The 71,466-nt window shown below is 40.4% G+C and overlaps 5 protein-coding genes and 1 long non-coding RNA gene across 7 annotated transcripts; 3 read left to right on the top strand and 3 right to left on the bottom strand.

The window, feature by feature from the left end:
• The first annotated feature begins 12,996 nt into the window (after nt 1-12,996).
• On the top strand, nt 12,997-17,432 carry LOC112190366 (BRAP2 RING ZnF UBP domain-containing protein 2). Its single transcript, XM_024329800.2, has 12 exons — nt 12,997-13,355; nt 13,639-13,754; nt 13,852-13,960; nt 14,069-14,183; nt 14,288-14,385; nt 15,531-15,637; nt 15,785-16,031; nt 16,128-16,181; nt 16,311-16,448; nt 16,575-16,639; nt 16,805-16,859; nt 17,021-17,432. The coding sequence occupies exons 1-12, from the start codon at nt 13,113-13,115 to the stop codon at nt 17,138-17,140; spliced, it is 1,467 nt and encodes a 488-aa protein (XP_024185568.1). The 5' UTR covers nt 12,997-13,112; the 3' UTR covers nt 17,141-17,432.
• Nucleotides 17,433-23,906: 6,474 nt separating this feature from the next.
• LOC112184467 lies at nt 23,907-25,466 on the bottom strand. The gene is made up of 2 exons (XM_024322730.1): nt 25,008-25,466; nt 23,907-24,809 (listed from the first exon to the last, which is right to left on the bottom strand). The coding sequence occupies exons 1-2, from the start codon at nt 25,464-25,466 to the stop codon at nt 23,907-23,909; spliced, it is 1,362 nt and encodes a 453-aa protein (XP_024178498.1).
• Nucleotides 25,467-26,463: 997 nt separating this feature from the next.
• On the bottom strand, nt 26,464-27,182 carry LOC112184466. The gene is made up of 2 exons (XM_024322729.1): nt 27,079-27,182; nt 26,464-26,995 (listed from the first exon to the last, which is right to left on the bottom strand). The coding sequence occupies exons 1-2, from the start codon at nt 27,180-27,182 to the stop codon at nt 26,464-26,466; spliced, it is 636 nt and encodes a 211-aa protein (XP_024178497.1).
• A 2,638-nt stretch (nt 27,183-29,820) lies between these two features.
• Nucleotides 29,821-31,164, bottom strand: LOC121051144. Its single transcript, XR_005805253.1, has 3 exons — nt 31,076-31,164; nt 30,426-30,501; nt 29,821-30,085 (listed from the first exon to the last, which is right to left on the bottom strand). It is a non-coding gene; the product is annotated as an uncharacterized LOC121051144 (long non-coding RNA).
• A 14,127-nt stretch (nt 31,165-45,291) lies between these two features.
• On the top strand, nt 45,292-47,749 carry LOC112188112 (F-box/LRR-repeat protein 14). Its single transcript, XM_024327160.2, has 2 exons — nt 45,292-45,446; nt 46,132-47,749. Exon 2 carries the CDS (start codon nt 46,174-46,176, stop codon nt 47,575-47,577), a length of 1,404 nt encoding a protein of 467 aa, XP_024182928.1. The 5' UTR covers nt 45,292-45,446; nt 46,132-46,173; the 3' UTR covers nt 47,578-47,749.
• Nucleotides 47,750-51,892: 4,143 nt separating this feature from the next.
• LOC112188038 (acetylornithine aminotransferase, mitochondrial) lies at nt 51,893-54,967 on the top strand. 2 transcript variants are annotated; one of them, XM_040515635.1, is made up of 4 exons: nt 52,445-52,581; nt 52,837-52,941; nt 53,026-53,460; nt 54,237-54,967. In XM_040515635.1, exons 2-4 carry the CDS (start codon nt 52,933-52,935, stop codon nt 54,768-54,770), a joined length of 978 nt encoding a protein of 325 aa, XP_040371569.1. In that variant the 5' UTR covers nt 52,445-52,581; nt 52,837-52,932; the 3' UTR covers nt 54,771-54,967. The 2 variants fall into 2 exon arrangements, with proteins under 2 accessions (XP_024182823.1, XP_040371569.1); XM_024327055.2 differs by lacking the exon at nt 52,837-52,941 and having other exon boundaries at nt 51,893-52,581.
• Nucleotides 54,968-71,466: the final 16,499 nt, after the last annotated feature.

Below are 71,466 nucleotides of genomic sequence, written 5' to 3'. Positions count from 1 at the left end.
GTACATAACTGAACCAACATAATAATCATTAATCCCAGAACAAGGTATATAAATATACAGAATATGTGATAGTTGTTGAGTTAAAAAATTGCACAAAGTGTAAAATATCACCCAACGTAATTTCACTCGTATTCATTAACAGAATAGTGTTTTAATTATTTTGGGTTCGACCCATTCAAGACAGAATGTGTCACTCAATTATAATCTCTTGTTACAAGGGAAACACCCTTTGATTCCATTTATAAAGAAATCAGTGTGTAGTTGTTTGTTTTTGCGGCTGCACCTGAATTTAAAATACTCGGGAAGGGATCAAGCCACTCGTAGTTCAAGAGTTCCAATGAGTGAATGACCCATTGGAAGGCTTGGATTTTTTTGGGGATAGGAATAGTATTTAGGATGCGGTTGCATCTAGATCATTTGATTCCAAATTGCCTACATACCCTTGCAGCATCAACCCACATTGGGAATGGCTTAATTTGTGTTTGAGATATTTGTGAGGGTTTAGAGCCCTTGAATTTGCTTGTGGGCAATTTGGGAATGGCTTGATTTTTCTGGTGTTTGGGTGAATTTGACTAGTGGAGTTAGGGATTAGGATTGGCTGAATTTGACTAGCAGAATCAGATATTCAATTTGAATTTGTGGTTACATCTAGTGGGTCGCTAGATTGCCTACATATCCTGTGAAGGGATCAAACCATTGTAATTCATGACATTTGTTGATTTTGGGTATTTGTCTTTAATTTTCTTGGTTTTTTATCAAAAGGATTTCCATTTTGGGTTTCCGAAACCGATGTTTAGGTATTTTTTATTCAAACACTCGTTGTGTTGAGCCTCGCCGAACTCTTTGATTGGGCCCAAATTTGAGATGGGCTTTGCATGCAAGTTGTTCCCTTGATCAACATCCATCTAGGCCTTTTAGAAGCTCAAAGTAATACGAAGGCCCAACTGCTTTCCTTCTTTTCCTTTCTCTTTTTTTTTCTTCCCTTCATTTCTTGTTTTTCATCACTCCGATTCAAAACCCAGGCGAAGACGAGTTTTGGTGCTGGAATTTATGCCCAATCGATCTGAAGATGCAACTTGGAGATGGAAACACCTATGTCTTCTGCGGGACAAGACTTGTCCAGCTTTGAAGCTTGCTTTTGGCTTTATTGCTTCTCACCATGAAGAGTTGGGTAAGGACCCTCTTCATTTTTTCCCTGCTTTTGTCTTCATAATTTAGGGTCACAATATTTTCATTGTGCCTTAGAGTGATTTCGAAGGAGTACCCACTACTTACGAGCTTGTTTCTTCACCTTAGGGGTTCAATTTGGCTGCCTCATTTTATCGAACAGGTGTTGTGTTATCATTCTGCTGTAGCAGAGTTAATTATCCTTCTTTCTAGCTTCATGTATGTTATTTGAAGAAGAATATGTCTTTTTCTTTGAGACTTGATTCACAGAAACTCTTAGCTCCAGTTTTAACTGTAGGTATATTAGATACAAAACCACTTGGCCTTTTATCGTGGCCTATTAATCACTACCTTGGAACTCCAGTATTGTTTTTTGCTTTGATGCTTTTGGTCTAAATGTAAAAGCCTCCTCTTTTATTTGTAAAGAAACAAAACTAGCTTATATTAATTTTGCTTCTTTTGTCTTTTCTTCTTTGTGGTATAATCACACTCCAGCACACTTTGAACAAAGGGAAGGCCTGATTAATTAAGGGAAAATTTTTGTTTAGTCCTTGTATTATGACTCTGTCATCGTTTCAGTTCCTGACATTCTAATTTAATCTGAAAAGTCCCTAAGGTCATAATTTCCTTCTAATAGGTCCTCGTCGTCCAATTATTCCATTAACAAGATGATGTGGCACAAAGTTAGATGCCAACTCAGCGCCATGTAAGTGTGGTACATAGTAAAATATCAAGAATAGCCCTGACTCTTCTTTCTATCCATACATGTCCTGCACAACAGCAACCACCGCTTTTACATCTTCCCCAATCGATCAAATCCTTAATTTTAGCCCAAAAATCTGAGAATCAGATTGGAACCCAATGCCCAACTTGGAACCAGAATGAAACTTAAGCTGGGTACGGTGGAATCTAGGTCGAACGTTGGTGGTCAGAGCGCCGGTGGTCGGGATAGAGGAACAACTACATGACGGCATGAGAAGACATCGAGGTGGTCTTTGAGCGTCGGGTTTGTAGTCCATCCTCATCTTTACCCACCACCAACTTCCTCATCAATCATTCTCCTCTTCCGATCTAACTCCCTATTCTCTCACCAAAAAGAAAACCAGAGAGAGACCAAACCCCATATTCACACACCTAATCAGAGAAGACATAGCTTCTTCTACTTTTAGAGGCGACGAAACTACTCTCTTCTTCTGCTTCCACGGCACCGCCGCTACTCTTGCCTTCTCCTTTAAGTCCTCCTCAATCTCCGTTCCCTCGAAGCTAGGGCTGGGCAAGGGCCGGGTCCAATAATAATTTCACTGGGCCAGGGACCGGCCAGTTTTTCATTAGGCCTGGACCCTGCCCATTTTGACACAAACAAGGACCGGCCCAAGACCGGCCAGTTTCATTTCGGGCCGGGCTTGCTGGCTTTCGGGCCCAAAAACCTATATTTTACCATTTTTATATCTACTTTGCTATGTATCCAGATTTCATTCATATCAACCTGGTGAAGATTTGAATCAAAACACAATATCAAGATCCAAAGTTCAAGCTGCAAATTCAACTATCTAGAATACATAATATCCAAATTCAAGTACTCATCAAGAACAATTAAAGCTACAATATTTGAAATACAAAGTGTCCAAATTTAAATACGAATTCCAAAGTCAAGTACAAATATGCAATGAAATAGAAAGTCCTAATTCAAATACAATAACCATTCTTCCAGTCTTCAATCCAGCAGTTCACCAGCAATGCAGCCATCCATTAATTGGCTTCCACAGTTGTCCCTACAACAGCCATCATAAATAGAATTAGATTAATCTGCACCATTGCACTCAAATATCATACACAGAATCTATGATTAACCACGAGAGAGAGAGAGAGAGAGGATACCTAACTGAACCCAAGCACTAAACCAGCTTCCTTCCACAGTAGCCAGTCGCCGTTTAAATCCAACGTCGAAATGATTCTTCTAGCTTACAGAGGAATGAGTGGAAGGGAAGCCGTCAGCAGTTTCAAACTCTTTCCCATACAGAATTACATTAGTTAAAGGCTTGGACAACTACCCAATTGCCGCAGAAACACCAGCTGTAACCAAAACCCATATAAAAAGTAAAAAAATACAGAGATGACCACAGTCTTGAACTTGCAAGTCTTTATGCTCCAATAAAACAGAGAGTTTTAGCAAACTACATCAATACATGATTATTAAATCCAGTAGCTGATCAAGTTTAAAAATAACAATAAAAATTAAAAAGACAATTTTTACAAGTAATGATTTGTATTCAACTTCATCATACATTTGTTCACAATTCACACATTTTAATTTCCTAATTCAAATAGAGACTTGGTGAGCCATATCTTGAACATATTCTCAACTTATAGTCACAGATAGAAACTAGCAAGAAGGGGAAGCAAAGAAACCATATCCAATCCCACCAAGACTATTCAAATGCAGAGTTTATGGCTTATCTAAATGATTTTGGGGTTAATTAAACTTATGAATATGTCAACTGGGTTTCTTCAAATTGAAATGTAAATATCTAACATTGAGTAAGAAACAAAAACTGGGCCTTCATAAAATCGAAATCTAAACGCTGAGCTTCTTGTTTACTCTTGACATATATGGAACCCCAAACTCAAATCCTAAGCACCACCTGCAATTTCAGCAAAATAAAGTTTATACCTATAGCTCCAAAGAAGTCAAATTCTCATAATCAAATCGTTTGCTCACCAATTACTCAATTAAAAACCCTAAAATCACTTCAAATCCAAACTACCCCACAAATTGACCACATAACCCTCTAATTCAAGCCTTCAATGCACAAACTTCCTTCCCTTGACAATTAAACTGAAACCCAGTCCTTCAATTTCACAAAAACAATAATTGAGCAAGTGATTGGAGTACCTTAAGTGGTCGATGGCCCAGAGCAGTCTCTTTCTTTCTTAAATCTTAACAGAAAGAGGAGCTCGATTGGATACCTAACCGATTAAAACCCAATTTGATACTTGCAAAATTAGATTGGGATCATAACAGAAATACTCCACAGAGTAAATCACAATCCCCTTGGCACCAAACACAAACCTAGCGAACCGCTTGCAAATCAATAACAAATTTAAAACTTGACAAGCGAAAACACAATAAGAACACAAAGAGATTGAAGGGGGAGAGAGATACAGAGATACAAAGAGAAAGAGAAAGAAACTGAACAAAAAGAAAGAAACTCATAGCGTGATGTGAAGAGAGAGAGAGAGTAGTCTTGGCGTCTCGAGGTGCAGGTGAAGTGAGGGAGAGAGCAGTCTAGGTGTTGGAGGATATGGCGGCCTCTCTCGGTTTGGATCGGGTTTGGGAAGAAATGAAGGCTGCTAAGATTGATTAGTCGTTTAGGAGCTTATGTATTTTAGTGAGGCATATAATTCAGTGCGTCCGATCCTATGTTAAGATTTTGAGCCCTATATTTGGACCAATAATATATGGACATCTGTCTATTTTAACTAAAACGAGCCTGACGGGTTTTTTCAACTTTGAAAGTGAAGGCCTGGCCCGAACCGTAACTTTGAAATTGAAGGCTCGGCCCGAACCGTTTTGCTTAAAAAAATATATGGCCCGGCCTGAACGGGTCGGGCTTTGACAGGCCGGTCCGAATTTGCTGGTTTTCAGGCTTAAACGCCTAGCCTTACTCGAAGCAGTGAGTCTGGGGATGATGGCTTGGGTTGAAGCGGTGACATGTGCTTCATCTTCTCTATCATACTTGTTGACCTGAACTTCCCTTCTTCTGTTTCCTCGGCGCCGCCGCTGCTCTTGCCTTCTCCTTTAAGTTCTCCTCGATCTCTGATCCCTCAAAGCAGTGAGTCTGAGGATGATGGCTTGGGACGAAGCGATGACATGTGCTTCATCTTCTCTATCATACTTGTTGACTTGAACTCATTTTGAAATTGTGTTTCTAATTATGAGAATTTGTTAAAGGGATTCAAATCGAAATGTACGGGCTGTGTTTTAATTAGGGAAGTGTTTGTGTTTATGAGGTGCAAATTGTTGTTGTCCAGGGAGTTTTGAAGGCAAGTAATGTGAACAAGGTGTTTGCTGGAGGCTGGTAGGCTGCATGGTGAAGATATGGATTCCTGATTGGTTTGCCAGCTAAATAATCAGATGGGGGCGATTTGAAGAAGACTGAGACTGTGGGGAAGTATTTTATTGAGATATGGAGATTAGTAGGGATGAATCTGGACAGCGGGAAAGTTGAGACCAATGCCAAATCACATGAGTATTGGCCTTGTGTAATGGATATTGCAAGGAAAAATAAGCTTCCGAGGATCATTAGGTACCTAGAATATGTGATTCGCATTGTATTGGATCTAGTGAATTTCAATATTAATGTCTTGTGCTTCTTATGTTCAGGTGTAGTCAAATTATGGGTCGAACGGATCAAGAAGAGTTAGTTGTAGTCCAGATCCTCTACCCGTGTATGCAATGCGGATGTTATTGGTTTTGGTTGATCGAGAAGAAGAAGAAGAAGGTAGTAAGAAAAGAAAAAAAAAAAAGGAATAAAAGGAATTAGAAAGGAGAAAATGAGTGGAGAAATAATATAGGGTTATATTAGACAATTTACAGGTTACATGGCATGCAATTTGCTGAGTTGGTGTAGCTTGAAGTGCCATATCAGCAACTTAACAGCCCAACTTGACGGATTCTTAACGACGGGGGCCTATTAAATGAAAATTGTGACCTCAGGGACTTTTCAGATTAAATTAAAATGTTAGGGACTGAAACGATGACAGAGTCATAGTACAAGGACTAAACAAAATTTTCCCCATTAATTAAACACTCCTCTTTGGAAGACCACAAACCAAGATCCTTCTTATTTTTCTTTTCTTATGTTGACACCTCTTCACAGCTTTTAATTCTATTTTTTTTCTTTTGTTGGCCACACTTTCATACCAAGCACATATTAATTAAAATTCCTTCTATCTTCAACACTAGCACATCATTCATTTTTTGCTTTGTCAATTCCTACTGCGGCAACTTTATGATTTTGATTTGATAAACCCTCTGTGCAGGTGAAGGACAGCAGTTGCAGTCAAAGTTCCAGAGTTTCAAATTTAGGGTGAGCCTCTGTCTATTTAGATTTTGTTTATTTTTTTGTGTTATTTGAGTTGGTGCTTTTGGGAAGAAGACATGGAATTTGGGATAGGCTATTTGGCCTTGGTAGTTGACAAGGAGCAAGGAAGGTTATGGTTTTGTTGTTGTTTGACAGCAGATTCGGTGAAGCCTGTAGCATTGATTTTCTCTATGAGTTTGAAACTGCTACAGAGACACTGCTGTCAGGATTTGAGAAAGTAAAATTGTCGCTGCTACAGTATGGGAAGGCCTGCTGCTGGGATTTGAGAGCAAAAGGCCTACACCGGAGACGCTGCTCTAATATGTTCATCGGGACGCTGCCCGGCATGGTCATCGGGACCTTGCCCGGAATGGTTCATCGAGATGTTGCCCGACATGTTCATTGGAGACGTTGCTCTGGCATGTTGTCTTTGACATCATTGACACCCGAAGGTGCCGTTGTGAGGAGAGCCTGCAATAGAAAAGAAAAGGTGGTGGAAAGCGATGGAATGAGGTCTGAACCTTTTGTCTTCCAACCTGCTTTGCTGCCTTCTCCTTCTTGTTTTTCCACGCTGCTGTGCCTTGTTGTCCTCCTCTTTTTTCTTTTCATGTAGTGCTTTTTATATTGCACTGATCATGAGTTTGATTCGTATAAGACATAGAGTTTTAGAGTTTAACTTGGAATGAACTATCTGGAGAACTTGTATTTCGTGAAGACTACAACTCTTGTACTTTGTAATTGCTTTGTAATCTAGATTTTAACAAAGGAAGAAGTCGGATGTTTTGTAAAAATCCAATATAGGCCAACTTGATGACTCTAAAGCCTTATTCTCTTGCTTAGAGTTTCAATAGCAATCAACCTCGTCCATCTTTTTTTTTTTTTTTGAATTAGAGGCTCTTATTATTTTTCAAATAAAGCACTGATATTTTTTGTCAATGGGACAGGCCTTAACAGAAAGATGTGAATTTTTTTTTTCATCTCAACAATAGTATAAACAAAAAGATGAAAAATACCGTGATCTTATAATTTCTTTTACCTTGCCTCATATTCGTCTTCTCTCAGCCGTTTCTTTTTATTTATTCTATTTTACTTAAATTTTTTTTTGGAAGTAAGGGCCAATGCGGCTGCTCTCAAGTCTTGGTTAATGAAATTGTAGGATACAATGGAGGGACAAGATGCCTAAACCCCATATTACAATTAAGAGAACATTTTAAATAATAGCAGATGTCTCCACGAATCCTGTGTATTCTAACATGTATCTACTATCAAAGAATGCTCTATTGGCTATTCTAATTGTTTTACAATAACAGTGGCATACTGGAAAAATAAAACTCAAGCAGAGCCATAAAACATTTAAAAATAGTTTTTTTACAATGCTGAACCAAAAATAATTTCGGTGACACTAAGTTTCATCCTGCTACTAAGAGGTTGCTTCTATTTGACAAAACAAATGAACCACAGCCTTCCTAAGAGAAACAAGGCAAAGAGAGTGCACACACCAGGATACCTATCTCGCCCTACCATAAGTTGATAGAGACTTATTGCTAGCATGAAGCCATAACCTACTAAATTAACGTAAAGAAAACTAAGCAGAAAATAAAATAAATCGCCAAGGCCCAATGAAGGTTATTCCAGCTTAGAAGCCCAATAGGCAGTCTCTACACCACAGTCATCCTACCATCTTTGTCATAAAACCATCTTCTCCATGTCATTGTTGTCGTCACACCACCACCATCGACATGCCTACCACAAAAGACGTCCCACATCCCTTGCATAAACACCAAACCTAACGCCCTCACCCAGCTACCTCTTCCTTACGCTAGATCTGATCCTTGTGGAAAAGATCGATCAATGTCAAAACTCACTCCCACCGGCACGCCACAACACCGCAACCATACAGGAGATACAAGACGAACTTGATCTTGCCCATCTAGCTGCAGGTCATTCCAATATATCAATTTGACCCAGTTTGTCTCTAGTACTATGTTATGTCCCGTACCCAAATTTATTGGCTTACTAGTCATCTGGACGGTAAATGACAATAAGCTTAACTTTTTACCTACGTATCAAACTTTTAGTATACCCAGAAGTTTACTTTTTATTTCGTATACTTTTATGAAAACTTCTTTCACAAAAGTTGTAGATGACGTTAAACAAAGTCCGTGAACATAAGGTACGCTTAAATCGGAGTTCGAACAAAGAAGTCATTGTCTAAAAGTAAAAATTACTGTTTTGGGAAACTTACTTTAAATAGCCAATTAACCCTTGGTAGCTTTCTATTTTTGGAAATTACTCAAAATCCTAATCCGAAAACTCTCTCGACGTAACCCTTTTAATGACCCGACCCCCGGTCTCGACCCGAATCTCGATCCACCAATATCTCCGCCATCCGGTCACGTGATGACTCGTCATTAGTGTTGTTCAAACCGCACCGACCTCCTCTTCATCGCCATGGTAGTGGCTTGGATCTATTTGGAGCATGCTAGGAGAAATGTTCTAAAGAATGGCTGCCTAGGCGCTGGGCAGCAGCTGGCCGACTCGAGTAATGGGTAATCGGAGGCATTGGGCGGTTAGGATTTAGGCGGCGGCCTGGGCGGGTTGGACGGTTGAGGCTGCTAGGCGCTATGCAACCTTAGTTGGTGCTGGGCGGGCGCCTAGGCCGGCTGGGCTGCCAAGGTGGCTAGGTGGTTTTAGGCATTGAAATTCATCAGATGATTTAGATCTGAGATCTCAATGATTTTCGAAGTGCATGAAATTCATCTTTACATCTACCTTTGAGATCTCATTGAAACTCTGAATTCTGTAACACTTATTGACCTCATGTTTTAATTGATCAAAAGATCTCAATGATCAATGCTTAGGACGATGAGGAAGAGGAGTTATCGATATGGGATTCTGGGAAGGTAGATAGAATGAAAGAGAAGATAGAAAAATTGAACTTTGTCTTTTAGAAAAAGAAAAAGAAAGATGGTTATGGGTTTTTTAGTCTTCTTAACCAGCTGTTTTTTTTTTCCTGAGAATATTCTTAACTCACTGTCTGCTTAGGTGACTTAGCAAATTGACCTACGAATCAACAATATATGATTAAATAAAATAGAAATTCTAGTAAATATACACTCTTTTAAGTAGTTTTTTAAACTCATTTTAAGTCTTTATATATATATATAATTAATTAAATCACAAGGATAATTAAGACATTTACAAAATGTATTTTTCTTTAAAAAATTTGAAAAAAATTATCCACAACCCACTTTTCTCTCTCCCACTTTCTTTTCTCTGCAATAACCAACTTTTTTCTTTATAATTTTCTGAAAAAAAAAAATTTAATAGCTTGCACATGCAGAGCATGTATGGAAAAATGCTAGTATTATATAATTATATGATATAAAAATAAAATAAAAATTAAGAAAATAGGCATCGCCTAGGCATCCTCTTAAGCACCTAGGTGCTAGTCCCCTGGCCACCGCCTAACTAGCACCTAACTATTTTTCGAACCTTGGCTAGGAGTATTAAGCCACAAACCTGTGAGGCTAAACGGAAACCTTGACCCAATCGAAAGTCGCAACTCCATCGTCCAATTGGGATGAGATCGGCCAATTAGGTTTTGACAATGTTGAGACGCTGATAATTCCTTCCAAATAGTGTTGGACGATTCTGAACGAGGAGGACGAATAGAGAATTTCAAGATTTCAGCCCCAAATCATTTCAAGCTAAATTCCAGCTACTAAACTTAAAATTGGATTTTGTTGTAGTTTTAGGAATGGTTGGGGTTGATGTAAGAAACATTTTTGTACAAGTCTTGCAGCCCAAATGGGTGGTCAGATTGGTGGCACGTGCCGCCTTTTCTGGCTTTCAAGTTTAGGCTAGTAAAACATAAGGAACTTGTTGTGACGCGACGATTTTCAAGCACAAATAATAAACGAAATAACAATCTCAAATACACTGGGCGCGATGGTTCAGAGATTAACATAAAATATATGAATTTTTTTTCTTTTAAAACAAGTACAAGATGATGCACAGAACCCACAATGTCAATACAGATTTGTTGTTTAGAGTCACATATTACATTATACCAAGTTTACACGTTAAACTGAAACAACACAATTCAATAAGTAAACACACTCACTACACAGCAGAAAACTAAGAAGTGCGAAACAAACAATTAAATTCCTAAACATATGACTGCAGCAGCAAGAGACCTCAACTTTAACCACGTTCACCCTAACCTGCATGATAAACCCTTACACCATGGAATAGTGCACCGGGTTGCAACAACAAACCCGGTGAGCTTATGAAGCTCGTTTGATTAAACTCAAATAACCAAAACAGAAGCACATGCTGAAGTCATCTCAACCTAACAAAATAAATAAGTACATATCATAACAACATCATGTTCGCATCTTTTAATATCATGCTTAAGTAAGTCAACTCGTGACTAAAATCTACATGTTATAACACTCAACTCAACATTCGATTTCACAAAATCATAACCAAAACCATTACACCTCAACTAACATTTTAATACATTTTAAATCATTTTAACACAACAACAAAACTACAAAATCACACTTCGTTTGTCTCAACAGAAAGTATACGTCACCTCAGTGACATTCAAATTATTATTTTTGTCTCAATGACAAATCCACTCAAACACACTTCTTTCTTCTCCTCAAAAACATTTGTCACCACTGTGACATTATAAATCATTTGACATCTCGTACAAATTTCACACGGAAATGTAAATCCCATACTACAACTGTACTCACAATTTCACCAAAGTACAACCAGTAATCCCTGCATAACAATTAGTTCAAGAGACCACCAAAAATCACACAAATCAAAATCATAGTAATTCCTATAGGGCCTATTTGGATGTGGATTTGGATTTGGAACCCCCAAATCCAAATCTGTCTGTTTGGCTGTCTTCTTTTGTGGGTATTTGGATTTCTTCAAAATCAGCCTCGAGATTTCAGATAGCAAAATTTGATGATTTCAAATAACTAGGGGACCCTAGTTATTTCAAATCACCAGGCCTTAGACTCGTTGAAAAAAAATAGATCATGTCTCTCTCTAGATCTTTTATGCACTTCTCTTTCTCTCACATCTCTCTCTCTCTACACGTTCCAGTTCTACCTCAGTAGCTTCTTTTGCATCGTCGACGACTCCGGTGACCTTGGCCGAGCTTTCCGGCGCCGGCTTCATCCCGATCTACTCTCTCTCTCTCTCTCTCTCTCTCTCTCTCTCTCTCTCTCTCTCTCTCTCTCTCTCTCTCTCTCTCTCTCTCTCTCTCTCTCTCCCTCTCCCTCTCTGTGTTTCGGCTCAGCCTCCGTAGATTCTTCTGCATTGTCGACGACTTGTTGACTCCGACGACGGTGGTTGAGCTCTCCATCGATGACTTTATCCCTTCCGAGTCAAGTTGTAGGTTGCTGTTCCAATATTGCAAAATCTAAATCTTCAGTTTTAAATCTTTACATATTTTTTTAATCCAAACACTAATTTTAAATACATAGATTTTAATTCTGCAGATTTTAAATACATCATATTTGAAATTCAAATTCAAATCCAAATCCTGTTTTTCCAAATGGGGCCACATATAATTTAGTTCAGGAGATTTCATTAAAATCACACAAATCAAAATCATAGTAATCTCTGCATAACTTAAATACAGACCCAAAAAGACCTAGCGCCGCGAGAGAGCACAACCTCCACCAGATAGCTCCCTGTCCGGCGGCGGTCATTGCTAGCGCTGGCTTCGGCCGCGTTGTCTTTGTGATTGCTGCCGGATAGGCCCTTCATTGCCCGGGGTTGGTCGGGAGAGAAGATGGTTGTGATTTGTGGATTGGCAGGTTGGTTTTGACGGCAGGCGTGGGCAATTTTTTGGGCGTCCGTGGTGGTTTGCTGTGCAGGGACGGAGCGATCCAGCTGCGGCGTGTTTCATGTTTCGTGGGAGTCTGGCGACGGTGCAGGGGGTAGGGCTCGGGGCTGGGCGCTGCACGGCAGAAGCTCGGGGTTTCGAGGCGGTGCTGGCTTGTGGCGGAGCTTGAAGGCGTGGCTTGGGGTGAGGCTGGCGAGACTCGGGGCGGGGCTGGCCGTGGCGTGGCTAGTTCAGGACGGGGCTCGAGGGAGGCGCTGCACAGCCCTCTGCAGGTGTGGAGGAAGGATGGTCGCCATAGATTGGGCCTCTTCTCTTTGGGGCTACCCTATTGGGCCTTCTATTTAGGATGGGGTTTTTTTAGCCCTAAGCCCAACTCTAGGATAGTAATTGTTTTACTTTCAATAAGTCCCTAATTTTTTAGGGAGCTACGCACTTTTGTGCCTCTAGCGAATCTTCCGGAGTAGTACCGATGGAAGATTCATGCTATTTCGATGTATTTAATGTCAAATGAGTGACCTAGTTCCATGTACCACTGTGGGTACTAACACATCTTTTGTCTGTCTATAGATGACAGCGGAAGGGTATGTAAAAGTCATTCTGGCTTTCGATCAATATATTGGCTACTGCCTTCTTTAAAAAAAAAAATAGTAATCTCTGCATAAAATTTAGCTCTGGTGATTACATTAAAATCAATCAATTCAGAAGAACAGTAATCCTTACATCAAAGTATCAAACACAGTGATTTAAAAAAAAAAAAAAAATCCTATGATGTACGGTGATTTTGCCGTCAAAAAGAAGAAAATCAAACAATACCTCGACCGTACACTGAGCTCATCCTTATAATATTACAACTTCCATCATTTCTAAAAAAAAAAAAACAAACAAACACCTTCCATCACCATTTCTCTTTAAATTCGCAGAATACAAAGACGATTCGCAGGAACTCCCCAGAGCCCAGACTCTCCCGCTAAACTCAAAATCTCTCCATGTCGCCGAGCTCGAGCACAGCACGTGCCGGAGCCTCGCCGGTCGAGGCCTTCAGGTCGCCGCCTTCCATAACTCCCGGCGAGCCTAGCGACTTCTCCTGTTCCTCCTCTTCATCCTCCATCTCAAACATCACGCAGGCCTTTCCCTTCTCTTCTGGAAACCCTAGAATTGAAGAGACCAGAGGCATCATGCTCCTCTACCGCGACGATGACGTCGTCTCGTTCTCTCCGTCTAATCTTCCTGTAAGCTCAATTTCCTTCGTTTATTTTGACTGCGTATGAAGGCACCATACTTAGTTCCTTTTCCACGATTAGGTATTTTGGTTAGTTGAAGTGTGAATTGGTTTGATCTTCGTTCAAGATTGTGTTGAACTCTTGATTACATATAGCTGGGCTGTTCTTTAGTTTTAATTTTTTATTTTTATTTTCATTTTTTATAATTATTCGTTTAATGATAGTCCAAAAAGCTGTGGAAAACACATAATCAAATAGGATGTAGATTGATGAAGATGCCGGCTTAATGTAGGTTGAAAGGAAGCCGCTTGTTTGCGTACTTGGAGTGCCGAATCACATGACATATGCTGACTTCTGTAGATTCTGTGGTTCCTTCATTCAGCATATATTGGAGATGCGGATTGTCAGGTTGGAACTTTGAAAGTTTTGTTAGTTTTGGTCATAAATTTACATTTGTTGCTCTGTTGAATTTCATTTTGATTTTATTTTCTTGTCTGTGTTCTAGGACCGATGGAATGGAGGATCGTTATAGCATTTTGATTAGGTTTGACAGTCAGGACTCCACAGATCATTTTTACAAGCACTTCAATCGGACCCGGTTCTCATCACTAGAGGTTTTACTCACTTACTTGGCCAACATATATACATAGTTGTTTAGTTATGAGATTGTTGAACAGATTTCTATTGTCATCATCCAATCTAAACATCTTCATTTAATATAGGTGGAGGTCTGTCGCATACTTTTCACGGTAGATGTTCAATACACTGGTTCAATAGAACATGCACAGGCATCCCTCTGTAGCTCAACTGAGCAGCCATCATGTCCAGTCTGTCTTGGTATGCACCACAGAACACATAAGAAAAGATCTATGTCAATCAAGTTTGTTATGTTTCTTTTCTCTTTAACGTGTGGAGGTTTCTTACTTAACCTTGTGTTACAGAGAGACTAGACCAAGATATGAGTGGAATTCTGACAACTATCTGCAATCATTCTTTCCATTGCTCTTGCATTTCAAAATGGACCGATTCTTCTTGTCCTGTAAGTAATTCTGGAAGTGCTTCAACTTTTTATGTGGCTGTGTGTCTGTGTCTACACAGGTATATCTGTTATGTATTTATGGAAAGTTATGATACAAAATGAATTGGACAATTCTTTTCCTTCCTCCCTAGCATACCAATGCCACATGCTTGTTTGTAGTAGTCTCAGTACAGTGAGACTGAAGTACCTTACAAATTCACCGAACCTTTATTCAGCACAGTTTGTTGTCGGTTATGGATGATAGATGTTCTTATTTTCATTTATATCTTATTCCTTTGACATCAAAGCTCCTGGTACTTCATATCATCTTTTTGTTATGCCATGAATCCTTGAGTCTGATAAGGAACTCTAGGAGGGATCATGTCCTGTAAAGTTGCAGTCAATGTTTGTAACCATTGTTCTGGTACCATGATAAAAGTCTTGTGCTGTCAAGTTCAAGCATTGTATCTGGTTCATGGAAGTCGACAAAAGATATGATGGTTGTGACTATCCTGATCGTCCCACTAGGATATTTGGAACACACCAATATGTTAGTTTAGTGGGTTCTTTGAAAGGACTGTAATTGTTGAAAGTTTAGTGTATCAATCTTCAGGAGAAGTACCCGGCAAAAATATGTAGCGCTATGTATAGTCCATCCTATTGTGCTTAGATATAATGTTCTCTGTCTCTTTTCAAAGATATATAATTTACATTTTTCCCCCATCACATCAATAGTAGGTATGTGGGATATGCTAATTTGGAAGTGTTTTGTCTTCCTACACTGAGAGCCAAAAACTAATACGCGTTGAGGAAACTCTCTTATGCTATGACCATTTTATGTTTTGCACTTTCTTTTTAATTGCTTTAATCTGCATTACGGTATACAGAATGTTCATGTTCTTACTCGTAATTGGTAAAAGATGCATATCTACAGATTCACACAGATTCACAGAATTAATTTTAGTGTAAGTACTTAAGTTCTGGATGCTCCAGAGGTGGAGTACATACATTACCAGTGGTCACACCATTGTTGGGCTGCAGTTTTTATTACTAAAATGTTGCATTCTCCTGCTAGCTTCAGCTGGGTCAAGTTTATAAAGTTTTCAATTGACTTTGAACGGTAGATGTTTCATAAATAGTAACTTGCCTACCATATCTTATGTTAGGTATGTCGATATTGTCAGCAGCAGCCTGAAAAGTCCAACTGTTTCATTTGTCAAACTTCTGAGAATCTCTGGATGTGTATTATCTGTGGCTTTGTTGGTTGTGGGAGGTAAGAATTTTTCATGACATTTCATGTTTTATTATCATCATGCAAAAACTATTCTCTCTGTCTCTCTTCTCTCTTCTCTCTTCTCTCTCTCACCTAGTGTATCTACCTTTATCATGCCATGCCATACTCCTGACAATTTTGGTGCAGGTATAAAGAAGGGCATGCCATAAGACATTGGAAAGAAACACAACATTGCTATTCCCTTGAAGTGGAAACGCAGCGTGTGTGGGATTATGCAGGAGACAATTATGTTCACCGCCTAATTCAATCTAAAACTGATGGAAAATTGGTTGAATTGAATTCACACTGTCGGAATTCGAATGATTTCAAAGGAAGTTGCGAGTGTGTAGATTCTGGATTCAGTGAGGCTCTTTTGAACAGTAAAGTAGAAGCTGTAATGATTTAATTCTTCATGTCAATGATACCTACGAGATTATTGTTTTTAATCGTATCCACATTTCTCACATTTTTTTTTCCTCATTATTCGCAGATTGTTAATGAGTACAACGAACTGCTTGCTACTCAACTTGAGAACCAAAAAATGGTAATCACTGCAACTGGTTTCTCTTTAAACTTATTTAGTTTCACGCTGCATTTAATTTAGTTGGTAGTTGCTGTGGTTTAATTTTAAATTTGTATTTTACAATATTAATATCCCATGTTCTGATGTCAGTATTTTGAATTGCTACTTCAAGAAGTTAAAGAAGGAAGTGAGAGAGAAATGTCTAAAGCTGTAGAAAAGGCTGTGCCAGTAAAGAAAATGCAGGACAAGCTGGATAGATGTGTAAATGAGAAGAAATTTCTGGATGAGGTAAGTGTTAACTCTTGAGCTTCGGATTGGATGATTAATCTAAATGTATCACATAACACATACCCAGCTTCCACTTGCAACAAAAAATACCCATCCAGTAACTGTTTTTGGTGCATCTCCCTGTAGCTTAATGATAATCTTTTGAAAAATCGAGAAGCTTGGAAAGCAAAGATACTTGAAGTTGAAGAGAGGTATTGGTTTCTCCCTCGTGTTCTTTTCTTTTTACATGTGGTCCCCAAATTTCAGTCAATTGTATCCTGTAAGCAATTTGGTTTTGAAATGTCTTCGTGCTGCTATTGCCTAACCAGTCCTTTATTATCATTATTGTCTAATTCGACATATGCTTGTATTTACAGGGAGAGAAAGGCTTCGAAGCTGAAGGAAGATAAAATAAGCAACTTAGAAGAGCAGGTAAATAAGATTTCGTCAAAACTTTTCCTATTTGTTCATTGATTAATGAAAAAGAGGGAAATCCAAGACAACTCTCTAAGGCCAAGCTTTGGTATCTTGTTCTATCAGGCTAAGTTCTATGCTAACATGACCTTCCTTGTCAAATTTTCATCTTTTTGCAGCTCAGGAATTTGATGCTGTACCTCGAGACAGGGAATACAGTAGAGTCTTCAAATGAAACAAAGAATGATAATGTCTTGCCAGTATCGATCAACTCATCTCAGCCATCCAATATCAAATGATCAGATGGAAGAACGTGAAGTCTGAAGGATGAAGGGTCGCTCTTGTACCAAGTTTGAATGGTAAGGGCGACCGATGTGATTTACTTAAATTCAGCGGTGTACATACAGTTACATACCAAAAATATGGGGATGGCTGTTGGACATGCACAACAAACCTTTATGGCTGATGCGTGGTTAGTTAGATATTGTACAAATATATTCGAGGTTTAAAATTGGGGGGTGAAATTTGCACACCCCTAATTGCAAATCACACACCCTTTTATTTTTTTAATAATTTTTGCACTTCCTAGAATACCCTCAAAGTCAAATTTTTCTTTTTTTCTTTTTGGGTCCCCCCCCCGACCCTTCTTTTTCAGTTGGGTGGTAGAAATTATTCTATGCACCGACGGTGCAAGTGACCCAACCCTTATAAAATAATCTCAACCCTTGATATTTATTATCAACTTTATTTTTAATAAACAAAAAGTGTATTTAATGCAATCTAACCATTTATTTGTGTTGGTGCAAGTGCACGGCGGTGCTCTGAATACTCCCTCGGTGGGTGGTGCTTCCATTATAATAGCTTCATCAAAATGAATTCCATCATAGAACATGAAACTCAGTAAATTACATACCCAATATGCAGAAAGTGTACTTTATCATTAGGGAGAAGTGAGCTTTGCCACGTATAGTAGATGGGAATTTTTCTTTTTGAGACTCATTTTGCACCATTGATTCTAGCCAAAAGACTTCAAGTTCGTGAATTATAGGTTAGTTTGTACTGTTTTGATTAAGCTCAAGAACCCAGAAAAACAAGTAGATTAAAGAGTACCTATTACTCGCAAACTACAGTTCTATAAAACTGCTGCAATCCATCCAGACTCAGTAAACTAGGAAGTGTCCTCAATCAAAACTACATATCCATCAAAACTACAAGATTAATCTCATTGCTCATTCAAACTCTGCAATTGCTTTATTAAATCTCACATCCCAATCTTAAGTGAGGTCACCTGATCAATCAAGAAACAACCAATCTGAGAAGGATTGAAGGTCTGCCATGGCTCTGGTCTGGGTAGGACAAAAGTGAGAAGAGAAGGAAAGAGAAAGAAGAATTCTTTCTTTTAAAAAATAAAAGATAGAGGAGTTCGCGACTATCAAATTTACCAGTAGTCGACTGGGTTCGCTACATCCTCTTCTAGCCCAGCGCCAGTTCGCCGGATCTGGCGACCAATCTCCACTACGACAACATGCTCTTCGTCAAAATCGACGCCGTATACGCTGCCGTCGGATCCCTAGGATACGAGAAGCTTCTGGTTCACATCTCCGAGGTCGTCGACCACCTCTTCGCTCTCACTGATCTCACCCATACTGAACAATAAGAACACTGCCACTGGGTCAGATTCAGGTTTAGTACCTGTTTCTGGTGGCTTTCTCTGGGTACCTCACACAGAATGCTATACCGTCTGGGGTACCGATCCAACTCCTAAATCCTGTATCAAGAACACGACGTTAGAGGGATAAACCGTACCAGACGGTTTATACCTCTCCGATGTCTGAGTGAGAAACTAATAGATGTATGGAGATCAAATTGTGTATAAAGGAGTTATTACCCGTCAAAGGTGGTTGTGCTAATGTCTTTATATTCAAGCATGGGAAAGGAGTCTCCCCTATCCTCGATGTGGGACACAGATTGTTCTTCTGATGCCATATCAGCCCTCTTGTTATGTAAATAGATGGGCTGTGCTGGCCTTGCCCCGGGCCCTGGGTGCCCAGGGTGGCATCCCATGTGAGGCCCGCCATGGTGGGTCGTGAACCCGGCCCATGGCGTAGTACCTAGGAGTACCGATGGGGCTCAGAGGCTAGTGCTAAACCTAGTTGAGACTCCCCAGTATGTACAAGTCCCCCAAGTTCCCGTTCAAGATGTTTCTTGGGTGGGGACTTATTATTATCTAGTCTCAAGGTTTGGCACTAGTGTGCCTATAGGTAGTCCCCCAAGTTCCCTCAGAAGAGAAATCTTGAGCGGGCTATGCTGTAGGTAAGCCACATCCCTGGGGCAAGATGAGGTTGAGTCCCTGGTACTGAGAGTTTGAGCCTCCGGTACCCAATGGGACAGAGAGAGGGCTTGGGTCCGACACCCGATGGGGTAGAAAATTTGAGCCTCCGGTACCCGATGGGGTAAAGAGAGGGCTTGGGTCCGATACCCGATGGGGTAGAAAATTTGAGCCTCCGGTACCCAATGAGGTAAAGAGGGCTTGGCTCTGATACCCGATGGGGTAGAAAATTTGAGCCTTCGGTACCCAATGGGATAAAGAGGGCTTAGCTCTAATACCCGATGGGGTAGAAGATTTGAGCCTCTAGTACCCAATGGGGTAAAGAGAGCTTGGCTCTGATACCCGATGGGGTAGAAAATTTGAGCCTCCGGTACCCGATGGGGTAAAGAGAGGGCTTGGCTCTGATACCCGATGGGGTAGGCGGTGCATGTCGGCCACGTGGGGCAGACTGGGTTGTGTAATAAATGCCCGTCCGGTCGCCTGCCAAGGCTTCGAGAAATGGGGGAATGCGTGGGACACGTGTAAAGATCCTATGGTTGAGGGCTTTTCAGTTTCGACGGCCCTGATGCATTGGAGATTTAATTTAAGAGGGAAACCGACTGTTTTCCCTCACCTTCGTGAAAAAGAAGCTCAGAAGGCTTGGAAGATTTGCAGCGAGGAGAAAGGGAGAGCCAAGGGAGAAGTGTGCGTGCCTGTGGAGTGATAGATCGATCGTCTGCCGAAGAAGAGGTTGGATCTCTCGCTCTGCTTGTACGATTTTATTTATTTATTTGCTAGGTCTTTTGTTTCTGTTTCTGTCATGGCGGTTTTCTGTTTGTGTTTTTGTTCCTCTTGTTTGCATATAGACAGAAAACGAACAATGCTAGTGTCGTTGTCCCTTTGTTTTAGATTTTTGGGTTTTTCTGGGTTTTTCTTTGAAGTGGGGAGTAATCCGTGCTTCGAAATGGTTTTGGTTTTGTATGAACTTCTGGGTATTTATGGGTTTTGGCTTGAATTTCTGGGTTTTGGCTTGAATTTCTGGGTTTTTCTGGGTTTTGGTTAGGCTAACCCTTGTGCTTCTGGTTCCAGATATAGCAAGATTTGAGGTTCCCCGTACCGTAGTTAGGATGGAATCAGAAGCCAAGGGTGGGGATACATGATCGTCGTACCAGTCTTCTGCCAGGCAAGCTGAAGTGGATATCGACCGGTACTTAGGCCAAGTAGATCAATTAGCAGAGAACACGGGGTCCTCGACTGGGGTGTTCTCGGAGAATAGTGAGGAGTCGGACGAGGGTGAGAGCGAGGGTGGATCTGCGGAGGCCCCGGTAGTCACAGTGGCCATTCCCGAGGGCATTCCGAAGCCGAGGTATACACTTGCGGATGGAACCGTATGCGACGAACCCGGGAGAAGTATGACGATGAAGGAGATCATCGACATGCGACTGAGGTGGGGGATACCGGACGCGGTGGAGCTTAGGCCTCTCAGGGATGGAGAGACGGCCGCGAATCCTGCCCCGGGGTGGGTGGCGTTGCATGAGAATCAGTTCCACCAAGGGTTATCGCTACCGCTGCCCCGGTGCCTACAGTATCTGTTGCGGATGTTGAACCTGTCACTGGGGCAGTTAGCCCCGAATGCCATTCGCCAACTACTCAGTATGATGGCTATGTGGGACCTGTGCCAACAAGGGTGGCATTCCATAAACGAATTCTGCGCGGTACACCGGGTACTGTACTCAAGGAAGCAGTCTTGTGCGGGTATGGTTACTTTTGCCGCTAGGGACTGCGAGCCACTAGTTACCGACATGCCTACCTCGATGAGCAAAAGGTGGAGGAACAAGGTGTTCCTAGATGGGGGGCGGTGGCAAATAAAAAATAAGAAGTGGCAGCTGACCGGTGCCTTCCAAGCTATAGGGGACCAGTCCTATACTCTATCCGAAGTAGAAAGGAAGAGGATAGCCCGGGTATATGCCTTTTGGTAAGAGAAAGAGAGGAGTTCTTATAGATTCATCCAGCACTCTATACTTTATAGGCTAGGGCTAGGGTGGCTCCCTGGTAAGGGATTAAAATTTTATACATATATAGTAGTTTTTTTTTTTTTTTTTTACTTTCGACTAAACTTTGAACTGATTGCAATGAAAGAGCCGAAGAGGAAACCCCAGAAAGGCAAGGAGGAGGACAGAATGGATGATGCCCAATTGATGGATATGCTGATGGGCCAAGGAGAGGACGCCCTTCACATCGATGTCGACCTAGGGTCGAAAGGCACGAGTCGGTCACTTGAAGAAACTCTTCTGGAGATCACCGATGAGGGATATGGTGAGCCTGACCCCGATGCTCCCGTGACCCACGTCGCGCAACCTTCGATGGCCGATGTTATCACGATAGATGACACCGGGATGGGAAAAGTACTGGTCACTGTGCCTATTTCCTCTCGTTCCACTGGGAGCGATGAGGCACTACTTCCTGGTGAGAAGAAGAGATCCCATAGGCACCGGCATCGGACTGATAAGGAGGTGACGTACACTGGTCGGGATGTTCAAGGTATTGGTGCGAAGAGGCAGAAGAAAGGTCACCCGGGACCAGAGTCGTCGCCTTCGCTTGGCCTGTTATCCCCCGCCATTCCGGTGATCCCCAAGAAGCCCATCAAACAGCTGCTGAGTGAGTACGGGGTTGCTGATGAGAAGTTCGTGCGGTCCATGATTGGGGATCTAAAGGATATTGACCTCGACCGGGTTCGGGCCAAGGATAATACTCCCCAGGAGAATCGTCGTCTTGCCCGGGAGTCAATGATACGGGTACGTCTTTCATTTTCTCTATCAATTTTTATTGTTATATACGTTTTAATCGGTGTATCTGCAGGCACTCTTCAATGTGTACGCCATTGACGCCAGCGAGGAAGATACTCATCTGAAGGAGGAGGTTAGCAATCTCTCCGGGCAGGTGAAGTATCTTCATGGCGAGAAGGCCAAGCTAGAGAAGGAACGGGACTCATTGAGGGCTGAAATGGCCGCGGCTAAGCAGCGGATCGCGGAGCTTGAGGGTGAAGTTGCTGAGGCGCGGGAAGAGGTAAAAAACTCCCGGGACTCCGAGAAAAAGGCTGCAGAGTTTGCCGTTTCATGGAAGGAGAAGGCAGACTACCTGGAGGATCGCCTTCCCGCGGAGAGGCACGAGGCCGTGGAGGAGTACAAGTCCTCGGAAGAGCTCATCTCTATGCTGGCTGCTACCCAAGATAAGGCTGTCATCATGAAGTTCAAGGAGTGGGTGGCTGCCGGATATTTAGATGAAGCTAAATTCAGGCGGGGTCTCCTGGAGAAAAAGAAGAAAGATCGGGAGGCGGCGGCCAAGTCTGGTGTCGGTGGGTCCCAGAGTACCGGTGGCGATTGGTTGTAAATTTTTTTTTTTGAATTTATCTTTTTGAACAATTGTCTAATTTTGTCTGGTAGTCCAGGCTTTTTGTGAATGGAAACTAGCACTTGTTTAAAATTTGAATGGGAATTTGAAAGGAATTAAAATTTCTAGGATTTTCGTACCTTCAAGCATGTGTTTGCATTACTTATTACCGGAATAGAGTAACTGACAATAGCTATGTCCGGGAATGTCCGGGGTAGGTAAAAAAAATAAATATGCTAGAAATGGTTTGAATAATTCATTTTTCCATTCAAATACCACACGGTGGTTAAATACAGAATGAGTACCCGATGGGTAGCTTGCCATAGCTGTATGTTCAAAAAGCAAAAGCTAGGACAAGATGCTCCCGGAGCTACTTGTAATAGTACCGCAGGCGCTGGGTATTCCATGGATGCCTGGAAACGACCCTGTTCATGTCCCGGATGAAAAAGGTTGCGGGACCTACCTCTTCAATGATCTCGTAAGGGCCTGTCCAGGATGGATCCAGTCCCCGGGGCTCTGGGTAGACTTGCTTCATGACCCAGTCCCCCAACTTTAATGTCCGGGACTGTACCTTGGCATCGTAGTAACGAGCTATCCTCCGCTTGTTTGCCAAGTTATGCATGTGTGCCACATCTCTTCATTCCTCCAGTAAATCGGCATCGAGGTGTAGGCCTTCTGAGTTGGTACCCGCATCGAAGTATTCGATCCGGGGACTCTGGATTTGTGTTTCAATAGGGAGTACTGCTTCTGATCCAAAAGCCATGCAGAAAGGGGTCTCTCCGGTGGCCTCCGTTGCCGTGGTCTTGATAGCCCACAACACCTCCGGGAGTTTAGCAGCCCAAAGACCCTTGGCTTCGTCAAGCTTCTTTTTCAGTATTTTCTTGATTATCTTGTTGACAGCTTCGACCTGCCCGTTGGTCTGGGGGTGAGCCGGGGAAGCATAGAGGATCTTAGTGCCCAGGTTCTGTGTGTAAGCCCTCAACTCATCATTGTCAAACTGGGTACCATTGTCCGTGACTATGGTATCCGGGACTCCAAACCTGCAGTAGATGTTCTTCCATAGGAAGCTTTTTGACGTTTTCCGTGGTGATGGCGACAAGAGGTTCTGCTTCTACCCACTTTGTTTGGTAGTCCACAGCAACAATGGCGTATTTGAACTGTCCCACTGCTGTGGGAAGTTTACCAATCAAGTCCAAACCCCACTGACAGAACGGCCATAGTGCAAGGAGGATGGAAAGGGCGATGGGCGGTGCCCTTGGGATATTTGCATACATTTGGCATTTGTGGCAAGAACCGGATACAGTTTGAGCCAAGGCCGACATGGTTGGCCAAAAATATCCTGCCCTTAGGGTCTTGTGTGCAAGAGATCAGGCTCTGGCATGGTTACCACATACACCAGCGTGAATGTCCTTCATTATTTTGTGACCCTCCTCCGGTGTCACACACTTCAGGTTGGGAAAGCAATTCCCTCTTCTGTACAGTTTACCGTTCATGATCGTGTATCGAGATGACCTTAGCTGTAGTCTTCTAGCCTCGACCTTATCATCCGGTGCTAGGCCGTCGATCATGTATTTCAAAATTGGGTCCATCCATGAAGCTTTGTGATCCACCGAAAATATTTCTGACACCGTTTTGGAAGTGCTAGGTCCCGCGAGTATTTTGACTTTAGTGGCCCCATAGGTAGGGTTTGGAGAAGTTGATGCGAGCTTAGCAAGGGCGTCTGCCTTGTCGTTTTCTGCCCTCGGTATTTGGGTAAAAATGTAGGAGGTGAACCTTTGAACTAAAGCCTGGGCCAAGGCCTGGTAGGAGGACATGTGGGGCTCCTTTGCCTCGAAGTTACCGCTGACCTGGTTTACGACCAACTGAGAATCACTGAAGATACTAAGGTGCTGGATCCCTAGTTCCAGGGCGATCTGCAGACCTGCTATGAGTGCCTCGTATTCTGCGGCATTGTTGGATGCCTTGAAGGCAAACTTGAGGGCGTACTCGTAGACTTGATCGTCCGGGCTAATTAGCAGGATGCCGGCTCCGCTGGTTTTCTTGTTGGATGCTCCATCAACGTATAATCTCCAAGTGCTTGGCGGAGGTGGATCTGCGGCTAGTGGTTCAGGTAGTTCCTTGTTTGGGCCATGGGAAGGGATTGATTCAGAAATAAAATCTGCCCCTGCCTGACCTTTGATGGCTGTCCGGGGCTGGTACTTGATATCGAACTCCCCAAGCTCGATGGCCCACTTAATTAACCTGCCCGATGTCTCTGGTTTCTGCAAAACCTACCTCAATGGGTGATTAGTGAAAACGGTGATAGAATGTGCTTAGAAGTAATGTTTGAGCTTCCGGGCTGATACCAGGAGAGCCAGTGCTACTTTTTCAATGTCCGGGTACTTGGATTATGCACCAGTGTAACCTTTTCCAGCTTAGTACACTGGGTACTCGCAATCGGAGTCCTTTCTAATCAGGACTGAGCTCACAGCAGTTGACGATGCCGCCAGATATACGTAGAGCATTTCTCCGGGAACAGGTTTGTAGAGTAGAGGTACCTCTGACAAGTACGACTTCAAGCCAAGGAAAGCAGCCTCGTGCTCCGCTGTCCAGGCTATCACCTTGATGTGCTGGGTTTTTAGCAATTTGAAGAAAGGGGTACACTTGTCTGTTAGCTTAGAGATGAATCTTGACAGGGCGGCCACCTTGCCTATAAGAGATTGGACCTCGTTCCGGTAGGTTGGGGATACCATGTCTAATATAGCCTGCACATTCTCTGGATTGGCCTCAATTCCCCTGTGGCTAATGATGTACCCGAGAAACCTTCCTACCTCGACCCCGAAGATGCATTTCTGTGGGTTAAGCCGCATCCCATTGCGCAATATGATGGTGAAGACGATTGACAAGTTGGCTACATGATCCTCCGGTGATAAACTTTTTACCAGCATGTCGTCCACGTATACCTCCATGATAGTACCGATAACTTCCTCAAACATGGAGTTGACAAGTCGCTGATAAGTGGCACCTGCATTCTTTAACCCAAAAGGCATGACCTGGTAGAAATAGAGACCTTTGTCTGTGGTAAAGGCAGTGTGCTCCTCGTCTTCCGGGTTCATTCGAATCTGGTTGTACCCGCTGAACGCATCCATGAAGCTGAGTAACCGGTACCCAGCAGTGGAGTCGATCAATTGATCAATTCGTGGGAGCGGGAAGCTATCCTTAGGGCATGCCCAATTGAGATTTGTGTAGTCCACACACATGCGCCATGATCCCGGAGATTTCTTTGGTACCATTACCACGTTGGCTAACCACCGGGGGTATGTTACTTCCCTGACAAAGTTGATGGCGATCAACTTCTTTACCTCAACTTGGATAGCTCGGTACTTATCGTGTGTGAAGGCCCTTCGCTTTTGTCTTACCGGTATTGAGTAAGGAACAATACTAAGATTGTGCGTGGCTATCTCTGGCGGTACACAGCCTTGTACCAATCCTAACAGTCCTGTCCGGGAACTGCTATGATAGCACCACCTCTTCAATGTCTTCTACGGCACCGGGCCATTCTTCGTCCGAGTCGGTATCGGCCCTGGGATCCCCGTACCTGTCCATTAGAGGGTTAGTAGCTACGTGCAACATTTCAAACTTTCCCTTACCCCGAGATACAGTTAGAGAATAGCATTTTCTTGCGGCGGCCTGGTCACCCCGGATCGTAGCTGTGCCGGCCGGGGTCGGCACTTTCATCATCAACATGTGACCTGCTATGAAGGTTTTCAGACGCCAAAGTGCCGGACGGCCCAGGATAGCATTATAGGACGAGACGCAGTCCACCACGATGAACTCTGTTTTGATGGTTGAACAATTCGGACTTTCACCTATCGTGATCGATAGGTAATCTGATCCGAGTGGTTGGACGATATCTCCTGAAAAACTAATGAGGGGCTCATTATCCTATGACAGCTTGGCTCTTCCTCTGTTCAAAGCTTTGTATGCATCGCGGAATAATACGCTAACTGAGGCCCCGGTGTCTACGAGCACCCTGGACATTAAATAGTGGTCCATTTGGAGTGTGATTAGGAAGGGATCATCATGGGGCATCCTGAGATCGGCTTCCTCCTCCTGCAGGAATGTCACCGATGTCCACTTAGTGCCACTGTTTTGCTGCGGGGCTTTGTGGAAGTTGAAAACTTCCGGACGGCCGAAACTAGAATTTAGTTTCCTCCCCTGGGGAGGCAACTCCTTCGGGCCCCCACCGTGGATCGTGAAGATCTGGCCGTACACATCTACGGCTCCTATCTCTTTAGCTGGTAGGTATCTTTGAAGCTTGCCCCTCTGGATGAGGGACTCGATTGTATTTTTTAAAGCAACACACAGATTGGTATTGTGTCCGGCATCCTCATGATAAGTGCAGAACTTTCCGGTATCATGTTGGGTAAGTTTGCTCTTCGGGAATTTCCTTGGGGGTGGTCCCGGTATCTCATCCCTGTTTTCGTTCCAGATAGTCTCCTATGAAGCGTTCAGGATTGTGAACACCTCATACCGGGGTGGTGGTGGTGTCCTTGAGACCTGTTGTGCCCTCGGCTCCAGGTGAGGCTGGTCGGTCCCATAACTGTTTGACCTGGACGAGGACTCTTTGCCTCTTTTGTTCGGGGTATGGGGTGACCTGTCATGACTGTGGACCCACTCCCTCTTTCGTGGCTCATCCCTAATCGTCGAGGCCGGTGTGGAAAATCTTAGCTCTGGTCTGGGGGTGTCCCCGTATGTTTAGAATTCGGCCTGAGCGTGTCTGATGGCAGTGGCCATCAGCTCGTCGTAGCTAGCTGGAGGATTATGGTTGATCCCGTAGAGGAATTCTCCGCGCCTTAAGACCCTCCTGAAAGCCAGCTCAGCCCAGTTCCTTGTTCAGGTCCCGGCACTTAGTGGTAGCCGCCTGCCATCGATTTACAAAAGATTTCAAAGTTTCATCTTCTCCCTGCTGGACTTTTAACAGGCCCTTTTGTGTGTGTATCCCATCAGTCCGTAAGATGAATCGAGCGACAAATTTGTCAGCTAACTCCTTAAAGTTCCCTACAGAACCGACCGGCAGTTCGTAGAACCAACTCAGAGCCTCCCCTGACAAGGTCTCCTGGAACATATTACAACACACTTCGTCCGTATATCCCTTGGCGTTTGTTTGCGATCGGAAAGCCTGTAGATGCTGGTAAGGGTCTCCAACTCCCGTATAGTCAATCTTCAGTGGTTTCGATGTATTCGCTCGAATGGCTCCTCTAACCTGCTAGGTGAAAGGCCCCGGGCGGTCCTCGTAACTGTTCATAGCTCTCCAGGTGTCTCTATTTTCTGTGGCCTGTACGCTTGCCTGCAGGGCATGTAAGGAGTTGCTCATTTGTACGAGTAATGTCGTGTTTGCGTCGGTTACCGGTGGGATATTGTGAACTAGCTGTGGTAACGGTGGTGGTGGTAGATGCCTCAAGCTTTCCGGGAATAAGTGTACCGGCACCTGGATTAACCTTTGACTGCCCTCCGTAGGAGGTGCTGGGGCGGTGCTGGTGTCTCCTGTTATCGGGGACGCGTTCACGCCTGCTAGCTGGGATGCTCTAGCCAGGGCCTGAGTGAGTGCCTCGTTGTACTGGTGCCTCCTGTCCAGTGCTCGGGCCAGCGCCGTGTTTTCATCTTCCAAATCCTGCATTCTCTGTTGCGTGAGGCGGTTTATTTCCTTATCAGTACTCTGTTGTTCCCGATCGATCCTGGATTGCTCCCTGAAGGCTGCGATCCCAGCTCGTATAGACTCCAATTCCGATACCGGAGTCACCTGATCCGGGACTATCGGGTCCAAGGATCCGAGACCATGGATTTCTCCCTGAACACTTGGCGCCTCTGCTGACGAAGTTCCCGGAGAGAATATTAGTGCCCGGGCGACACTTCTACCCTCTCCCGTCATTTCTGGCTCATTCATGACTCGACCCCTATCTGGCGCGCCAATGTTTCTGGTGGCTTTCTCCTGGTACCACACACAGAATGCTATACCGTCTGGGGCACCGATCCAACTCCTAAATCCTGTATCAAGAACACGACGTTAGAGGGAAAAACCGTACCGGACGGTTTATACCTCTCTGATGTCTGAGTGAGAAACTAATAGATGTATGGAGATCAAAATGTGTATAAAGGAGTTATTACCCGTCAAAGGTGGTTGTGCTAATGTCTTTATATTCAAGCATGGGAAAGGAGTCTCCCCTATCCTCGATGTGGGACACAGGTTGTTCTTCTGATGCCATATCAGCCCTCTTGTTGTGTAAATAGATGGGCTGTGCTGGCCTTACCCCGGGCCCTGGGTGCCCAGGGTGGCATCCCATGTGAGGCCTGCCATGGTGGGTCGTGAACCCGGCCCATGGCGTAGTACCTGGGAGTACCGATGGGGCTCAGAGGCTAGTGCTAAACCTAGTTGAGACTCCCCAGTATGTACAGTACCATAAATGGAGTTGTAGATACTTCGTCGGATTCCGGTGAGTATGCTTCCGAGTGCGGCGCCCAATAAACGGTCCTGCATCATCAAATTTAGTTAATAGCATTTGGTATTTGATATTTTGAATTGACTTGATGAGAGAGAGAGAGAGAGAGAGAGAGAGAGAGAGATCGAACAGATGGTTCATTAGCCCCAAAAAAAACTTGTTAGAGTTTTGCCGTGGTTTTGGAGAACAGAGAGAGAAGACCCAAAAAGAAAAAGAAAAAACAAAATCTGACTTTGAGGGTATTCTAGACAGTGCAAAAAATGTTAAGTTGAAATATTATTAGAAAAATAAAAGGGTGTGTGATTTGCAATTATGGGTGTGTAAATTTCACCCCCTTAAAATTTGATGTATTTTCTGTACAATTGGTAAACTAACCTTTATGAAGTTGGTGGAACTCATGCCCTTGATATCTTAACTATCTCATGATCTGTCTCTTTTGTTTTTGTGTTGTTTTGTTTCACGGAATTGAGGCATGGAAATGAGAAGTGTTACGGTTCCCACGTCTAGTTAGTGCGAGGTAAAGAGAATTGAGGAATTATACAAAGGGTACTAGGTAAAATGCCAGAATGGTTCCTTCCGTTCTCCTTGGGATAAGATTTTCCTTTCCCCTCATTAATTGTTTATCCGATATTACTAAACGCCGGTGGGAATCAAGATTTATCGTTTGTACTGCAATGACTACTCATGAGTCATGATCAATCATTATTTTATTTATTTTTTCTTCTAGAAGGAAATTGGTAGAGGCACTAGGAATAGTTGCCCGCGCTTTGCTGCAGGAGGTAGGATTGTTAGTGAATTGCTTAGCGGGAGGTAGGATTGTTAGTGAATTGCTTATGAAAGTAAGTGATTGTATAGAAAAGAAGTTGTTAATATGATACTAAAAAAACTGAAATTGAATACAATTGATATGAAACTGCTTGTACTTCTTTGGAAAGTTCTTGAATTCCTTCTGGAATTTTTATTTATGTCAAGCGTTTAGATTGAGTAACACAGTGAAATCGATTGAATAAGATTTGTCACCGCTTTGTGGAATGAATGCTCCTTTGTGGGAGTTCTTCTGGGAATATCTGTAAACTGATTAGTAAAAGAATGAGTACTATATATAAAACGGGTAATGGATGGGTCATCTTGCTAGAATAAGATCACTGGTGATTACGCAAAATAACATTGAATGTGATCTATGGTAATACTGTTTCTTTGTTTTGTTTAAAGGTTGAAAGTATTGTGTTCTGTTCCGTATTCCAACAGTTTACAATCAAAATCAAAGATCTCAGATCAAATTCATAAAATTAATAATGAAACTTCTTTTGTTTATCAACATTAGGAATCCAAGAAACCAATGCATTTGGCTTTGTTAAGCTTAAATAGGCTTTCAATTAAATGATAAAGAGAGAATACTTTGTTCACTTGGTTTAATCTCAAGAAAACTAACAGCGATAAAACCACACCACTGCCATTCTGTGTTAAGCCCAAGATAGTGCAGCTGGACAATGAGACAGTTATTCAGCCAGTGAATAGTTAATTCGTTGAGATGAATTCTGAAAGCTTGCATGTCAACTCATAAATCACAACTGAATAGAAAATTTCGAAAAGGAAGAAGAAAAAAACCTATTCTAATCTAGCATACGAAAGAAATAAGAAATGGTTAAATCTTCCAACTATTTATGCAGTTTGTGAATGTTCTATCAATAACACTGCATTTTGGCCAACAGAAAAACCGCAAATGAAAATGAAAGGTAGTGAAAACTGCATTCAATGGCATTCTGAATACTATATCCTCTGCTATACCATAGGGATTTCCGTTGGTGTAAACCTAGAATAGAATGACAACATAAACTGGAGATCAAAAGAAACAAAAGACTTCTTATCAGTTTGTGGCATTTCATATATTGACTGTGCATGAGAGACCTTCATCTCGCATAGCTGCTAAGTGATAAAGAAAATAGCATTCACCACAGTGAATCAAGTATCCAACAAATTTCTCACCAAAAAAAATAATAATAAAAAAAAAATTTAACAGAAGAACAACAAAACCTAGATAACAAAAGCTCTCAAACCTTGGGATTAAATTTCTCCGCTTATCCTCTCTTTTGCAGAACTGCGGGAAACACACCCAATCTCTTTATCTCTCAATCGTGGCTGAGTTAATAGTGGGAAAATTGAATTAAAAAGTATTAATTAAATGAACAATTCAAACAAAAATCTTTCTGTGATAGTTTATATTCCTGCTTCCTTTTCAAAAGGAAGAAAGTAAAAATTGTGATACACAACCAATTCACAACCTGGAGCTGTTCTATTTGAAGTCTGAAGCTAGAGCCCAATCACAATAAACACAATTTTCAGCTTATCAATTAAAGAAAAATAAATACAATCAAAAACCGCATTTGTTTCCAACCCAATCTTCTCATCATAAACTCGACCCACTCAAAATGCAAAGCATTGGATACAAAACAAAAAGAAACAACACTGATTATAATAGCTAGAAAACTGGAAGGAAAAAAAAATACCGATTCAAGAAAATCAGTTTAGAGTGTGTTTGTACCAAACCGAAATCCCACCAACCTTTCATGATCGTTGACACACAGAAACTGTTCATAATTCACTAAACGATAACAAAAATGAGAAAGATTAAAAACAAAGCCTGATCTATTTCTTTTCAACCCAATCCTTTACCCTCATAATCTGAAAAAAAAAAAAAAAAAAAAAAAAAAAAAAAAAAAAAAACAAGCCTAATTGCATGCACTAATCTAATCAAAAATCACAAAACAAATGCACGAAATCAAGGAAGCCACCGTTTAATATCAGATAAAATTCAGACACAAATAACACAATGAAAAGCACAACATGATATAACGGAAGAACATCCAAATCCTACCAAGAAAAGAAACCCAACTCTTCTCTTGCTTTTAATGAAAAAGAAAACCACAAAATCCAAACCCAGATTAATTGAAAACTACTTAGATTGGTTCTTGAACAGGAAAACCCCAAAACGGTGATGTATGATGATGGAAAAGCTGAGAGACCGACAAAAAAAGTAAATCAAACAAATTCGAACCCGTCGTAGAATACCAGGGGTGATCAGTTCCTTCAGTTTCTGTTCGAATTGACCATCAACTTCTTCCCGTCTCCCTCTTCTTCAGTCTCAAACTCTGTCTCTCTCTATCCCTAGATAGATAGAACGCAGCATGAAGCTCTCTGTCTCTTTCTCTCTCAAATTGAAGCTCTCTCTTTTTCTCTCTCGCTATCTCTCGATCATACTCGGTGTATTCAGCAGTAATTGTAGTCTGACCACCGCCATTTAGAAAAAGACAGACATGGCAGGCCGTAAATCACGGAAAAAAAAGGGCAAAACCGTCCTTTAATGAAAACAGTGCTGTGAACAGTGCCACTCTAGGGGCTTTAGTATATGTAAAATTATAAGGAAAAACTCCCAATACAAAAATTTATGCAAATTCGATAGGTAAATAAGTGACCAATGAAAGCAAGAGCATAAGCCTTGTTATTACCTTCTCTACACACATGACAAATTAAGAAAAGGGAAAATTACTGGTCACTCCCTGTACTTTTAGGGCGTCAACAGTTCAGTCCTTACTATCCTAATTTTAACAAGTTACTCCTCAAACATTCAAATTCACACAATGTGGTCCAAAATGACTATTTTACCCCTCACTTCATCTTATATATATATATATATATATATATATAAATTTATATATATTTACCCCTAACTTCATATTTTATATATATATATATATAACTTTATATATATATATTTACCCCTCACTTTATCTTATATATATATGTATATATATAATTTATACATATATAAATATAAATATATATATAATATACATATATATATTTATATATATTTACTCCTCACTGTTAAAGTAAAATTGAGATAGAATTAGTCTACTCATTTCATTTCATAGCCCTTTTATATAGGGAGAGAATTACAACAGAAATATCAATTACAATTATGACATTAACTACTGATTGGTCCTTGATTCATGCTGATTGATGGTGATTGCTAATTACTTGATTCCCTCTCCGTCAATCACTTTGACGAATGCACATAATGTGGTTTTCCTTTAACACTCCCCCTTGTGCCAAGTCAAAGATGAAATGGTGCATGAGTTGTTGCCTCAGTAAAAACCTTGCCAAGTAACAATAAAAAACCATGTGGGACAAAAAATACACCTTGGTCGAAGGAAAAGAGCACAACGCACCTTCTACATTTGAGGATGACATGTGTGTATTAGACTCCCCCTGACGTCTACATCTCCCCCTGATACTTGCATTAATCAAGGGAGTTTGGAAAGACTTCGCATTCCTATGTTTTTCACATGTTTCTCAAATGTGGCCTTGGGCAATGATTTGGTGAACAAATCTGCCACATTCTCCTCAGACCTCACTTGATTCACTTCAATCTTGAAGAAAGCTTGTTGTTGCTGATTGTAGAACAACTTTGGCGATATGTGTTTTGTGTTATCACCCTTAATATAACCTAGCTTCATCTGTTCGATGCAAGCTGCATTGTGTTCATAAATGCAAGTAGGCTCTTCAGTGGTAAAACTCAAACCACTAGTCCCTTGAATATGCGTAATGATAGTTCTCAACTATACACACTCACGAACCGCCTCATATAGAGCAATGATCTCTTAGTGGTTCGAGGAGGTAGCCACAAGGGTTTGCTTGGTTGATCTCCAAGATATCGCCTTGTTCCCATTGGTAAATACCTAACCAGTTTGGGAACGGCCTTTATGTGGGTCAGAGAGATACCCAGCATCAGCAAAACCAACCAAAACGTTATGTGTAGTGAGTGGCGTTTTCGCCATCAACATTTCCTTTAGGGATTGTAGTTCCATCTGTGGTCCCTCTTGTCTCTCTGTAGGGGAAGAACAGTCACAAGTCAATGGTTCCTTTTAGGTATCGGAAAATGTTCTTGATACCATTCCAGTGACGCTGCGTTGGCGCTGAGCTAAATCTAGCTAACAAGTTTACTGATAATGCAATGTTTGGTCGAGTACATTGGGCTAAGTACAATAATGCGCCTATTGCACTTAGATAGGGAATTTCAGCTCCCAACACCTCTTCGTCATCTTCCTTTGGGCGAAATGGATATTTCCTTGCATCAAAGCTTCGACCGATCATGGGAGTGCTAGTAGGATGCGCTTTGTCCATGTTATATCGCCTGACTTTTGGACATACGCAGACTGGTGGATTAGTATTCCACAAACTCGGTGTTCTAGTTCAAGGCCTAGATAGAATCGAGTTTTCCCAAGATCTTTCATCTCAAATTCGGATTTCAAGTAGCTCGCAGTTTCTCTTATTTAATAAAGAGTACCTATTATGTTCATATCATCGACATATACAGCTACAATTGCAAATCTGGAACTTGTTTTCTTTATGAATACGCAGGGGCATACTTCATCGTTCTTATATCCCTTCCCAATCAAGTAGTCACTTAAACGGGTATATCACATCCACCCGGATTGTTTCAATCCGTAAAATGAGGGTTCAACCTAATTGCAAACACAATTCGTGGTTTAGAGTCACTTGACTTGGGTAATGTAAGGCCGTCATGCACTTTCATATATATCTCTGAATCTAGATCCCTATAGAGATATGCAGTAACCACAACCATGAGCTGCATTTCCAGTCCTTCGGAAACTACTAAGCTAACTAAGTAGCGGAACGTTATAACGTCCATTACAGGAGAGTATGTCTCCTCGTACTCAATTCCAGGGCGTTGTGAGAAACCTTGCGCCACAAGGAGAGCCTTGCACCTCAGAACTTCATTCTTCTCATTACGCTTTCTGACAAAGACCCATTTATGTCCTACAAGCTTTATACTTGGTGGAGTTAGCACTACTGGACTAAATACCTGTCTCTTTATCAGAGAATATAATTCTGCCTGGATTGTTTCTTTCCATTTAGGCCAATCTGTTCTTTGTTGACATTTTGCAACAGAGCGTGGTTTGATATCATCGTGCTCTATGATTCCTTGAGCAACAGTATATATCATCAATGTGTTTGGAAGATCTTTCTATCAACTCATACGCACTCTCATAATCCTTTGAGATTTCTTTGTTCTCTGGAATCATTTTTTAAACATCGAAGCGTCCTCCAGTATTGATTCATGGACATAACTATAATCAGAGACAATCTCATGAGAGAGATTCTATACATTGATGATTGGTTTGTGCCTTACTCGCCCTCTTCTTCCTTGGGTGAGTGTCAATCGAACCAAGTGGCCTCCCCTTCTTCCTTTGGGGAGCCACGGCCTCAACCACACCTCCACTAAGTGTGGTTGCAGTGCCTCTATCTGCAGCACCGTGCCCCTTATTGGGGACTTCTAACCTTGTAGGCACATTTGCATCTGATATATGTGATCTCATCACTTTTACGATATTAGTAAACGCATCAGGCATTGAATCTTCTACGTTCTGAAGATCGATAATTCTTTTCACTTCACTTTCACATTGTGAAGTGCGGGGATTAAAATGAGACAGAGTGGGAACAAACCACGACAATTCCTGTCGTTTCCTTGGAAAATCCTTTTTCCTATCTCCCCCTAACGACGGGAAGACTGTCTCATCAAAGTGACAATCCACAAATCTAGCAGTAGAGAGATCGCCTGTCAAGGGTTCCAAATAGCGGATAATTGTTGGGGATTCGTATCCAACATAAATACTTGATCGTCCCTGAGGACCCATTTTGGTGCGCTGTGGGGGCGCAATAGGCATATATACTACTCAACCAAATATGCATAAGTGTGAAATGTCAGGCTCATATCCAGTTACCAACTGGTACGCAGAAAATGGTTGGCTAGCAGTGGGTCTGAAAAGAATAAGTAAAGTTGCGTGCAATATTGCATAACCCCAGGCAGATATAGGCAGGTTGGTGCCTATAACCAATGCCCTAGCCACCATCTATAGCCTTTTAATGGTGGCTTCTGCGAGACCATTTGGTGTATGCACATGGGGTACAGGATGCTCTACATCGATCTCAATGGACATGCAATAATCATCAAATGCTTTTGATGTAAACTCTCCAGCGTTATCAAGCCTCATAGACTTGATAGGGTGATCAGGGTGGTGAGCCCTTAAGCGTATAATCTATGCTAGGAGTTTTGCAAATGCAGCATTTTTTGTAGACAATAAAACGACATGTGACCAAATTGTCGAAGTATCCACCAGAACCATAAAGTACTTGAATGGTTAGCATTTTGGATGGATAGGTCCACAGATATCTCCTTGTATCCTTTGTAAGAATGGAATGTTTTTTTTGTATCTTTAGCATAGGAAGTTCTTGATCATGTTTTTGCTAAAGAGCAGGCTTTACAAAACGAGTGATTTGCCTTTGAAATAGTCAATGAGGCATAATGGGAGGGACGTAGTGCTTCTGATACTTCAGAAGGCAATGACTATATTTGAGCAGTACTAGGACCGACACCTTGCAGTGTGATGGATTTTTGTCCCATTTTATTTTTCACTCGAAAGAAGGGATGTCCATATGAGTTCTTTAAAATACGGATCATCATGTCACGACTGGGGTGCCCTAGGCGGTCATGCCAAAGCCTGTATGAGTCAGTGTCCCACATTTCATTGTTGGTGACAGCATATGATTCAATGATCCTAATCGTAGTGAGGTATAGTCCACTAGATTGACTCATAAGTTTCTCTAAAATGCATTTCCTTCCACATTCATTAGAGTTAATATCAAGGTATTCAGTTCCATTCTCATAGTGTGTTTCTACTGGATAACCGTTGGCACAAATAGGTTTGAAACTTAACAAGGTTCGATTAGCACTTGGTGCATATAGAGCGTCTGTGACTTGAAATGTTGTGCCATTAGGCAACAAAAATTTGGCAGTTCCTCGCCCTTTTATTACTTGTGATGATCCAATCATCGTAGTCACAGAGGAATTATAGGCTATTGATTCAATGAATAATTGCATATTTCTTAATATTGTGTGGGTAGTCCCACTATCAATTAAGCACTCAAGTTCTCCTCCATTCATTCCTACAAATAAATGGGAGGTATTTAGAAAATATAGCTCATATTCTTTAAAGTATTTCTATTTGCGTAGAATGATACTCTTTTCATTCTAATAATTTTTCTCTAGATGTATTACTTTACATCTTTATAGTGCTATGTCGAACCATGTAAATATGTGTAGTAAATAAATTTGAATAAATTCAGTGCTTCAGAATAAAATTCGAAATTTATTAATAAGCCAATGATAATCAAATCAAGGTCTCTGTTCAGAAATCTAATTCATCAAACCATTCTTTAAGACCAAATAATAGTCTAATTAAAAATGAGGCATTATGCCTTCACAACTGTCTGTGGAAAATATAATGAATAAAGCAGATCAGTTAAGATTGAGAGCATCCATTTACTTAGCAAGTTCCTTTTTGCCATTAAAGTCTGCAATTGTAAGATTGACGTCTAGGTCATGACCTCCTTCTTCCATATAGTGAGCCTCTTGTTCTTTAGACTCTCTATACCTCTTGTAATTGGCTACTACTCTGTTGTTTGCTTGGCAGTTCTTGTACCAATGCCCAATGAATCCACACCTATAGCATGGTTCATTGTCAACTATTTCCTTTTGCATCTTTTTTCCACGATCCCCATGTCCTTTTCCATGTGGTGCACTGTTGCCACCTGGGTAGGGATCAGCACGTCTAAACCCCCTCGCATTGGAGTTCTTTCCACCTTTCATTTTTCCATAATTAGCCTCGGGAATTTTATTTGTCTCAGTGGGCCTGGCATTGTTGTTCAAGAGAACTTCATTATGTCTTTCAGCCACTTGTAGTAGGCTTATTAACTTATTGAAGATTGTGATTCTTTTGTTGTCATACTCCAACTTATACTGGTTCGCTAGTATAAATGCTGAAGTAGGAAAGGTGGTAAGAGTCTTGTAGATCATATCATCTTCTGTGATTTCCCTTCCATAGAAATTGAGACGTTCCTTTAAGTGCAACATGTCCTTGTTGAAGTCATTGACCTTTTTATAGTCAAGCAAGCGGATTCCATTCCACTGAACGGCCAGTTCTGGGAGCAAAGTATCGTGAATGTTCCCAAAACGTCCCTTAAGGGCATCCCACAGTTCTTTGGGTGTCTTCAACTGAAGGTACTCCCATCGTAGGCTAGGATCAATATGTCGCTGCAAAAACATTAAGGCATTTGCTTTCACCTTATTAGATAGTTCATCATCTTTGGGGTCGGTAATGGTGGTAGTGTAGTCTTTTGCCTCAAAGGCAATTTTCATATCGGAAACCCAACGATGGTACTCAAGTCCTTCTGAGTCCAAGATTTCAAATTTAGGTCGAGTTGGATCAACCATCTACATAAACAAGAGAAGATATAAATTACGCAGTCAAAAAGACATCCACGTAAATTATTTTCCAAAAATGTGAATTAAATTTCAAGACCAAGATTCGTAATGGTCACATTGTTTTTCGATGCTATGTGAAAATACTTTATCACAGTAAGTATGTGTGTATAATGCGCATGAAATTTCATTATCATGGCAAACCGGATTGTATATGTTGCATTCTAAAAATAACCATAGCACATTTAAAACATAGCATATATAAAAATAAATTACATGACATGCTCAAATTTCACAAATATACAACAAAATATATGCTACACATAATAATTAGCAATAATATATCATGAGTAAAATAAAAATTACGAAACATGCTTTAAATTTCATAATAAAAACATAAGCAATAAAATATAAAACATGCTTAAACATATTTATAAATCATGCTTAAAGATAATCATATAAAACATAAATAACAAGGCATGCTTGAAATAATCAAAATTATCTAACTAAACATGCTCAATAACAAAATATAATAAAAGCATAAAAAATAAAATATAAAGCATGCTTAAAAATAGCAAATATAAATAAAATTCACATGCTTAGTTAAAATCATAAAATAAAATAAAGAAAACATACTTGATTTCGAGATAATAAAACAATCCTATCACATGCGCGTGTTGATGCAGACTTACGTAGCGATGATTTTGGACTTAAGAAAAACTGGGCCGCATCCTCTCTCTTTTCAGTAGTGGGCCTTATTCTTTTTTCTTTTTTTTTCTTTTCCTTTTTTTTTTCTTTCTGGGCCACATGGCCTGTTTTTTGTTTTTCGTTTTTTTTTTCTTTTGGGCCGGGTTACTCTTTTCTTTTCTTTTTCTGGGTCGGGTCCCCCTTTTCTCTTTTTTTCTCTTCTTCTTCTTTCTTTTTTCTCTTCTGGTTTTCTGGCAGACTGCTGCGTCGAGCTGGGGCGGAGACTGGGTAGTGCTGCAGCGTTGTGGCCTAGTGTGCTTGGTGAGAGCGGGCTGCTAGCCAGACGCACGGCGGAGGACCCTGGGCTGGGCAGGACACGGGGATGCTGTTGTCGGATGCACGGGCTGTTGCAGACGGGGCTGGGTGTACTAGGCAGGAGGCCGCGGTCAAGGGAAGAAGTTGAGGCTCCGGTGAGGGCTGGCGGTCCCTGATCTGGATGGGAAATTTTTTTTCTTTGTTTAGGATGGCGGTAGAGAAGAAAAAGTTTTTTTTTCGAAGAAGAAAAAAAAACTAGAAAATTAAGTTTTTTTTCTTGGCTATTGGCTCTGAGCGTGCTGATAACGTGTTAAAGTAAAATTGAGATAGAATTGGTCTACTCATTTCATTTCACAGCCCCTTTATATAGGGAGAGAATTACAACAGAAATATCAATTACAATGATGACATTAACTACTGATTGGTCCTTGATTCATGCTGATTGATGGTGATTGCTAATTACTTGATTCCCTCTCCGTCAATTACTTTGACGAAGGCACATAATGTGTTTTTCCTTTAACACTCACTTCATCTTATATATATATATTTATATAAATTTATATATAATATATATACATATATATATATATAATTTTTTATAGGGATATATACATGTATATATAATATATATATATATATATATATATATATATAAGATGGAGAGAGAGAGAGAGAGGAATTAAAAAAAAAAAAAGAGAACAAAAAAAGGAAGTAAGGGTAAAATAGTCATTTTAGACCTATTGTGTGAAAATTAGAGAGAATAAGGACTAAATTGTTTAATTTAAAATGCGGGGGACTAAACTGTTTTTAAGAGAAAAGTACAGGGAGTGACCAGTAATTTCCTCTTAAGAAAATCAATAAATTGGAAGGCCTAACCATTCTGGCATTAACAATTGAAACTATGAGAATTAAAGTAACATCAATTCTCATAGTTTCAATTGTTAGGTCTCGTTTGATTCATGAAAATGAAACATTTTTCCTATGGGGCTGAGAAATTAAAATTCCTGTCATGTTTCCTTTCTAGTGTTTGGTAAATCTGGGAAAACATTCAAGAAAGACTATTTGATTTCCCTTCAATGTTTGGTTGGTTCAGGAAAGAAAAAAAAATGTATCAATGTTCCAATAATATTCTTGTATTTTAAAATTTATCATCATGGGGTGAAATTGGCAATAACACACTTGAGTAGGGATATTATAATCCTAAATAAATGCTGGAAAAGAAGAAGGGAAAATCAATCCCATGGGTTCCGAAAGAAACCATCCTCCACCCTATTTTCCCTCTGTCAGAAAAATAATTCCCAAGTTTGTGCCTAAATAAAGAAAAGAAACGATTTTCTTTTCCTGATTCCTCAAATTTGTGAACCAAACATGGCCTTAGTATGCAATGTTAGGCAACCGATCAATTTAAAATCATTGCGAATTAAGTGCCTAATATAGTATAACCTAAACGTTGGCTGTCTTCGAGGCTCCTTTTTCTAAGTTGTATTTTCAGTTTCTTTATAAATAAAAAAAAATTGTTGTGAATTCATGGTAGAAGATTATAAATGTTCATGATCACATCTCGCGCACCTTACTAGATCCAAAGCATAGATTTACTATAATTCGTTGATTACAAGGAGAACATGACTATTATTCGTTGTGAATCAATAAGATTGTTTTTTTTTTAATTAATTTTTTTTATTACATAATAACAACTAACAATACATATATTTTTTCTTTTTTGAATCAAGGAAAATGTATATTCATCACAAGCCAGAATCGGCTGTTACATATCATTTCGCTATCATTTAAGGCCATAGATAGACAAGAAGCTAGTGGTAGTACCCACAAGTGATATAATCCTACTAATTATACATTCAAATACGTAGAGGTAGCAGAGACCCTCCTTAAATACTAATTCAGAGGCACTAGAGATACATAGAGTGCACATCGGTGCTTCGTTTCCTAATACAAGAAATTATTGTAATTTAGACAAACTAAAAAACAGATGAATGAGCTTAGGGGCTAAAAAACCCAGCCTAAATTAGAAAGTCTAATAGGGCAGCCCTAAGAGAAAGAGGACCAAACTCAAGGCCCAGCAAGATAGGGTTGACCCAAGCCCAGACCACATCTCCACCACGCCTTCAGCCACCTATACAGCTTCGGTGCTGTTCCACTACCTACGAACCCTGCCATGAACCAACACCACCAGCCACCCCTGAGAAAATGAGTCGTCGAGCCTAACGAAGCCCGCACCGCCACCCAGACCCCCCAAAACCCACACTGCTGGATCTGGAAGTCCTCTATGAGTGTGCCCATATGCTTGAAAAACCCTTGCTGGACCTGTACAGAAAAACAACCTCAAACACCCAGAGATGTTGCCCAAAACTCGCTGCCAACCATCCTGCCAAAAACCCCGAGCCAGGGCAATGAAGTACCCGTCTAGCAGCTAGCACAGGGACAACGCGGCGATGCTAGCTCTACCCATAGCCTCCGCCGGACAGGAGCGTTTGGAGGTGTTGGTGCTCTCCCGCAGCGTTAGGGCTAAGAGAGAGAGAATAGTTCTTTCACAACTAACAATACATAGTATTGACTAGTGTGTGAATACCGAGCTACTATTGGTTTACTTTGAAAAATTAAAATGGATTTGTGAATACATAATACCTCCTATTTATGAACGAGAGACTGATATCTTGAGCTACCATTGATTTACTTTGAAAAAAACTAAAAATGAATTTGTTTTTTTGTTTTAAGGAAAGAGATTTGGGAGAATGATAGCTTGTATGAGTTACAGGTGTCTAACATATTCATACCTAACGATTTTCCACAAAATAGTGACGAAAGGTATAACTTGTACAGATCTTTTCATTTTCCGATCCTCTTTATATAGAGGATTATAAGTACAAAGCTTGAATCACACAAGGAAAAATCTTGAAGCTTCTACCCTATTATAACTGAAACAAGTAATCAGAGTTTGTGCCAAACACATAATTTGTGTATCCTTAAACATTTTCTATAATTTCTAAATTTTTTTATCTAGAAGATTAGAAGATTACTACAATAGCCCAATACCATTTGGTCTACGAAAATTAATTGTTGTAATTCTTAATAGTTGATGGAATAAAAAAAATTAATACAATATTTGATTTTAATTATGTTCTCCTCGTTGTATTCTCCTATTCCTATTAATAATAATATCAGGTGTGGGGATGAACCTCTCAACTAGGCTGGGTTCAAAACCCCATTTAAAAAAAAAAAAAAATTAGGGTTAATTACATATAAGTGCATCTTTGAATGTTTTTTTAGCCATAAGGCCACTAGATTAAAAAAGGTGTTATATTTTGGATATTAAAAAACAACATATTTACATAAATGCCACTAGAGTAAAAAGTCAACAATCATTCTCTCTCTCCTCTCCGGCAAGGTCTCCGGCCAACTCCGGCGGGTCTCCAGTCGACGTCCGGCCAACTCTGGCGAGTCTCCGATCGACCTCCGGCGACTACAAAAGCTACTGTCACTAACACCAAAAACTACTATCGCCAACAATAAAAGCTACTATGGTGAGATTTCCGGCAATCTCCGGTGAGGTCACAAAAGCTACTGTCGCCAGCAACAAAAGCTACTATTACCAACAAAAGCTACTGTCATTAGCTAAAAAAGCTACTCCGGTGAGATTTCCCGCGATGTCACAAAAGCTACTGTCACCAACAAAAGCTACACTCTCCAAAATCAAAAGCTACTGTCACAAACACCAATAGCTACGCTCACCAGCAATAAACGCTACCGTCACCAACACCAGAAAGCTACACTCACCAGTAAGAAAATCTACTCTAGCATCACCAAAACTTACTCTCATCAACGCCAAAAGCAATAATCAAGTAAACAAAAGCTACTTTCAGAGACTGAGAAAGCTGTTATCAGAGACTAAGAAAACTACGACAATATAAAGGATACAGAAAAATAAAATGCTACTGGAATCGAGAAAAGAAAACATATTCAATGTTACAAAACGTATGCAGGGTTCAACAATAATGTAACTATATAAAAAGCTACTTCCATACTTGTAGAAGCCACTACTATAGTTGTGAAAATCTATTACAATAGTTGTATAAAGCTATTGTCAATGTTGTAATGCTACTGTCATTTTTCAATGGTTACGCTCTAGACCCATATGCATCATTTGCCACCTTCAGCACGAGCCTTCATTTCCAAAATTTTTAGTTGGCCGAATGATTTCTTGGTCAATATAGGCTTCAATATCCAAATTCATATGATTTTCAAAATCTACTACTACAAATGCAAAGGGAAAGAACTCTGCAAGAACAAAGATACAACAAAATATTAGTATTTGAAATAAAAACTAAAAACAACAATGTATCGCTGCACCTCAAACGTGGTACGTACTCTTTATCAACTAGATAAAAAAGATAATAATAATAATAAGCAATCTAAAAAGCTACTGTCATAAATACAGAATGTTACTATAACATACATACAAAGCTACTGGATCAGTAATAAAAAACTACTAACACAGATACAGAAGGCTACTATAAAACATGTATAAAAAGCTACTAACATAGGTATATAAATCTACTATAACACATGTACAAAGCTGCAGGACCAGTAATAAAAAGATACTGACATAAATATTTATTATAGATATTCCATAACAAAAAACATGAGGACATATATATAAGGTTCACTAAGCAGGGGACAATTCTACACTCCTACTCTCACAAACAAGTCAGATCACCAGGAGGCCATTTATGTTCAAGGACACATGAGCACAAGGTTTGCAGACGCAAAAGAAAATGGCATGCCAAGGCTCTTGTAATGTTTTCGAGCATCCAAAACATAATCAATCACAGGAAGCACATATAAATATGCATTTTGGTCTATTCTTCAGTATTCAATAATCAATATGCATTTTGGTCTATTCTTCAGTATTCAATAATCAATCACAGGAAGCACATATACATATCTGTAATTATCAAATGCAGTCAGACTGTATATTCCTTTGAAACATACAGAAACTATATGGTCTCAACTAACAAATCTACCAACAGAGAACGCTAATCACTACATGTCCATAAATCAACCACAAAATACAGTGACAAAAGCCAACAATGCATCAAATCAGGCACAGGGAAATCGATTACAAGAACGAAATTGAAAGTAGAAACAGCGATTGAAAAGCCGAAATGCAAATCGAAGAGAAGAGCTGGAGATCTAGGATTAGAGGTGCCATACAGTATACCTGGTGGTGGTTGAGATCGAATGTGAAGAGAAAGCCACTGGTTAGGGATTTCGATTCGAGATGAAGAGGTCGCAGGCCTTGTCGTCGTTGCCGGAGAAGAAGCCTCATTTAAGGTTCCGATGCAGGTCAGGTGGATGACCTCGTCGAAGAGCCGGAGACCATAACAACTTTGTCATGTAGATCGCGCCATGCCTCCAAGTCGTCACCGGTGAGCTTGTGAGGTATGTAACGACATCGTTTCGATCTGTGCCGATCGCGCCATGCCTCTAGGTCGTCGCCGGCGAGCTCATGAGGTCTGCAACGACATCGATTTGGTTTGTGAGGGAGAGGTGCGCCATGCCTCCAGGTGTCGTCGCCGGCGAGCTTGTGAGTCTGCAACGGCATCTCGGTTAGAGAGAGAGAGAGAGAGAGAGAGGATTTTATTTATTTATTTTGAAACTAGAGTGAGATAATATTTGAGAGGTCAGAAATTGTGGAAGGGCACAATTGTCATAGATAAAATAATTTGAAGATAAAAGTGGCCTTATGTGTACAATAAAATTTAGGTGGCCTTATGACTAATTAAAGTTTCAAAGTGACACTTATGAGTAATTTTCTAAAAATTCTATACGTCGATTCCCATCAGAGGGGTCCAGGCCGTCCAGCTTGACGCACGTCTGTAGTTGAATTGGATTTGGATCTTTCAAACAAACGCCCAATAATTCAATTTCTAAATTATATCCAGGTCCATCTCCCTCAATCAGCACACCCTAACATATCTTATGTTTCGATATTGTCGGTTTCAGGCTTTCAGCTCTCGACATTTCATCTCCCCACTCTTCGTCTTCGTCTTTTCATCTCTTACAAGGTTAACCACTATATCAGATTATTATTATTATGTTCTCTGTTACACCTATAATTGTTTCGTTTCTGATCACAGGTTGATCTCTCTGTTTTTATGAAATATCTGTTGTTTTATTCATTTTGGCTTTTGTGGGTAGGATAATGAATGACGGGTTTTAGGCGAATTTGATATATATATTTTTTTAATTTGTGGAGATTGTGTGTTGTTCTTGCCTGAAATGGTATTGTTGGTTTTGGTTGAATCAAGTAGTGGAATTTGGAATTAAAGTTTTATTCTTTGTGTCTATGGTTTACTTGAATTATAGGATATATCACTAATTTGTAGGACATGCGGGTGATGAGCCATTTCTTCTTTAGTATGCCATTTTATGGGTGATTGTTTATGCTTATATATATATATATATCATGGAGATATCTTTTCTTTTGTGTTAGAATTGATTCTATAAAAGCGTTAGTTTCATGTTATTCTGGGCTCATCGCAGAATTTGTCAAAGAAGAACCTATAGTTGTTTCTTCATCTCAATGTTTCTGTAGTGGGTTTCCTTGATATTTAGGGTGTTTTGGATGAACATCTTCATATCATGTTCTCAGCATTGCCTAAGTTTGTTCTTACAGACAGTCTTGTATGGATTTTCCTTTTTCTCCGTATTGGACTAAAATTTCTGATACTGGTTGTTGTTGTAATCCAGGTTGATTCTAATTATGCATAATCAAAGACATTACTGATTTTGATGGATTATTTACCCGAGCAGTTAGTTTGGGAGATCTTGAGCAGGATTAAGAAAACCACTGATAGAAACTCCGTGTCTTTGACATGTAAACGCCTGAATGGATTGGATAATGAACAGAGGCAAGCCCTTCGGGTTGGTTGTGGATTAGACCCTGCTAATGAAGCTTTGACTTCTCTCTGCAGTAGGTTTCTCAACTTGACAAAGGTAGAGATAACTTACGCCGGTTGGATGTCCAAACTAGGAAAGCAGTTGGATGACCATGGGCTTCTTGTTCTTTCCAATTACTGCCCTTCTTTGGTTGATCTCTCACTAAGCTACTGCACATTCATCACTGATGTGGGCCTTGGTTATTTGTCTTCTTGCTCAAAGCTTTCAGCTTTGAAGTTGAATTTCACCCCAAGAATAACTGGCTGTGGCATATTATCTCTTGTTGTGGGCTGCAAAAATCTCACTGTTCTCCATCTCATCCGATGTTTAAATGTTAGCAGCGTCGAGTGGCTTGAATATCTTGGCAGGCTTGAGACACTTGAAGATCTCTCAATCAAGAATTGTAGAGCTATTGGGGAGGGCGATATGATTAAGCTAGGTGCTAGTTGGAGAAAACTGAAACGCTTGCAATTTGAGGTGGATGCTAATTACAGATACATGAAAGTCTATGATCGTTTAGCTGTGGATCGATGGCAAAAGCAGTGGGTTCCTTGTGAGAGTATGTTGGAACTTAGCTTGATAAATTGCATCATCAGCCCAGGAAGGGGACTTGCTTGTGTGATGGGGAAGTGCAAGAAATTGGAGAAGATTCACTTGGACATGTGTGTTGGGGTACGGGACTGTGACATAATAGGCTTAGCCCAAAATTCAAGTAATCTTCGCTCCATTTACCTCCGAGTCCCGTCAGATTTCTCACTTCCTCTTCTGATGAATAACCCTTTGAGACTAACCGATGAATGCCTAAATGCCTTGTCCAGTAACTGTTCAATGCTTGAATCTGTCAGGATATCTTACTCTGATGGGGAATTCCCTTCCTTTTCCTCATTTACATTACAGGGAATCATTACTTTGATTCAGAAGTGCCCTGTGCGGGAACTTGCTTTTGACCAAGTGTATTCCTTCAACGACACTGGGATGGAAGCTCTTTGCTTTGCTCAGCATCTTGAAACATTGGAGCTTGTCAGGTGCCAAGAGATAAGTGATGAAGGGCTGCAACTTGCGGTCCAGTTTCCGCGATTGTCTGTTCTGCGTTTAATCAAGTGTTTGGGAGTTTCTGATGAAGGTTTAAGGCCACTAGTAGGTTCATTCAAACTGGAAACGTTGGCTGTGGAAGATTGTCCCCAAGTCTCTGAAAGAGGAGTATTTGGAGCTGCAAGATCTGTTTCTTTCAGACAAGACCTGTCATGGATGTACTGAACTAGTTACTGGGCCGGGTAAATAGCATTGAAGCTTGTTTAGTTTCTGCAGCATTCAGTTATCCACTGGTTGTAATTAATGTACATGGCTATTGTGTTGTGAATGTTTTGTTATGTTTGTTTGTAATTAAACCTCATGATTGTTTGAATAAACTAATGTGTTCATTGATTCATCTGCTGTCATGGATAACTGCTTTATGAATCGCGAAATTGCTAGTGTGAGATTCATGCTTGTCTTGCAAACTTGTGATAGTTGAAGTTGTGCAACCATTCAATTAGCAGAGGCAGCCTACTTGAGAAAAGTAGCTACTACACAGCATACGTGATGCATATGCTGCTTTGAAGCGCATTCATCGCTTCTGCACAATTTAATGGAAATCAAAATATGTGATACTTGAATATCGCTTGTAACAACAAATGTTTGTTACAAATCACTGACTAGCATTTGTTTATTATCTTGATTAGGTATAAGTTTTATCATAGGTGGATTGGCATCAGTTTTTTTTTTTTTTTTTTAACCTACACCACCGCGGGCCTCCTCCATGCTAAAAAAATTACTTATGGAGAGGAGTCAATTTCATCCGCTTACTTTATTGATGCTTATATAATTGGAATCACTCTATGCTTTTGTAAAAAAGAAAAGACATGCCATTAAGTATTACATTTTTTTTTTAATAAAAGGCTGGTGCGGCTGTCCTCAAGTCTTGATTAATGAAACCGTCGAATACAGGGGGTGGAACATTGAGCCTAAACCCCTGATTACAATAAGTATCTAGAGTATGTTCCGAAATAATATCAGGAATCTCTACAAAAAAACATGTATTCTAACAAATACCAACTAGCAAAGAGTGCTATACTGGCTACTCCATTTGCTTTGACATAGCGGCGACATAACGGAAAGATAACTCGATATGTAACTCGATTACAATGTAGCATAATTAGCAATTGCATACCTTTCCTACTATGTTGCCGCCGGAGAATAACTCTGACGACACTTAGCTTCACCCTACCACTAGGTGGTAGCGACCATTTGACGAAGCAAGAAACTCACCACCTACCTAGAGCAGTCAAGGCACTTTGAGTGCACACACAGGCAGAAAGCCTGACTAGCCCTACACAATAACTGTAGAGACTTATTGCTCTCAAAAAGCGCAAAACAACTAAATAACATAAATAAAATCTTGAACCTTTCAAAAAAAAAAAATTTCTTGAAGAAAACAAACAACTAAGGCAGGGGCCCAAACCCCAGCATCAGTCCAGGTAGCAATTGGATAACAACCCATGTGTAAGGCCCAACCCGGTCCAAGCAAGGCACCCTCCGACTTCCCATTCTTCCTGTCGCATCACCACCAGCATCGGGCCACCATAGCAGCCACCATTGCTCCTCTCTCTAGGTTGACCCAAGACAAAATGCAAACAGCCATCAAATCGGATCTGGAATGAAGCAAAGCTCCAACCTAGAAACGCACAGCCAGTAACCCCTATCTCCGGCCAACCTGAAATCGAACTGCCGCCCTGAAGCCCGCGTCCTCCTCCCTCTTCACCACTTACCCAGCGACTTCAGACCTCCAACCTGCCGTCCCGCAAAATGCTGCCTGCACGAACAAACCTAGATCCTCCCAATAGATGTAATCACGCCTGCCACCGCCCGTCCATCCCATTGATCAAGAGCATATCTGCCCCGATCTAAAGACCCACTCTCACCCATCAGCAATCACCTAACGCTGTCGTCGGACGGAGTCAAGAAAATTTTTCTCCCGCCCTAGTGCCGCGCCACAACGGTGACATATCTTTTTCTTTATTGGATTGGAAAAGTATTACATTTAAAAGAAATAGGTTTAGGTCAGGATGTAACATCTTTTCCTTTAAAGGTTTCTTGGTTTTAAAGTCTGTAATATTTGTTGTCATTATACAACAAAAGTTTTTTTTTTTAGGGGGAAAACGACAAGCTTTATTAAATGAAACTAAGGAGTACATAGAGCGATGCAAAAGCATCGAAAAGAAAGCAATGAGCCGAAACAAGATGCACAAGCGCATCTAATTTTGAAAAGTAACCAGGGTATGACTAAATGCCTTTCGAACATGACTGGACGCCGAAAAGCCAAGAACTGCACTGCATATATCAATTTAGCAGCGAAACTGTAGTAGTAACCGTAACCAGGATCGTAACCATAGCTTGGGAGATACACCTCAAGAGAGCAAGGTGAGGCTTCTGAGAGGACGAAGGCGACCAAGGGTGTCAAAAACTTGGACATTAGCAATCGAACTCTCAAGAACAAGAACCATGAAACCGAGACTCCAATCCAAAATTGAACTAGGGCCCGGATTAAACAACACCAACCACCTGAGTCCCAAACCCGAGCCCAAGAATGCGTAGGCCTAGAGAAAGCCCACTCACTTGTAGAGCCCCACAAACAAGCCCAGACCCAGGCCTAATTAAACTTACTTTAGGCACCAAAACCCTAATTAAACTTACTTTAGGCACCAAAACCACCCAATCCCATAATCCCAGTCTTTCGCAGGCGCCACCTGACACGTGCTGCTAGCTCCCCAGAGGAGAGAGTCGTCCACCACCAAAAGAATGAGCGGCCCTCTAGAATGACACGTCACACCATTCCTAGGCCACTTGCTGATGTCCACGAGCCTAAACAAACTTAGCAAGCCGGATCGGAACTAGCCTCCAGCCAACAACGAAAGCCTTTAGTCGTCCTCCTCCTCCGTCTCCAGCTTTATCAGAGTAACTCTTTCTGCCCCGAAAAAGACAGGTCCAGGGTCCCAAATGCGAATCGCCTCACACAAACCCATATATGAGAATAGCCTCCTCCGGCGAGAGATCTTCAATCCCAGACTAGACTTCCCTCGAACACCGCGTCAATTTGAAAGGCAATTCAACAAGGAGTGGATGCCACAACCTATAGGTTGAACATAGAGGAAGGACGACCTCAAGGAGGGAGACATACATGCTTCACGAGGAGTAGGAAACTCATCCGAGGCCATAAAATTCGATGAGCAAAACCCTAGAACTAGGGTTTGTCGCTGCTAGGCAAGAGAGAGGAGAGCTCTCGTCATGAGAACTACAACAAAAGTTAAATATGTAAAACTATTTGGATAATGACTTTTTTGTGTTTTCTTTTTGGGTAGTTCTATTCAGACCTCTCAATTTGCTTTTTATACATCCTTCTTTATTTTTGTCCACCAAATTTCCTAACTTACCCTTATTTTTATTTTACATATTTGAATACCATTTTATCAACCTTCTATTCCATTCATTTATATCTTCAACTTGAGTTGGTTGCTGGGTACCAAGGTTCACCACAAAGCTTCCACGATTTGGTCGGCGACGCAAGCCCAGAAACAAATATTATCAGAGAAAAGAAAGAAAAATAGAGGAATTGGTTTGAGTTAATTGTTTGGTTGAGTAACAAAGCTTGCATGTTGATACTTGATACTGAGAATAGAAATTGTATTTCTTTAATAAAGGATTGTAGAATACTGATTTTCATTGCCTCTATTGCTCATCAGATTTATTCAGAAATAACCCATTGGATTGCCTTTGTTATAGTTGCTGAATGAAAGATTAAATATAAATTAATTTATAGTTCCTTAAGTTTGATAGAGAGAGACGATGAAGAAAACATATTGGATCTGCAAATAAATAGTGTAAACATATCACATCAGAACTTCTCTGTTGGGATTGCACGCGGCTACAATATTCACTTGTAATTTTTTTTGGATATATGAGGGCCAAAAGCTTGTATTTTCTATAAGAGGGGTAAAACAGTGATTAAATTTTTACAAAAATTAAAAGAGGTCCAAATAACAAATTGGGAGGTCTAACTAGACAGCTAGACTCACCCTTTTTTTTTTCTTTCTATTGGGCAGATGGGGAGTTTTCATTCTTTCAATTAATAAAATAAAGATCGCACACTCGCACATGACTTATCTATTGACTTGATACGAAGTCGGTCTAGCAGAATATAAGTTTGGGTTAAACCTAATGTTTCGATCCAATTATTTGGTTGGCTGGTCCAAGCATGACCTGATCTGGACTACCTTAATTCTCTCGCGCGCTCTCTCTCTCTCTCTACAATGGACCACCTTAATTGGGGCGGCCTGGCGTGTTTGACAGGATTTAAACTCGCTCCCCACAATTTTCTTATATAATTTTTATTTTTGTTCTTGCCTGAGTTGCCTCTCAATAAATTGCTCTTAGACCTCTCCAAAAGAAAGAAGAAAAAAAAATTGTTCTTAGAAGCGTACACGTATCAAATAAGTCGACCATCACACATTGACACATATAAGTGATTCAACTGCAACCCGAATGAGACCCGCTCTCATTCAGTCATTCCCTCAATTTCCATTCTCTCTTTTAAGTATTTCAACTCATAATTCCAGATGCAGATGCTTGCAGCTTCAGACCTCAAAGTTTCCTACTGCTTAAACCCGACGCTCCCATATCCCACCTCCTTTTCCTCCCACATTCAAACATATCAAATCCAACTCATTCACCTTTCACCCACAACCCAATTCGTTCCTTACTTATCATTTCCTCCATCACAACATTCCCATCTCACCGCAATCTCCATATAAATCTGCGATTCCAAGAAACGCAAAAACCACGATGACTTCTCTCCAGCTCCTAAACCCCCCAGTTTTCGCGGGAAAACGAAACCCCCGCGTATGGACCACTGGGGTGACGCCACGTGGGTGTCTTAACGTGGACGTGCGAGCAGGGGATCAAAAGGTGCCGGCGGCTGTGGGGAGCCAGGAGGTGATGGAGGCGGAGAAGAGGGTTATGGTGGGGACGTACAATAGACCACCGGTGGTGATTGCCAGTGGCAAAGGATGTAAATTGTACGATCCGGAAGGGCGAGAGTATTTGGACTTGATGTCTGGGATTGCTGTCAATGCGCTTGGACATGGGGATCCGGATTGGATACGGGCCGTAACAGAGCAAGCCCATGTGCTCACCCATGTCAGCAATGTCTACTATTCCATTCCCCAGGTTACATTTTTTTTTTTTTGGGCTTCTTTTTTCCTATCTAATTTTTAGACACTTTTCAGTACAATAACATATGTATGTTACTACATAGTGAATAGTGATAGTGATTAATAAGTAATGGTTTGGGTTTAGCTATTGAGTTATGTACTTGCTATCTTATTGGTGTGAAAAACGTTGGCTTAGATGTATGATTAGTAGCAAAGTTCAAGCATTACATACATTTGATCTTCTATACACTCTGGTTTTGTTTTGTAATAGGGTAGGTCTGATTAAAGCAATTGTCACAATTTTGTGCTTAAACGGCTTTGGCTTTGTTTATGAGGGAAGAACATTTGTAATGGGATATACTGAAAGATGGTAATGGTAAAGTACATATGCATCATAGCTTCTATATGCTTTTTTTTTTGTCCAAAAACTGGCTCAGGAAAATGGAGGTTGTTGTTGCAGGTGGAGCTGGCAAAACGGCTGGTGGCTTGCTCCTTTGCTGACCGTGTCTTTTTCTCAAACTCCGGAACTGAAGCAAATGAAGCTGCCATAAAATTTGCAAGAAAGTTCCAAAGATTTTCAAACCCTGTGAAGAAAGAGCCTACAACAGAAATCATTTCTTTCACTAACAGCTTCCATGGGAGGACGATGGGGTCCGTGGCTCTGACTAGTAAAGAGCATTACCGATCACCATTTGAGCCTCTCATGCCTGGAGTCACTTTCTTAGATTATGGAAATGTACAAGCTGCAAGAAAGCTAATTAAATCTGGCAAAATCGCTGCTGTGTTTGTTGAACCTATCCAGGGTGAAGGTGGGATAAATAGTGCAACTAAAGAATTTTTGCAATCCTTGCGTGGTGCTTGTGATGATTCAGGTTCTCTTCTGGTCTTTGATGAGGTAAAATACTCTTTCAGATAGATATTTGTCTGTCTACACACTTTCTTTTGGTCAAAATTTGACACATGGCATATTGCATATGAACTGAAGAGTTCTGTTTTGGTATGCCTTTTCTTGTTGTAAGAAAGAAAGGAGAGAATAAATTGAAAGAAATATCTGCTTGTTAACAGAAACTTATAAATTAGGTTGTTCCAACTAATGGTTCATATTGATATTTCAAATCCATTATGCTACTGCCTAACTTAGGAACACATATACCTACAAATGAAATGCATGGGAAAACTGGCTACCTTTGTGTGCTACTTGGCCGTTCTCATCATTGTCCATTTAATTTGAGAGTCCAGAGGTCTGGATATTAAGCTAGTTGTTTCATGATGGAATTTTGAATTCTCATGATTGATATGGAAATAGACTATGGCTTTGAAGGGATCAATCATATGTAGTAATATTTATGCCTGCCTCGAGTTATTTGTCATAATTATTTGCCCTGTTCAAGTTTATATAAACCAAATGAGAAGTTTGTGAAGGCTTCTGTTACAAACATTTGGACTCTGGTCACATTTTCAGATCTAATGAGTAACTTGCCCAAGTGAGCATACAGTTTTATTTGGTCGATTATGGAAGTTTAACAAAGATAGAAATATGAACTGGGATTTTAAATCTTTGCATGGCAGAGAGAATTATTTGCTTACGTTTCTAGAATAATTTGCTATATGCATATAATTTGGGATATTCATAAGTGCAATTCTGACAAATAATATTTATTGTATTCCTAGGTTCAATGTGGCTTGGGTCGAACTGGTTATCTCTGGGCGCATGAAGCTTATGGTGTATTCCCAGATATAATGACTCTGGCCAAGCCTCTTGCAGGAGGACTTCCCATAGGAGCTGTATTAGTGACTGAAAAGGTTGCTGCTTCAATGAAGTATGGAGAGCATGGAAGCACTTTTGCTGGGGGGCCCCTTATCTGCAATGCTGCCCTTGCGGTCTTGGACAAAATTTCCAAGCCTGAGTTTCTCAAAAGCGTCTCAGAGAAAGGTCAGTACTTCAAAGAAGTGCTGACAAAGAAGCTGGGTACAAATCCACATGTGAGAGAAGTACGGGGTTTGGGTCTCATTGTTGGAGTAGAGCTGGACGTGTCTGCTTCACCGCTTGTCGATGCCTGTAGGAATTGTGGTCTTCTGATAATAACAGCCGGAAAAGGAAATGTCCTCAGGCTTGTGCCGCCGTTGATCATCTCTAAGCCAGAATTGGAACATGCAGCTGAGATTTTGCTTGAATGTTTGCCTGCCCTTGATGGCTCTACTTGAATTTGATGTTGAAGTAACTTGAGTAAACTTTACACCTAGGAAATGTAAATTGTTGAGTTTTATCTGAACCTATGTATTCTTACTACAAGGTAGCTTATGTTGCTTTTTGTTCATTTCTCGGTTTAACAGAAACATGATATTGTTGAAGGAAATCGACTTTTGTGTGCCTTATGAAACTATGATTAGTTCTATGATTATAATAGGAGAGAAGGTTTTAGAATTCCTAGTCCTATTCGGAATAGTTTTCCTTGTATCATTAGAACATGTACATTGGACTGATTTACCTTTTTAACGAAAATAGCGGAGAAAACCTAAAGCGTTGAGAGTTATGCCCTGTCTGACAGCGTACCCTCGCGGCGTCGTCGTCGTCGTCGTCGGATAGGCTCGAAGGGACCGTGTGTCCAGAGGAGAGAGGCCCAGTCGGAGTAAGAGCTGCGTGGGATTGGCAGCGCCGTCAGGATCTGTTGGAGGATCTGATGGGGAGGGACAACTGCGGCTAGCGGCAGAGCCAGCGTCTTTTGACTCTAGAACAAAGCGCGGGCTGCTTGAGGGTGGGTTCGAGTTGATGTCGCCGGATCGGAGGTCGCCCGGTGATGATTTCTTCATGGCGGCAATGCTGGGATCGTTGATGCCCGGATCGGATTAGCCAGATCTGGTGTTCCTTTGGTTGATTGTTTTCAATCTGGGGTGGAGCAGCGCCTCTATCGCGATCGCTCTGCATCAAGTTGGGGGCGGTGGTGATGCTGCCGGTGGTCGGAAGATATGGGTGGTACAGCCGAGACGGTGGCATTGCGTCTCCTGCAGGCTCGATTGTCGGCTTGGGCACGGTGATAATTGGGCCTGGGCTTTGGCTTTGGGCCCAATTTGGGCTAGAGTTATAGGTTGGGTTCACATTGTGTGAACTATCTCAGATTTTATTCTATTTATAGTTAATTATTTTGTTTGTTTAGATTATTTTCGCTTATTGCGAGTAATAAGTACCTACATTTTTTGTGTAGAGCTAGTTAGGTTTTGCGCCTGTGTATGCACTCAAAGTGCCTTGTCTGCTCTGAGTAGGAGAAGATTTTCTTGCTTTGTCAAGTGGTCGTTACCGCCTAGTGGCAGAGTGAGACTAAGTGTCGTTGGATCTTGTCTCCAGCAGCAACATAGGAGGAAAGCTGTGCTAAAGCTGGTAATTATGCTATGTTGTAATCGTGTTACATATCAAGTTATCTGTCCGCTGTGTCACTGCTATGTTAAAGCAAATGGAGTAGCTATTTGTGCACTCTGTGCTAGTTGGTGCTTGTTAGAATACAAGTGTCCTGTAGAGATTTCTGATATTATTTCAGAAATTACTCTAGACGCTTATTGTAATAAGGGGTTTAGGCTCAATGCCCCCCCCCTTTGTATTCGACAGTTTCATTAATCAAGGCTTGAGGGCAACCGCACCAGCCTTTTATTCAAAAAAGAACATGTACTTTGCAATCCCTATATATAGGGCCCCTATTCTCAATAATGGAACACAATTCTCTCATCAATCTCTCTCAATTCTCATATCCTGAAACACGTTATCAGCATGAGTCCTAACCACAAAACCAAAACTCTCCACCGTGAACTTTGCTTGCACCTAGCCCTATCATCTGCTGCCCCTACAGCCATCGTGCCTTCTACACGCCTTCCCTCCTTCGCGGTGCATGCATTCCTCAAACCGCAAGCATCCTCCGCTCACCAAGAGGCTGCACTTGACCTCTCAATCTTTGGCAAACAACTACAAGGCAGCAGCCTGCAAGCCACCCAGCCACCTAAGGTTATCCTACCAATTATCAAGCTTCCAAGTTCAAGTTTACAAGGTTTCAAGCTCTGAATTAACAAGTAAGTTTTAATATTAAAGTTCCTGCTTTCTGAAATTTACTTTCTTCTTCTTTTTCTCGAGCACTTGCAACATCCCCTTTTCTACATCCACCTTTTCTTATAACGTGGCTTCGATTCTTTAAACAGCGGAATCGTAGGGATTCACGGTATACGAACTAAGAGCATTCGTAAACCACGAACTAAGAGTGTTCGTGAGCATAGAAATATTACGGACTAAGAGTGTTCGTAAAGCTTCGAACTAAGAGCGTCCGTAAGCATCGATTTATGACCATATAAACATCATTGTTTCAGTCTAATTAAAATATTCTTACAAATTGATTTCTTGGTAGCATAGCTCAGAAATCTTATTACTAGTTTTCGTGGAGGCATTGACTCCGAAACTAAATTGTTCTTGTTTCATCTTTCAGGATGTCAAACATGAACAAACTCGATTTTGTTCCATTGGATTATGCAGTCAAAAGGTATTTAGAATGGGCCATTGACATTGAGATCCACCTTACTGCCCGAGATTTGTTGCATACAATCCAAGAGTTTTGTTCTAATGGAACGACTCAAGACCCTCAAACTGAGATCGATAACTCCAGGGCACTTGCCCTAATTAAACGTCACATGGATAGTGACCTCTAGTTTGAGTACATGAATGAGGATAGCACTATAAAGCTTTGGCAAGCGCTTCACGAACGATATGGCAATGTTCGTGACTCCATCCTTCCAAATCTAGAAGCAGAATGGAATGATCTTCGCTTTGTTGAATTTGACACAGTCATGCAATTTTATTCGGAAGCTCACCGCATCAAAACAATGATGCGTCTTTGTGGAAAGACGATCACAGAAGACCAATTGATTGAGAAAACCCTCAATACCTTCCCTGTTTATGCTATGAGGTCCTCTAATTTATTCCGGACTCATATAAAAGCAAGACGGATCACAAGTTTTCAACAACTTATTGAAGCTATGGCCACTGCTGAAAGACATGGCAACGAGCTTGTGAAAAGAGAATTTGATAGGCTTCAAGATAGCCATCAAGAGCATCATCCTATGGCTAGAGAAAGTTGCCATTGACATCATGATCCATACGATCGAAATGCTCATGAAGGTGATCGCCCAAGGCGACAATCACACTACCTTAAGAGGCGTGACTTTGAGGGACGAAGGTTTGGAAACCATGGAGCCAACGTTGGCCATGGTCATCAGTTTCCAACGCGACCGGTCCTAGGGACCATGCACATTGTGCCAATGAGCCTCAATTAAGGGAGAATCCTCTTCATGGGTCTATTTCTGATATGGAACGTCTGATCAATGGACCTGAATTTCCAACGTACCTAAGTAGGTAGCCGCATCATGGTGATCAAGACATCGAGTTCAAAAAAACTTTAAATCTGGCGATGAAGACAGAATGCTGCATATTTTTATTTAGAATAGTATTTTATTTTCCAAGAATTATGTAATGACAATTATGCCTCAAATCAATCAATGATATTTTGTTATTAACTCTTTCTCACTAGGCTCATCCAAGATTAATTGTGATGTCTAGGAAAGGTTTGAACTGAGAGAACGGTTTTAAAAGTGAGCATTGCTCCACCAAAATCTCGCGTTACCTTACCTGGTCACAACTAAATTGGAGTTACTAAACGGATTGAGTGACTACAATTTGTCTACGTCTGATTTTTATTTTTGGATTAGATTTTGGTCAAGAAACTTTGATGTAATCATTGGCTATTTTATTAATAAAATATCGATTTATTTTATCTCATGTCGTGGACATATTTCTCGAACTTTATTACTTTAAAGATAGAAGAGCCAATGGTTTTCATGTGGAAACACATTGTGAGAATGGACAAGAGTTCCTTTGCATCATCTCTAATGACTACGGACATAAAAGAGTCTTAGAGAAACTTATGTGTCTATCTAGTGGGTTGTATGCAACCACTATTCAAATAATTGAATCCAATCATGTTATGAGAGATGATTTATGGGATTCCGACACATATAGGCTTTGGCATGACCGTTTGGGACATCCAGTTCTTGATATGATAATCCGTATATTGAAGACTTCACACGGACATCTATTCTTTAAAACGAAAAGAAGTAAAAATCAGATTTTGGACCAAGAAGGAGCCCCTGCGCCTCACGACGCTGTCCCCATGCAAGACCGGCCATCACAGGTTGGCGCCGCCGTCCCCCTGCAGCCCAAGAGTTTCCTTGACACCACTGATGCTCCCTTGACTCCAATTTTTACTTCTAAAGTCCATTGTGACTTCATGGCTCAACCAAAATTCTCATTGGTTGTTTCTAAAGCCTACCATTTGTTCTGCAAATCTTGCTTTTTAGTAAAATTGGGATCGAGACTATCTTATGCAAAGGACAATAAAGAAAACATACCATTCTTGCAACAAATCCAAGGTGATATTTGTGGACCTATTCAATCACCTTGCGGACCATTTAGATACTTTATGGTGTTGTTTGATGCATTGACACGCTGGTCACATGTCATGCTTTTGTCCACAAGGAATGTTGCATTTGCTAACACTACAAGAGAAAACGAAAAATGTGACGAATGAAATTCCTCACAAAAAGTCTAAATTCCTCACTAATAATCATTAGTAAGGAAATTGAGTGGTCGCAAATTTTCCTCGCTTAAACCCCCTCACGGATTATTATATGCAAGGACTTTTGGTTTCCTCACAAATGAAAAATTATGAGGAATGCATATTCCTCGTAAATAACAAATTGTGAGGAATGCATATTCCTTGCAAATTGAAAATTACAAGGAATGTATATTCCTCTCAAACTAATATTCATGAGGCATTTGTATCCTCACATTTAAGAATATGAGAGGCCATTGTTGCTCATTTCACAAATCTTTTCCTTTTCTTTTAATATGCTTTTATTTCACTTTTTTTAAGATAAACCACTTATATAAGACATTACTAAATAATTGATCAATAACACTTTCAGACTTATATTAAATAAAGAGTAGTTATTACATACAAAACAATTAAAGTATCTTAGAAGATATTTAGTTCCTTAATTACATGTACAGAGGATACTTCCTAGCTAAGTGGTGGTCCATGATAATCAAGGTATCAATCTAAGTTCTCCATACCAGAACACTTGGGAAGTCATCAATGTCTTCAATACATTAATCCTGGTACAAAGCATACCATTATTATTGCTAGCAAAATACGCCCATGAGAAGCTTGATGAAGATCATCTTTAACTTTCATACTACTTGACTATTATTAGAAGCTTGTCATTCAAAGTCACTTGTATGACTCGAGGAGTACTCTATGATGTCTCTTGAGCTTTGCCCTAACATATCATCCTCTTCTTCATTTTCTCCTACAGAAAAATGAAAGGAGATGACTCTATAGCCAACAAAGATCCATAAAATTTATATCACTAGTAAGTTTAATAATAAACTGATAGACAACCCGCAACAGTTGTTATACACCAGCAAAGACGTATCAAAAAGTAACACTGTAAGGACGATAATTTGAAAACTGGCGGAACAATCAAAAGTGCATGACCATAGCTAGGAAAAAGCAGGGTAACAATCACTAGGCCAATAACCTTAACACACGACACTTTTTACACAACGAAAAAAAAAAATTTGTTGTGTGATGTGGGAAAGTGAATCATACAACTCTTTTAAGAAAGCTTCATTGTCTAAAGCTGTTAAAATTAAAAAGATTTTAGCTGGAAGGTGATTGCACAACAATTACAAAAAAGATCTGTTGTGTGAATGAAAAAAAAAAGAGGGCATATTTCCCTCGTACTTTTACTCAAATGTGGCTCCAAATTTTTACTAAATTGCACAACAGAATTGTTAATTTTGTTGTATGAGAGTAACTTGCAGAATGTCATACAATAATTTTTTACTTTGTGTTGTATGATCAAGGAAGATATTTTGGAAATCCCTACTAAATGCTACTCATTCCCCCAAAAACATACATAATGGAAATCATATTGTAAGTTCCAACAACATAACTCTCTTATTTCTGTTGTGTGAATGAAAATGCCTATTGTAGCGCCAAAGTCATTGAATATAGCGGGAAATTTCCCTCCTTTGAACCTCAGCTAAATTTTAACTTGTACATAATCAGACAACAAAACGTAATGTATATGTTGTCTGATTCATGAATAAAAAAGAAACAAGTTAAGAGAACGGTCTTTGACTTAGGTCTTTGACTTCGTGTTCACTTACACTTAGACAAAGTGGGTAGCCGTTTCCTCAACACTTAGACAAAAGAACAACCTCTTCTCTCCTCAAAAAACTCAGAGCTACCATGGCAAAACTTCTCATCTCAACACGACCTGCATCACCCCTCATCAAAATACTATCATCCACCGTCTCGCCATTTCTCATGAATTAGGGTTAGGAGTTCTACTGTCGCCATCTCTCATCAATAGGGTTCTACTCGTCGCTTAGAGAAGGGTTAGGGGTTCTACTCAGTTTGAGTAGGGTTTCATTTGTGGGAAGAAGAAGGAGGAAAAGAGGGTTTCAATTTGCTAAGATTAGGGTTCCATTTGTGGATTGGGGGCTTTTTGGGCTACTTGATTTGGGGGTTTCTCGGCTACTTGAACTGGTGAGTTAAATTTTGTTTGGGATGTCTCGATTTGGTTTTGTGATTATTCATTGCCTTTCATGTGTCGATTTGATGAACTTTTTCATTGGCATATGTGGGTTTTCTAGTTCAGAATTGGAAGAAGCTATTGTGGGTATATTGATTCCAAGTTGTTGGCATGGGTTAAAGGCATTCTTCTTCAGCAAAACATTCAGGCCATTGTTGCTATCGTTTTGTTCATGGTACAAATGTTAGTTCTCTTCTGTTTTCCTTTTCTGTAGAAACAGCTTATGGTTGATTTAGAATTTGATGGTTGGTTAGATTAGGAAATTTGTTTGCTGTGAAAAGTGAAATGTTACCTTCTTTCCCTTTCAATTTCTCCTCGATGGTTAAATATTAATGTCCTCTGTTAAATATTAATGTCCTCTGTTATTCGTTGTCTGATGCATGCACCAACCATGCGCAGCATGGCTGCACGACAGCTCTCCCTACCATCTGCCGAGATAAGGCACAACACTGATAACAAGAGTATGTCGACTGTTTTCATATCATACAACGGTGCATCACCGTTGTGCTATTTTTCATCACACAACGCGCCGATACACAACGGTGGCTGTCAATATCCCACAACGAAAAATATCCGTCGTCTGTTTCATTTTTTGGCCTAGTGAATACTAGATCTAGTATATGGTTTCTGAGAACAGAGGAAGTGAACAACCTTTTGTCCTTTTCACTTGTGACTAGGACCCAGAAAAGAAACAAGCATCTTTGCATAACATTTGAGACAGAGCCACTTGCAAAGCTACTGATCGATGTGAAATTTAAAATATTTGTACCTGAACTCTTAATGTATGTTGCCCAGGTGCTAGCCTTTTATGGGGTTTAGAGGCTCTTGCGTGAGAAGCTTGAGATGGTTGAGTTAGTTTGTGTGGGGTCAAGATGCTGGTGTTGGTTGAGGAGCTAGAATTGTATCAGAGTGTGGAGACAATCTGAACATAGTCTTTTTCCCATTGAGGTTTCATCTGCACTGTAAAATCACAAAAAGTAAGAATACAATTAAACATCGTGACCAACCAAATGTTTGTGTGTGTGTGTGTATTACTTACGAAACAAAAAATATTGAGTTAGTTTTACAGAGAAAGACATAAGCATAGAACATTAGCTACATAACTAACTCACTCAAGCTCAATGACTCAATTGCTATCAAGCAGAAGATTGCAGAGCAACTTCAAATGTGGATTGTAGACAAGTTAAAAATAATCCAAGCAGCCACAAGTCTACAACTAAACTCATACCTTGTTCATCAATTTTTTTTCTCTCGTCTCTGTATTCATCTACTTAACTTCAATTTCCTTTGCAAGAGTACCAATAAACTGCTTCAACTTGCAAAGAAATCACAAAACCTCTCTCATAATATTTATATTGAGCGGCAGATATATAGACAAAAGATATCAATGAAACCTGCTTAATTGTTAATCTGAATATCCTCGCATAATATTTTGATATTTTTATTCTTCACCATATAAGTATCAATGGAAGCCGATGGAACCAATTCCAATTAAAAGCTTGTAAATTCAAATTTAACTAAATTTATCTTGACATAATTTTTAGATTGGCATTAATGTCGTCTGGCTTTTCCTTTGCACAAAGAAAAGAAAAAGGTATAAAAACTAAAAACCGAAGGCAGCAACGCCAATAAAAGAAGAGCAAGAGAATTATACATATAAAAGGAGTATCATACATATATTTCAAGAAGAAATCACCAAGGAAATCAATTCAATCAAACTCATTGTTATATACACAGACATACACATTATAGTTTCACATAATCAATCAACCATTGCCCAAACAGAATTATCATATCCAGACTCCTAAGCAGGCAAAATCCAATTCAAACATAACCAAATCTATAAAAGACAATGATGACATTCAAAATTATACCTGGATATAAGGGAGTATTTCAATTGGCAGCACAAGAAAGCCACCTATAAACACCCAAAGACAAAGGACCAAAAGTATATAATCGCATAACTGAGCCCAAAAAAAAAAAAACAACTACTCAGTATTAGAATCACAGTAATTACAGAAAAGATTCAAATTAAAAGTAAGGAACTAAATTACCCGAAGTTAGTGAATTGGGCGAAAAAAGGGGTAGTTCTTCATGGGAACGAGTGCGAGCTTGTAAAGGACCTTGTTCCCAGCTGCGAGATTAGAGGAGGAGGTTGGGTTGGCGACCGAAGCGTGCAACCTGACATTGCGAGTGGTTATGCAGCTTGATTATCTGTGGAGTGAGATACCTCAAGTCGGGAGACGGAGGGACGAGCCAAGAGAGAGAACAGGTGTAGAGAGTGCTCATATATTGGTGGGTACTTAATTAATCTGTTTTTTAGGATTCTATACTTTAGGGTGTGAGGAGTTCCTAAATTTCCCTACCGCCATCTTGTCCCGCCCAATATTGCGACAAATTTTAAAATTATTTGCACGGAAATTTGGGTATATTTTTGGCGCCATATTCTACCCACTTCATAACCAAGGAATCATAAACTTCCTCGAAAACTATGAGAATTGGTGAGGTCACAGATTTTTAACTAAGCAACGACCATTGATTCCTCACAAATTGTAATTTTGGGTGAGCAATTATCGTTCCTCGCAAATACTTTCCTCGCTGATTACCTGATTTCTTGTAGTGTAAACTCCTAGCACAAATTATTAAGTTAAGGGCTTACCATCCTGATCATTCTATTAAGTCTATAAGACTAGACAATGCTGGGGAGTTTACATTAAAAAAAACTTTTGATGATTATTGCATGTCCATTGGGATTGAAGTTGAATATCCAGTTCCTCATGTTCACACCCAAAATGGTCTCGCAGAAGCCACCATTAAACGACTACAAATGGTTGCTAGAGCATTGGTAATGCGCACAAATCTCCCTTTTCTGCTTGGGGATATGCAGTATTGCATGTAGCTGTGCTTATTCGTCTGAGGCCCATCACCACTCAACCCTTTTCTGAGTCCCAGATGGTGACTGGGTATGAGCCTGATGTCTCACACTTACTCATATTTGGGTGTGCAGTTTATGTGCTAAATGTGCCGCCACAGCGCACTAAAATGGGTCCTCAAAGACGATTAGGCATTCATGTTGGATATGATTCTCCAACTATTATCCGCTACTTAGAACCCTTGACAGGCGATCTCTTTATCGCTAGATTTGCGGATTGTCACTTTGATGAGACAATGTCTCCGCTGTTAGGCGGAGATAAGAACATAAAGTTCAACAGGAACGACATGAATTGTCGTGGTCTGTCCCCACTTTGTCTCATCTTGATCTCCGAAATTGAAGTGCGGAGAATTCTCTATCTTCATAATGTAGCAGAATCGATGCTTGATGAGTTTTCTAATATCGCAAAGTGACGAGATCACACATACCCGCTGCAAACGTGCTTGGAAGGATTGATGTCCCTAAAACTAGAAGACATGACGCCATCTCAAGGGAACCTGAGCATGGCGCCAACGTCCCACCCTATGGTGACGTTGTGGCTAGGCCCATGGCTCTTGCCAGGAAATGCGGGAGGCCCAATGGTTCGATGGATTCTTGCCTAAGAAAGAAAGCGAGTTTGGCACAAAATAATCCATTAATCATCGATGTAAATAATCCATCTCATGAGAATATTCCAGATTATGGTTATGTCCAAGAGACATTATTGGGGGACGCTCCAATTTCAGAATCAATTCTAGAAAATAGAGAGATCTACATGAATTACACTAGTGTATATGAGATGATGGATAGAAATTCTATTGCTATTGATGATGCCTTTGCATATCATGTTGCAAAAGGAATTATAGAATATGATGATATCAAACCTTGCTCTATCAAATAATGTCAACGAAGAGTGGATTGGCCTAAATGGAAAGATGCGATCCAGGCTGAATTAGATTCACTAGCAAAGAGACAGGTATTTGGGCCTATAACGCAGACACCCCCAGATGTAAAGCCTGTTGGCCATAAATGGGTCTTTATTAGAAAGTGTAATGAGAAAAATGAGGTGGTTAGATATAAAGCCCGCGTCGTGGCGCAAGGTTTCTCACAACGCCTTGGAATCGACTACGAGGAGACGTATTCTCCCCTAATGGATGTTATAACGTTCCGCTACCTTGTCAGTTTGGTAGTTTCCGAAAAACTTGACATGCAGCTTATGGATGTGGTTACAGCATATCTTTATGGGGATCTAGATTCAGAGATATATATGAAGGTTCTAGATGGACTTCAATTACCTAAATCAAGTAACTCTAAACCACGGAGTGCGTTTTCAATAAGATTAAAATGCTCACTATATGGATTAAAACAATCCGGACGGATGTGCTATAACTGTCTAAGTGACTACTTGATTGGGAATGGATATATTAACAATGAAATATGCCCATGCGTGTTCATTAAAAGAACAAGTTCCGGATTTACAATTGTAGTGGTTTATGTCGATGACATGAACCTAATTGGAACTCTAGATGAATTAAAAGAAACTGCTAAATATTTAAAATTTGAATTTGAGATGAAAGATCTTGGGAAAGCACTGTTTTGTCTCGGTTTAGAACTCGAGCACCGTAGTGATGGGATTTTGATCCATCAGTCTGCATATACTCAGACAATTCTAAGGTGCTTTAATGAAGATAAATTAAAGCCTGTGAATACTCCCATGATTGGCAGTAGTCTTGAGCTCGGAAAAGATCCGTTTCGTCCAAAGGATGAGGACGAAGAATTATTAGAGGCAGAAGTGCCCTATTTAAAGTGCAATATGCGCATTATTGTACTTAGCTCAATGCAAAAGACTGGACATCTCATTCACAGTGAACTTGTTAGCTTGACATAGTTCTACGCCAACACGCTGCCATTGGATTGGTGTAAAGACAATCTTTCGATACTTAAAAGGTACTATTGATATGGGCCTATTTTATCGCTACAGAGAGAAAAGGAATGACGGAAAATTGGGATCAGACCCCAAGAGGCAAGTCTCCGCCGTCTAAAGCAATGCCGCTAGCCATGCTGCCGCCGACGCCCTCCTTCTTCCCTTCATCAAAACAACAATGATGTTTTGATGGGTTTTGTTGATACAGGGTACCTCTCTGACCCTCACAAAGGTCGTTCCCAAACGGGTAATGTCTTTACCATGGGAAGTACTACGATATCTTGGAGGTTTACAAAACAGACCCTTGTTGCTACTTCCTCAAATCATGCAGAGGTTATAGCTCTACATGAAGCCGTGCATGAATATATATGGCTAAGGTCTATAATTAGACATATTCGAGGAAGTTGTGGTTTGAAGTCTCCCACGGATGAACCTACATACATTTATGAGGATAATGCAGCTTGTATTGAGCAAATGAAGTTAGGTTTCATCAAGGGCGATAACACCAAGCATATATCACCTAAGTTATTTTATAATCAGCAACAACAATCACTTCTAAAGATTGAAGTAAATCAAATCCGATCAAAGGATAATGGAGCGGACTTATTTACTAAGTCATTACCTAAATCCACCTTCGAGAAACATGTGAAGAGCATCGGATTGAGAAAGTTATCTGAACTCCCATGATTATAGTAATCAGGGGGAGATATAGACATCAGGGGGGGTATGATGTCTACATGTTCGATCTCGAAGAGTGAAGGATATGTTGTACTCTTTTTCTCCTCCTCGAGCTTGTTTTTGTCCCATAGGGTTTTTCACTCGAGCAAGGTTTTTAACGAGACAACGGATGAAGCGTCACAACCAAGTTTTAGTGGCACAAGGGGGAGTGTTGAAGGAAATTGACTTTTGTCTGCCTTATCAAACTAGGATTAGTTCTATGATTGTAATAGGAGAGAAGGTTCTAGAATTTCTGGTCTTATTTGGAATAGTTTTTCTTGTATCATTAGAACATGTACTTTGTAATCCCTATATATAGGCTCATATTCTCAATAATGGAACACAATTCTCTCATCAATCTCTCTCAATTCTCATATCCTAAAACAAATATGAGGATAATTAAGGTCCATATAATGACTGCTTAGTTCTGCTAATTGGTTCAAGCTAATTTTACAATTTTAAGTTATTAAAAGTCGTGGCTAGAAGAATGATATACTGATGAAGTAGCTAGTTCTGACCAAAAAAAGATGTAGTTAAGTTCTACACACAAACAAAGTGAAAAACGCTGGTCACTGCCACTCTTGTTCAGCTCTACGGCTACACCCTGCATACCACATGAAATAGAGATCTCCTTAGAGCTTCTCCAATCTTAGAGTCAAAAGCCAAAATGGCTAAGGGGGCTCCATTTCACCATTTCCAACTCAATTCAATTTGGTCTCAAAATGGCTTTTTAGTCATACCTCAAGTCAAAATGATGAAGGAATGAAGGTAGAAAGCCAAAATGGCTTGGGGCTTATCCCCTCCAGAACAAGCAGTACCTATCTGCTGTGCTAGAGGAGCAGAAAAGGCTTATGGCTTAGCATGGGAAGAAGATTGATCATGATATATTGTCCGAGATGAATACACTAATGGAAAGAAATTTAACTTTTAGTCTGATGTTTGGTTACCTCCAGAGCCTCTTATCAACCATGTATTACCTTTTGCACCTTTCAATCTGGATGATAAGATTGAGAGTTTTTGGGATGATCATGGTTGGAATCTCACCAAACTCTCTACTTGTCTCCCTCAGACTGTAATTGATCAAATTATTCATATTCCTCCTGGGTTTGATGGCTGTGGTTAAGATGTTCAGATTTGGGGACACACTTTCTGTGGTTCTTTCAGTGTCAAATATACTTATGGTATGTTCTTTGATTCTCACTGTTATACTACTTCTCCATGGAAATTCATATGGAAAATGCATTTACCCCCTAAATTGAAAATCTTTGTTTGGACTCTTTGTCATGGCAAACTTTTAACCAATGTCCAGAGAGCAAAAAGAAATCTTACTATAGATGAATCTTGTCCCATCTGTCATACTGGAACTGAATCTTTAGTTCATCTTTTTAGAGATTGCCCTGCCATTCAATTTATTTGGAACTCTATTAATCTTCCTCCTGCTATTGCAAATATGTTCTCCATGAGTTGGATTGGATGGGTTAAAGCTCACCTTTTTAGCAATATTAATTTTGACATGGATAATCAGTGGCGATCCTTCTTTGTGTTTATATGTTGGTTTATCTAAAAATGGAGGAACAAACACATATTTGATTCAAGCTATCATTGTCCTCATTCTAATATATTCTCATAACTAATGCTGCAAAGGAATGGTGTGCAACCCAAGCTAAGAGCTCTTAGACCTCAGATTATTGTTTAAATATGCTAAATTGGTCTAAACCATATGTTGGTGTTTTTTTAACTTAACGTTGATGACTATAGAAGTGGCAATTATGGAAAAATTGGTGCAAGTGGTGTCATTCGAAACACTGATGGGAGTTGGATTAAAGGTTAATTTCCAAGCCAATTTGGGTATTGGAGAAGTTCTTCATGCCGATTCATAGGGCCTATACTGTCTAAAGCAAGCTCTTAACTGTGGAATTAGTATGTTGGAGATCGAACTGATTTTGTTTTATTGGCTAAACTTGTTACTGACAGTGATATATCCTTGCATCCCCTTGGCTCTCTTATCTCTTGTCGCAAAAACTTGCTTGCTTAGTTTCAATTTGCGTCTCTGAAACACATTTATAGAGAATGCCATGTTGCTGCTAATTGTCTTGCAAAGAACAGCATGACTATGGAATTGTTACATTTGAAGACCCTCCATCTCATGCCTTGTAAGCTTATTTAGATGATATGGACTCTGTTCCTAGAGTTAGAAAGTCCAAGAATAGACCTGTTGATAGGTCTTCTAGTTAATTTGTTTATTTTGCTCTTTGTTTTTGCATTTTAGGCCCCTTGTAACCCAAAAAAAAAAAAGCCAAAATGGCTTCCTTGGGAGATGGTTGGGCCCCACCTTCCACTCATCATTCTGCAGACATCATCATTTATGCGCAAGAGGGAGAGTAGAAGCTATAGTCGCGCTAAACGACAAGATAACTATCGCTGAAGGTGGAACGGGACTGACATGCGCTTTGACAATGGCCGACACTGCACCCTGCATGCGCCAGAAGCAGTTGTGGGCTTCCAATTGCTAGGAAGTAAGAGCTCCTGATTCACTCTTCATTAACTCGATTCAAAATGGAAGGCCCAGATTAATTGGTACCAAAAATTATATAATTACTTAATTTCTAATCTGACGGTTAAAAAATAGTGATGAATTAAATTCAACGGCTAATAACAAAGTAATGTAGTTTTAAATGAAAAAAACTTGAAAAAGTAAAATAAAAATTTCTGAAAAATTAGAAAATTGTTTTTGCCCTTTGGAACAGTGTTTTCAACATTTTCTATAAATACCAACCTTCTTCTTCATAATTTTTCACTCCAAACTTCTTCATTTTTCACCATTGCTCTTCATCTAGCTAGGTTTCAATTTTTTAAAAAGATGCCCCACCCAAGGCAAGAATGTTGGAAACCTACCAAAGATATAGCCTTGTGTGTAGCTCTGGTTACCGTTGGTGAAGATGGTGATAAGGATATACACTAATCAAGAGAAAATAAAATTGTGGGAGCACCTACTACCTAAGATCGAGGTCATGGGTTCGAGTCACCATGGGGGTAGGAATGAAATCCTTTGATCCTCTTTTTAAAATTGTGAAGAATATAAAAAAAATCAAGAGAAAATAAAATTGTGGGAGCGTATACATGAAGTGTATGACACTTGCAAGCCGCCCGGAAGCGTATTTAGATTGGGAGGATGGTGTGACGGTCGTTAGAAAAAATTAGACTGGCATGCCAATGATAGCGTTAAGCTCTTAACAAACGGACACTTCTTCACAAAACGTGGTGATAACGCCATCGATGGGGTAATCATCCTTATTCTTGAAGTTTAATTCTTATTTTTAAAATTAATTTTGCCATTGTTTTAGCATATTATTTATATTAACTTTCGTATAAATATATACACACATGTTCAATTTCTTTTTATTTATAGGAATTACAAGCTAAGTCAATATATCGCCAATTATCTAAAGGAGAGGAGTTTGCATTTGCGCATTGTTGGCCAATTTTAAAAGATACAAAATAGTTTAGCAACCCTTCGTCCATGAACGCCTGTAGCGCAAGTTGTCCTACCTCTATCAACTTAGACGATGACGGTACACCCGGGGCTAACTCCCCAAGCTCTTCAAATGTGCATGCACGCCCCTCAGGTCAAAAAGTTTAGAAGGTTGCTAAGAAAAAAGCCAAGCAAGATGAAACCGGTGAAGTCTTATTGCAAATGCACAGGATTGCAGACCAAGGAGAGCGAGATCTCGAACACAGGCTATGCCTCAGGGAGGAGACTAGATTAGCTTAGCAGCGCAAAAATAATGCTCACACAACGACGATGGATCCATCAATCTTCACACAAAAAAAAAGGGTTATTGGGAGAGGGAGGCATATCGTCAACCCTCTTTTTCACCTCAAGCACCTACACCACATAGTGAAGATGACTCTAACTTAGACCTCTATGTGCCGGTTTCAAGAGACTCAATGGATGGGGAGAAATTTGAAATGTTGTTGTATTGGCTGTACTTTTTTGCTTCTATTTTCAATTATGAAATAAAATTTTTCTTTCTTTTAACGGTAAAAATAAAAATAAAAAGATGTTTAATCTCACTTTTATTCATGACAATAAACGACACTGCATTACAAAAGTATAAGCACATAAACAACAAAATAAAACCACACAACATTACAAAGCATAAACACACAAACAATCAAACCACACTATGGCCACATTGCCAATTATTGAAAGCGTGAAAATAAAATCTCTTCATCTGCGGATCTACTCTGTTTACTGCTACATATTCTAGAGGTGATTAACCAAATCACGTTGAAGGCTTCTATGCACAATTGGGCATCTAACCCCTTGGTAACGGTGCATGAATTGCTTAAGTTACGGAAGGTTGTGCTCAACCTCATGATCATCCTCGTGCCTCTCATATATTTTCATTATTTGTGGCTTGATGGGGATATCATCAGGGTCAAACGACTCTTCATTTTCTTGATGGTCATCATCGACAATCATGTTGTGCGAAATAATGCACGTCAACATGATGTATTGGAGGTCCACTCTATCTCATCCACAAGCGGGTTCTCTTACAATTGAAAAATGAGCTTGGAGAATTCCAAATGCTCTCTCCATGTCTTTTCAATATGACTCCTGCATCTTTGTAAAATGAGCTTGCTCTGGTGTAATT

The sequence above is a fragment of the Rosa chinensis genome, chromosome 2 (assembly GCF_002994745.2).
Source record: "Rosa chinensis cultivar Old Blush chromosome 2, RchiOBHm-V2, whole genome shotgun sequence".
Lineage (NCBI taxonomy): Eukaryota > Viridiplantae > Streptophyta > Magnoliopsida > Rosales > Rosaceae > Rosa > Rosa chinensis.
This window is presented reverse-complemented; position numbering and strand designations above follow the sequence as displayed.

Excerpts from the sequence above, each read along its gene's own strand:
- LOC112190366 (XM_024329800.2), top strand. The coding sequence starts at position 13,113 with ATGTCGCCGAGCTCGAGCACAGCACGTGCCGGAGCCTCGCCGGTCGAG. Across the intron at positions 13,356-13,638 it reads TCTCTCCGTCTAATCTTCCT|GTTGAAAGGAAGCCGCTTGT; the intron begins GTAAGCTCAATT and ends GGCTTAATGTAG. Across the intron at positions 16,860-17,020 it reads TAAGCAACTTAGAAGAGCAG|CTCAGGAATTTGATGCTGTA; the intron begins GTAAATAAGATT and ends ATCTTTTTGCAG.
- LOC112184467 (XM_024322730.1), bottom strand. The coding sequence starts at position 25,466 with ATGCTGGTAAAAAGTTTATCACCGGAGGATCATGTAGCCAACTTGTCA. Across the intron at positions 24,810-25,007 it reads TGGCGGCATCGTCAACTGCT|GTTTTGCAGAAACCAGAGAC; the intron begins GTGAGCTCAGTC and ends CCATTGAGGTAG.
- LOC112184466 (XM_024322729.1), bottom strand. The coding sequence starts at position 27,182 with ATGACAGGTCACCCCATACCCCGAACAAAAGAGGCAAAGAGTCCTCGT. Across the intron at positions 26,996-27,078 it reads TGGAGCCGAGGGCACAACAG|GGATGAGATACCGGGACCAC; the intron begins GTCTCAAGGACA and ends GAACGAAAACAG.
- LOC112188112 (XM_024327160.2), top strand. The coding sequence starts at position 46,174 with ATGGATTATTTACCCGAGCAGTTAGTTTGGGAGATCTTGAGCAGGATT.
- LOC112188038 (XM_024327055.2), top strand. The coding sequence starts at position 52,198 with ATGACTTCTCTCCAGCTCCTAAACCCCCCAGTTTTCGCGGGAAAACGA. Across the intron at positions 52,582-53,025 it reads TCTACTATTCCATTCCCCAG|GTGGAGCTGGCAAAACGGCT; the intron begins GTTACATTTTTT and ends TTGTTGTTGCAG. Across the intron at positions 53,461-54,236 it reads CTCTTCTGGTCTTTGATGAG|GTTCAATGTGGCTTGGGTCG; the intron begins GTAAAATACTCT and ends TTGTATTCCTAG.